Source organism: Vigna unguiculata, chromosome 7, assembly GCF_037176805.1.
Source record: "Vigna unguiculata cultivar grain cowpea cultivar isolate G323 ecotype 2 chromosome 7, ASM3717680v1, whole genome shotgun sequence".
NCBI classification, from domain to species: Eukaryota; Viridiplantae; Streptophyta; class Magnoliopsida; order Fabales; family Fabaceae; genus Vigna; species Vigna unguiculata.
This window is the reverse complement of record NC_140798.1, coordinates 15,168,276-15,240,364: the sequence shown is the minus strand read 5'-3', so window position 1 is coordinate 15,240,364 and position 72,089 is coordinate 15,168,276. Positions and strand designations below refer to the sequence as shown.

At 34.8% G+C, this 72,089-nt stretch overlaps 3 protein-coding genes across 5 annotated transcripts; 2 read left to right on the top strand and 1 right to left on the bottom strand.

Moving 5' to 3' along the window:
• The first annotated feature begins 40,130 nt into the window (after nt 1-40,130).
• Nucleotides 40,131-48,332, top strand: LOC114191029 (uncharacterized). Of its 2 annotated transcripts, none has more exons than XM_028080172.2 (14): nt 40,131-40,864; nt 40,986-41,026; nt 41,656-41,725; nt 41,988-42,136; nt 42,221-42,316; nt 44,207-44,277; nt 44,659-44,720; nt 44,838-44,901; nt 45,001-45,085; nt 45,430-45,556; nt 46,076-46,149; nt 46,222-46,288; nt 46,503-46,636; nt 47,630-48,332. In XM_028080172.2, exons 1-14 carry the CDS (start codon nt 40,789-40,791, stop codon nt 47,906-47,908), a joined length of 1,395 nt encoding a protein of 464 aa, XP_027935973.1. In that variant the 5' UTR covers nt 40,131-40,788; the 3' UTR covers nt 47,909-48,332. The 2 variants fall into 2 exon arrangements, with proteins under 2 accessions (XP_027935973.1, XP_027935975.1); XM_028080174.2 differs by having other exon boundaries at nt 40,133-40,864; nt 46,225-46,288.
• Nucleotides 48,333-50,837: 2,505 nt separating this feature from the next.
• Nucleotides 50,838-59,282, top strand: LOC114192457 (Ypt/Rab-GAP domain of gyp1p superfamily protein). Of its 2 annotated transcripts, none has more exons than XM_028082185.2 (12): nt 50,838-51,028; nt 51,329-51,519; nt 51,809-51,904; nt 55,061-55,164; nt 55,964-56,142; nt 56,659-56,781; nt 56,875-56,963; nt 57,618-57,723; nt 58,080-58,177; nt 58,333-58,581; nt 58,655-58,738; nt 58,859-59,282. In XM_028082185.2, exons 2-12 carry the CDS (start codon nt 51,394-51,396, stop codon nt 58,868-58,870), a joined length of 1,266 nt encoding a protein of 421 aa, XP_027937986.1. In that variant the 5' UTR covers nt 50,838-51,028; nt 51,329-51,393; the 3' UTR covers nt 58,871-59,282. The 2 variants fall into 2 exon arrangements, with proteins under 2 accessions (XP_027937986.1, XP_027937987.1); XM_028082186.2 differs by having other exon boundaries at nt 50,850-51,125.
• Nucleotides 59,283-62,205: 2,923 nt separating this feature from the next.
• On the bottom strand, nt 62,206-63,542 carry LOC114191210 (eukaryotic translation initiation factor 2 subunit alpha homolog). Its single transcript, XM_028080388.2, has 4 exons — nt 63,089-63,542; nt 62,920-62,976; nt 62,780-62,840; nt 62,206-62,279 (listed from the first exon to the last, which is right to left on the bottom strand). Exons 1-4 carry the CDS (start codon nt 63,461-63,463, stop codon nt 62,206-62,208), a joined length of 567 nt encoding a protein of 188 aa, XP_027936189.1. The 5' UTR covers nt 63,464-63,542.
• Between the last annotated feature and the right edge of the window lie 8,547 nt (nt 63,543-72,089).

Genomic DNA, 72,089 nt, shown 5'->3' with positions numbered 1-72,089 from the left:
GCTGCATAGGGAGATATACATCACTCATGATTGGTTGTTTGAATTCCCTAATAGTATGACTACTAATGGATGATTAAGTGTGCTCAAGTGCTGGTATGGAATTGATTGGTGAATGTATATATATATATAAATATGTAGATGTATGATGTATGATGTATGAGTATGTTTTGGGTAGTGCTTGCTGAGACATGTTGAATATATGAACCTATATATGTTAACTCGAATGTATGATGTTATAAGTGTGTGAATAAGGTCGCTACTGATGATATCACTATGACTGAGTGTTGCATGATCATGACGGGTTTTGGGAAAGTATAGGAAGATGATAATCATACTTTAAATGTAATGGAATTGCGAGGGCATGCGGAATAAGTATATAGCTTTGATTGTGTCTTATGTGGGGTATGTGAATTGTAAGCATGCAAAGGGCTGGGAAAATGAGAAGGGGAAAATAAAGTGTGTGTTGGAATTTATTTAAGAGGTAAGTATATATGAATTATAAAAGAGAGGAATGTGTGCTTATACTTGAAATATGCATATGTGTTGTGATGTTGTAATTTGGAATATATGAATGTGTATGTTGATTTTGGGATGTTTTGAGAATTGAACGGTTGAATTCTAGGAAATGAATTAGAGTACCTAAAACCAGTAGTGTCACATTACTTGTGTAGAGCTTGGCGGTGTAGAGTGAACTGTCAGGCGATAGTAGGAAACAGGGATGTCTTGTGAGTTGTGGCGCCCGACGGTGATATGGAACCGCGAGGCGGTCTGTACTGCCATTTCCCCTAGTGGTGCTTAGGTTGCGCTAGGCGATGGTGTAGTGGCAGGGTGCGTTGTGATATGTTTTGCATGACTTGTTGTGTTGGTCCTGGTTTGGGATATGCTTCATGTTATCATAAGCGGGTAGGTTCATGATTGGTGATGAACACGTGATGATATGAGCGGGGAGGTTCATATCCTGATACTCTCGTGTGGGGATACGAGCGGGGAGGTTCGTATGTTCTGTGCACACACTTGAGAGATGCTGTGAGCGGGGAGGTTCATAGCTGGTGGATCACGTGTGTTGGACTATGGGCGGGGAGGTCCGTAGAGTTGAACTACGAGCGGGGAGGTTCGTAGAGTTGGACCACGAGCAAGCAGGTTCGTGGAAGCATTGGAATCCCTAAGACCAGCTTGAGTATGTACCTTGTGTAGCGTAGGGTGCTTTTCTTATTTTCATTATCATGTTGTGATGTGATACTTGGATGAGGGGATGTTGTGCCATGAGCGGGTAGGTTCATGGATGGTGGTGAACACGTGATGATATGAGCGGGGAGGTTCATATCCTATTACTCTCGTGTGGGGATACGAGCGAGGTAGGTTCATATGTTCCGTGCTCACACTTGAGAGATGTTGCGTGCGGGGAGGTACGTAGCTGGTGGATCACGTGTGTTGGACTACGGGCGGGTAGGTTCGTAGAGTAAGACTACGAGCGGGGAGGTTCGTAGAGCAGGACTACGAGCAGGGAGGTTCATAGAGCAGGACTACGAGCGGGGAGGTTCGTAGAGCAGGACTACGAGCAGGGAGGTTCGTAGAGGCAGAACCACGAGCAGGCAGGTTCGTGTGACCATCATAAACCTTGAATTCGAGGCTAACTATTTATGTGTTGTGAAGGTTGAAAAACCTTGGGGATTAAGGTCTTGGCCAAGAATTAACTAGAATAAAATATATGGGTGTATCTTGATTTTTATTAACTTTTATGTTAACTGTTTATGAGCTCACCTTATCCGCTTGTGTTTGGCGATGATCATGTAATGCGTTACATGGGAGCAGATGATGTTACAAGTGGTGTTGGTGAGACATAGCATCGGAGAGAGGGTTAGTTGGGAAAAGCTTTTACTGGAGTTTTATTATTATTATTTTTAAGAACTTTGTAAATAGTGTTTACTGATTTGTGAATTTGCATACTATATTGGAGTTTCATAAATTATGGATTTTTGGATAACTTCTGATTAATAAATGTTTTAAAAATTCCCACGTTTTTGGGAAGCGAAGTATAATAAATGAGGTTTTCATCATATTTCTTAATTTTATTACTTAAATTAGTAATATCCGATCGAGATGTTATATTTGGTATCAGAGCAATGGTTTTCAAATGATTTTTTGGGCCTTAGGGAGTGACCTTGTCGTGTTTCGATTGCAAAACCTTGTAGGAATGGATTTGCAGTCTATCAATCATACTATTGATTGCGACCTGTGTAGAGTTCTGAAACTGGAAGCATTAAGAACAGAAAATATCTTGGTAAAGTGATGAGGGTGCACACTCATGACTATATTAGAGATAGTTTCCTTTCTTAATTCTAAAGGTTTTGGTAAAAGAGAGGGAAGTTATAGGTAGAGTTTCTCTCCTATACCTTTTCTTGTTATGTTTACACTTCTGTGGTATGTGTTTGTTATTTGTCGTGGCAAAGGAATGCAGATTCAAGGTCAAACTTGACCTGCTTGCCTTGTAGGGATTAGAGTAGGTCCTTTGAGGTAGTCTCTTGACCGAAGATACGAATATGCAGAAGGTTGTGTATTAGTGTACGAGTGAAGTTAAGTTGTGGATTTGTAGGCGAAGAGCACTAGAGGAGTTTAGAAACAACGCGTTAAACTGAGGGCAAGAATAGGTTCTTGGAACGAATACCCCAAGTTTTGTGAGAGGAATCAAATTCAAAGGTTAGAATAAGGAGAGGTGTTTAGTGCTTGCTTGTGCAGCAAAGTTGAGAAGTTAAATTGGTACTACATCCTAACATGGGTCTAAGGTCGGAGTGGAAAGTAGTGAAACTTATGAGGCTAAGGCTAAATCAAAAGGGTAGAGACAAGGTGATGAAGGATTGACCCCAACCAAGGATGGAGGCAAATGCTTAAGAAGAATAAGCATGTTTAGAAAGGAAGTTCACTAATCCTTCATCCCTTTCATTTGTGTTTGCTATTTTTGATTCCCTAAGTTGACTTAGTTGAATCAACTTTAGTTGACTTGTTGACCTTTGACTAGGTTTGACTTGTTGACTATAGTTGACTTGACTTAAGCCAACATGCTAATCTATGTTTATTTGCTTTGTAGGTTAATTAGGAGTAAGAAAGTAATGCTAGGTGGCGCATGGTGATTGGGGAGCATAAATGATGTGGAAGAGAGAGTAAAGCAAAGGCATAAAGCATAAAGTAAAAGGCATGAAGCAAGTGTACCTATGTACCTTTTGTCTCCTTTGTTTTTAGCAAACTTTGGCCACTTTCTAGAGACATGAGACACATTCTTGGTCTCCTTTTGTGCTAGAACGAAATTAGCCTTGCACACACCATAGTTAGCTCTTTTGTCTCTCATTTTTGTAACCTTATTTGACCTAGTTTCTAGAAGCTAGGGTTAGGTTTTTGTAGAGACATCCTTAGGTATCTTTTATTTGCTTAGAGGCCCCTAATCTCTTCTATATAAGGGGTGCTCCTAGACATGTAAAAGGGTTGAACATTTTGAAGTAAAAACACTCTTGTGTCTCAACCATTTGTGAGAGTTTCCTCCCTTGGGAGTGAAACTTTTAAGCCTTATCTTGCATAGCAAGTGGCGGCACACATCCACTCATCTTCAAGGTTGCCATGGCTTCTAGCCTAGCCTTGTAGTGGCGTGCTTCTCACATTTTTACCATTTCTTTCCTTTCCATTTTATGTTTTCTTCTTCCTTTAATTGTTCTTGGTTTTCTATGGTTTATGTGCTTTCCATTTCCTTTTTCTTTTGAATCAATCCATTATCTTCTTCTCTTGAGTTTTGTGAAAGGAACCTTCACATCTAGATAGCTTGCTATCTTAATGTCCAGTGGGGATTTCACTTAGCTTTCTTAATCAACTCACACCATATTCAATATTCTTAAAAAGGAACAAGATAATCCTTCATCATTTGGTATCTAGAGCCTAGGTTATCTTGAATATGGTGTTTTTCATGTTCTAACCTTGTCTTGTTGTAGCTATCTTGGTATGGTTCAAATCCACTTCCATGACACACAAAAACAGTGCTGGCAGAAAACTTGACGATTTTAAAACATTAAACTGCACCAGCTCAGAGGTCCAAAAATTATGTTTTTGGTGTCAAACGAAAGCTCTATAAGTCTAGTTTCCAGAAAAAAAAGAACCAACGCATTTGAAGTTATGTGGAGAAAGTTATGATCAAATTAGTGAGCAAAGGTCAGATCTGCCAAGAATACGTGAATCAACGTTTTCAGGTTTTGTTGTGGCAGTTTGGCTACGGTTTTTGCACCTCTTTAAGCTCCTAAATGTGGTTGGATAACATGTCTTTGGATGCTTAGTCTTTGAGCCTCAAATCCATGAGTTTAAATGCATGATAGCTACATGTTTGTGTCTTTGTGTATGTCATGTTGAGTCTTTAAATGTGCCTAACTTTTGCTTGAGTCATATGTCATATGTTAACTTGAAGTTTTCTTATTCTTGTTTTTCCAAGTATTTGAATATTGCATTCACTTTATGTCTTGCTTGATGTATGCTCCATGAAATTGATTTTGGCCTAAAACTTGAGGAACTAAGTGTCCAAGCCACCTAAAACTCTTTCTCACCATTTTATGAAACTAGTTGTGGAAAGAAGAAAATTTTACACCAATTTTTGCCTAAAAACCGAGAGCAACCTTGCTCCTTGGTGAACTAAAAGTGTGTTTTTCACTAGGTGTTATGCTACTAGTTTTCATACTTGAGAATTGGGTGATATTGGCTAATTAGTTCCATGCTTTAACTTGGTTATGATCTTTCTTGGTGTATGCATGATTTAAGACTTGAAGATGCTTGTCAAGTACTTTCCATAGAGTCCTTAAAATGTGCTTTTCTTGTTTTAGTCTTGTTAAAAGTTTTGTCTCAAACTTTTCTTCTTTAGAGTTTAGCTTTCCTTGTTTTTGTGCTTTTCTTGCTTGTCACTAGGTGTTCTTTGTTTTGTCTTAGTAGTTTTCTTTTGTTGAAACTCTTGGGATGTTGTGGCCGAATCATTTGTCTTGCATTTGAAAGGTTTTGAACAAGTTTTTAAAAGTGTTTGCTTCACTCCTTTGGTGGATTTTGAGTGCTAGCCTTGCCTTGTTACTTTGGGAGAGTGATCTAAACACTTGGGTTACATTGTGGGTTGGATTTGGTCTCGGTTTTCATGTTGTCTAACCCCTAATTCATTTATTTTGTCTTGGCTTTGAGTGTTTTGTTGTAGGAATCATGGCAAGTTCATCAAATGCACCTACTCCAAACAAAAACAATACATTGATGAGAGTGCTCCGGGATTTGGAGTTGTCTAGGAAGGAGTCCTTTGAACAATTGAGAAAAGAAAAGGAGCAAAGTGACCTAAGAATCCAGGAGCACATTCAAAGGCTTGAAGCTAAAGAGCAAGAAAGAGAGGCTAGAAAAAGAAGGGCAAGGAAGAGTTACTCACCCAACCACTACATTAGTCACTCATGGAAGGGAAAGGATAAAAAGAAACATGATAAGTTCCCTTCTAACTCTCATCAACAACCATCAAGTAAAAGTAAGTCACCAAGTGATCACATTCACCATTCCACTTCTTCAAGATCAAGTTCCATTAAATGTTTTAAATGTTTGGGTTATAATCACATTGCTTTAAATTGCCCAAACAAGAGGACCATGATCTTAAAGAAGAGTAATGATGTTGAAAGTGAACACTCATCTCCCCATTCTCTTTCAAAAGAATCTTCTTCCTCTAGTAAAACTAAATTTTTTGAGAAAGACCCTATGTTATTAAGGCGCATGATAGGTCAAGATCAAAGTGAGCTTAAGCCAACTCAAAGAGAAAACATTTTTCAATCTAAATGCAAAATTAACAAATGGGTTTGCTCTCTAATTATTGATGGAGGAAGTAGTACCAATGTAGCTAGCACAAGGTTGGTGGAAAAGCTTAGCTTAGAGACCATTCCTCATGCTAAGCCCTACAAGATTGCTTGGATAAGTAAAGAGGGAGAAATAGATGTCAATAAACAAGTCCTAATTAACTTCTCTATAGGAAGCTACAAAGATGAGGTGCTATGTGATGTTGTTCCCATGGAAGTCACACATATCTTACTAGGTAGGCCATGGCAATTTGATAAACAAACTTTACATGATGGCCATACCAACCAATACATTTTCTTCAAAAATGGGAAAAAGACAACTTTACTACCTCTATCACCTCAAGAAGTTAATAAGGATAGAAATATAATAAGAAAAGATAAAGAAGAAAAAGAAAAGGGGCAAGCTTTCACTAAGGTGTTACTTGCCTACAAAAAAATTCTTCCAAAGCAAGATGTACATCACCCTTCCTTCTCTTCCCAAGCCAAAAAGGAAGGCCCAAAGCACAAGCAAGAAAGGAAGAATAGTCTAGAAAATAAAGATGGCCTAACCAAAGCTAGGGGTAATACCCTTAGAAAGGATGGAACAAGAGCTCATAAAAGGGAGGCGCAAATCCTCCCCCAAATTAAGTCAAGCTCCATCTACAAAGGCTTAAAGAATTTGTGGTCAAATTCTCTCCAAGGAGGGGAGGATGATGAAGGATTGACCCCAACCAAGGATGGAGGCAAATGCTTAAGAAGAATAAGCATGTTTAGAAAGGAAGTTCACTAATCCTTCATCCCTTTCATTTGTGTTTGCTATTTTTGATTCCCTAAGTTGACTTAGTTGAATCAACTTTAGTTGACTTGTTGACCTTTGACTAGGTTTGACTTGTTGACTATAGTTGACTTGACTTAAGCCAACATGCTAATCTATGTTTATTTGCTTTGTAGGTTAATTAGGAGTAAGAAAGTAATGCTAGGTGGCGCATGGTAATTGGGGAGCATAAATGATGTGGAAGAGAGAGTAAAGCAAAGGCATAAAGCATAAAGTAAAAGGCATGAAGCAAGTGTACCTATGTACCTTTTGTCTCCTTTGTTTTTAGCACACTTTGGCCACTTTCTAGAGACATATGAGACACATTCTTGGTCTCCTTTTGTGCTAGAACGAAATTAGCCTTGCACACACCATAGTTAGCTCTTTTGTCTCTCATTTTTGTAACCTTATTTGACCTAGTTTCTAGAAGCTAGGGTTAGGTTTTTGTAGAGACATCCTTAGGTATCTTTTATTTGCTTAAAGGCCCCTAATCTCTTCTATATAAGGGGTGCTCCTAGACATGTAAAAGGGTTGAACATTTTGAAGTAAAAACACTCTTGTGTCTCAACCATTTGTGAGAGTTTCCTCCCTTGGGAGTGAAACTTTTAAGCCTTATCTTGCATAGCAAGTGGCGGCACACATCCACTCATCTTCAAGGTTGCCATGGCTTCTAGCCTAGCCTTGTAGTGGCGTGCTTCTCACATTTTTACCATTTCTTTCCTTTCCATTTTATGTTTTCTTCTTCCTTTAATTGTTCTTGGTTTTCTATGGTTTATGTGCTTTCCATTTCCTTTTTCTTTTGAATCAATCCATTATCTTCTTCTCTTGAGTTTTGTGAAAGGAACCTTCACATCTAGATAGCTTGCTATCTTAATGTCCAGTGGGGATTTCACTTAGCTTTCTTAATCAACTCACACCATATTCAATATTCTTAAAAAGGAACAAGATAATCCTTCATCATTTGGTATCTAGAGCCTAGGTTATCTTGAATATGGTGTTTTTCATGTTCTAACCTTGTCTTGTTGTAGCTATCTTGGTATGGTTCAAATCCACTTCCATGACACACAAAAACAGTGCTGGCAGAAAACTTGACGATTTTAAAACATTAAACTGCACCAGCTCAGAGGTCCAAAAATTATGTTTTTGGTGTCAAACGAAAGCTCTATAAGTCTAGTTTCCAGAAAAAAAAGAACCAACGCATTTGAAGTTATGTGGAGAAAGTTATGATCAAATTAGTGAGCAAAGGTCAGATCTGCCAAGAATACGTGAATCAACGTTTTCAGGTTTTGTTGTGGCAGTTTGGCTACGGTTTTTGCACCTCTTTAAGCTCCTAAATGTGGTTGGATAACATGTCTTTGGATGCTTAGTCTTTGAGCCTCAAATCCATGAGTTTAAATGCATGATAGCTACATGTTTGTGTCTTTGTGTATGTCATGTTGAGTCTTTAAATGTGCCTAACTTTTGCTTGAGTCATATGTCATATGTTAACTTGAAGTTTTCTTATTCTTGTTTTTCCAAGTATTTGAATATTGCATTCACTTTATGTCTTGCTTGATGTATGCTCCATGAAATTGATTTTGGCCTAAAACTTGAGGAACTAAGTGTCCAAGCCACCTAAAACTCTTTCTCACCATTTTATGAAACTAGTTGTGGAAAGAAGAAAATTTTACACCAATTTTTGCCTAAAAACCGAGAGCAACCTTGCTCCTTGGTGAACTAAAAGTGTGTTTTTCACTAGGTGTTATGCTACTAGTTTTCATACTTGAGAATTGGGTGATATTGGCTAATTAGTTCCATGCTTTAACTTGGTTATGATCTTTCTTGGTGTATGCATGATTTAAGACTTGAAGATGCTTGTCAAGTACTTTCCATAGAGTCCTTAAAATGTGCTTTTCTTGTTTTAGTCTTGTTAAAAGTTTTGTCTCAAACTTTTCTTCTTTAGAGTTTAGCTTTCCTTGTTTTTGTGCTTTTCTTGCTTGTCACTAGGTGTTCTTTGTTTTGTCTTAGTAGTTTTCTTTTGTTGAAACTCTTGGGATGTTGTGGCCGAATCATTTGTCTTGCATTTGAAAGGTTTTGAACAAGTTTTTAAAAGTGTTTGCTTCACTCCTTTGGTGGATTTTGAGTGCTAGCCTTGCCTTGTTACTTTGGGAGAGTGATCTAAACACTTGGGTTACATTGTGGGTTGGATTTGGTCTCGGTTTTCATGTTGTCTAACCCCTAATTCATTTATTTTGTCTTGGCTTTGAGTGTTTTGTTGTAGGAATCATGGCAAGTTCATCAAATGCACCTACTCCAAACAAAAACAATACATTGATGAGAGTGCTCCGGGATTTGGAGTTGTCTAGGAAGGAGTCCTTTGAACAATTGAGAAAAGAAAAGGAGCAAAGTGACCTAAGAATCCAGGAGCACATTCAAAGGCTTGAAGCTAAAGAGCAAGAAAGAGAGGCTAGAAAAAGAAGGGCAAGGAAGAGTTACTCACCCAACCACTACATTAGTCACTCATGGAAGGGAAAGGATAAAAAGAAACATGATAAGTTCCCTTCTAACTCTCATCAACAACCATCAAGTAAAAGTAAGTCACCAAGTGATCACATTCACCATTCCACTTCTTCAAGATCAAGTTCCATTAAATGTTTTAAATGTTTGGGTTATAATCACATTGCTTTAAATTGCCCAAACAAGAGGACCATGATCTTAAAGAAGAGTAATGATGTTGAAAGTGAACACTCATCTCCCCATTCTCTTTCAAAAGAATCTTCTTCCTCTAGTAAAACTAAATTTTTTGAGAAAGACCCTATGTTATTAAGGCGCATGATAGGTCAAGATCAAAGTGAGCTTAAGCCAACTCAAAGAGAAAACATTTTTCAATCTAAATGCAAAATTAACAAATGGGTTTGCTCTCTAATTATTGATGGAGGAAGTAGTACCAATGTAGCTAGCACAAGGTTGGTGGAAAAGCTTAGCTTAGAGACCATTCCTCATGCTAAGCCCTACAAGATTGCTTGGATAAGTAAAGAGGGAGAAATAGATGTCAATAAACAAGTCCTAATTAACTTCTCTATAGGAAGCTACAAAGATGAGGTGCTATGTGATGTTGTTCCCATGGAAGTCACACATATCTTACTAGGTAGGCCATGGCAATTTGATAAACAAACTTTACATGATGGCCATACCAACCAATACATTTTCTTCAAAAATGGGAAAAAGACAACTTTACTACCTCTATCACCTCAAGAAGTTAATAAGGATAGAAATATAATAAGAAAAGATAAAGAAGAAAAAGAAAAGGGGCAAGCTTTCACTAAGGTGTTACTTGCCTACAAAAAAATTCTTCCAAAGCAAGATGTACATCACCCTTCCTTCTCTTCCCAAGCCAAAAAGGAAGGCCCAAAGCACAAGCAAGAAAGGAAGAATAGTCTAGAAAATAAAGATGGCCTAACCAAAGCTAGGGGTAATACCCTTAGAAAGGATGGAACAAGAGCTCATAAAAGGGAGGCGCAAATCCTCCCCCAAATTAAGTCAAGCTCCATCTACAAAGGCTTAAAGAATTTGTGGTCAAATTCTCTCCAAGGAGGGGAGGATGATGAAGGATTGACCCCAACCAAGGATGGAGGCAAATGCTTAAGAAGAATAAGCATGTTTAGAAAGGAAGTTCACTAATCCTTCATCCCTTTCATTTGTGTTTGCTATTTTTGATTCCCTAAGTTGACTTAGTTGAATCAACTTTAGTTGACTTGTTGACCTTTGACTAGGTTTGACTTGTTGACTATAGTTGACTTGACTTAAGCCAACATGCTAATCTATGTTTATTTGCTTTGTAGGTTAATTAGGAGTAAGAAAGTAATGCTAGGTGGCGCATGGTAATTGGGGAGCATAAATGATGTGGAAGAGAGAGTAAAGCAAAGGCATAAAGCATAAAGTAAAAGGCATGAAGCAAGTGTACCTATGTACCTTTTGTCTCCTTTGTTTTTAGCACACTTTGGCCACTTTCTAGAGACATATGAGACACATTCTTGGTCTCCTTTTGTGCTAGAACGAAATTAGCCTTGCACACACCATAGTTAGCTCTTTTGTCTCTCATTTTTGTAACCTTATTTGACCTAGTTTCTAGAAGCTAGGGTTAGGTTTTTGTAGAGACATCCTTAGGTATCTTTTATTTGCTTAAAGGCCCCTAATCTCTTCTATATAAGGGGTGCTCCTAGACATGTAAAAGGGTTGAACATTTTGAAGTAAAAACACTCTTGTGTCTCAACCATTTGTGAGAGTTTCCTCCCTTGGGAGTGAAACTTTTAAGCCTTATCTTGCATAGCAAGTGGCGGCACACATCCACTCATCTTCAAGGTTGCCATGGCTTCTAGCCTAGCCTTGTAGTGGCGTGCTTCTCACATTTTTACCATTTCTTTCCTTTCCATTTTATGTTTTCTTCTTCCTTTAATTGTTCTTGGTTTTCTATGGTTTATGTGCTTTCCATTTCCTTTTTCTTTTGAATCAATCCATTATCTTCTTCTCTTGAGTTTTGTGAAAGGAACCTTCACATCTAGATAGCTTGCTATCTTAATGTCCAGTGGGGATTTCACTTAGCTTTCTTAATCAACTCACACCATATTCAATATTCTTAAAAAGGAACAAGATAATCCTTCATCACAAGGAAGTGAGAATCTCAAGCGGGAGGTAAAGTTGAGTCAGAGCTCGAAAGAATAAGTCGACCAGGCAATGTTCTAAGAAAGGGGGAAAACCAATCACGTGGTAAGAATACCGTATGTTCAAGCTTTTATGTCGGTCAACCTCCATGAGAGGCAGTTAAATCTTCTCGGCAATAACCATAATTTAAGTCAGGAGTAGAATGGATGTCCTAAGTAAGGTGGCTTACAAGAGAGAAAGGTTTGACTTGGGACATGAGATGAACGATTTCAAGTATTGAAAGAAGAAGTGCTTCGTTAAGTTGTTCTTATGGGAATAAGGCAGTTGGTAATTTCATGGCATAAGGGAGGATGAAAGGAAAAGAGGAAAGTATTGTGTAGCTGAAGGAATGTCTCTACAAATTGGTGTTGGATCGGTTAAAATAAATAACTAAAAGGATACAAGGTATAAAAGTGGTGTTTGGGGTAGGTGTTTTGGTTTTAATCGAGATCATATACTCCTTGGTATTGCCATTATGAGAATTAGGTTCTGGTTGTTTGCAAGAGGGAGTTGGTAGTGAAATGTTGGTATACTCTACAATTGCGACTAAGTGCGGAATACTTGGATTTGGTGGTGTCTCGGGATGATCGAAGAATCCATACTCAAGATTAATTGGAATTGACTCTTTTGTGAGACTAGGACATCAACACAAGAGTGCATAGGTTATTTTCCAATCTCATTCCGGAACATGTGGTACTCAACAAGGTAGTGTTCGATGATCCAAAGAGATAAACCAACGATAGTGTATCAATTGTAGATGGATCAGAAAGGTAAGGACAGAATGTCGTGTGAACTAGAGTTACTTAACAAAGAAAAGAGAGGAATAAATGTAGAGCATCTCAATGGTGGAAGATTCCTAGATTCGTTTTCAAGTAGATACTAGAATTTCACTTTGGAGTTGTGAAGTTTTTTATTGCATTAGTACCTGAGGAAGAGCTAGTGTGAATAGTTTCTAATCGGATGGTTTTGCAGGGAATAGGAAGAAAGAGAAGTAGAGGAATAGATATTGAAGACTTGATGGCAAGGACTCAATGTAAACACTATAATGATTGCAAGTTTTAATGGGTCTCTAAGAAGAAGCTAGTGAGTTAAACCACTTAAGTGAAGTATTGATCAAGATCATAATAGGACTATATGAGGCGTTGGGTGGTAAAATAGGCAAAATATAGATGTGTGCATACTAGGATTGGGAGTTGGTGATTATTGGACCGAGTTGTTGCAGCAGACAACGGAGACAGTTAGTTTAATCCAAGACTAGATGAATGCGCCACAGAATAGACAAAAGATGTATGCAAATATGAGGAGAAGGTCGTGGAAGTTTTAAGCTGGAGAGCATGCGATTCTCTAGATTACTCCAACTGCTGGCAACGAAAGAACGATCAAACTTAGGAAGCAGACTCAGAAATTCATTAGACCTTATCAAATAACACAGAGGATAGGTCCAGCAGCCTATGAGATCACTTTACCACTACACTTAGCAAATTTGTATATGGGATTTACAGTTAAGGAAGTACATTGCAAGTCTTACACTTGTGTTAGAGGAGGACGATGTCCAGGTACGTGAAGATCTAATAGTGGGAGTTGGATCAGTGAGAATCTTGGATTCTCAAGTCAAGCCACTCAGAAGGAAAGATATCCGGACTGTGAAAGTCCTTTGGGACGAGGCAACCCAGAAGCTGACTTGAGAGATGGAAGACCTCACGAGGCAATCCTATCCACACTTGTTCCCCGGTAAGCTCAATTTTCGAGGACGAATATCTTTTACGGTAGAGGGAATGTAAGACCCGAAAAATTTAAATAATTAAATAAATTATTATTTAATAAATGCGAGTCGTGGGAGCCTTTATGACATTTAATTTGGTTTGTTATGACGTGGAAATGTACTAGCTTAAGTGGTTGAGAGTATGATGAGTGCATATTTTTGCCCTCATTTAATGTTTAATTTTGGGTATTTAATTGAATTTGTGTGCTTAAAGATTGATGTAATTGAGATTTCCTATAATTGGGTTTATTGAGCATGAGAAACAAAAACATGTTAAAAATAGCTTTTTATTGCATAAATGTTCTTTGAATATTTTGAGGTGTGTTAGTGCAACTACAGCTAAGTTGAGCTCATGGAGGTGTGGAAATAAATTGCTTAAAGTTTCATGACACCTTAAAGATAAATCCAAGAATAAGAAATTATCAAAATTACAAAAATCCAAACCAAGCATTGCATGAAGACGACAAGAAAAGCTTGAAAAAGTGAAGAAGTTTGGCTAATCCAAGAAGAGAGGAACAAAAAATTGGACCTTGCAGTTTTCTTTATCTTTATGATAGAAGATAATTTGGGAAAAATATATCTTTAAATATTTTATTTGATATTTTTAAATAATTATCTTATTTAATTATATCATAAAATATTAAAAGATAATAACTACCAAATCTTTTTAAATATGACAAGATCTTCTTAAATCCTTTTAGTTCCACAACAAACAAATATATCTTAAAGATATTGAATTATTTAGAAGATAATTTAAGGAGATTACAAAGGGTTGATTTGGAAAATTAATACAAATACTAATTGGTGATAATTTATCATATATCTTTAATTAATTAATTAATTTAATTATATTAGATATTGATATTATCACCCAATTATATTTGTGAAATAGTCTATATCTCTCCAAATATTTTTAAATATTTATCTTTATCTTTATTTTAAAATATATTTGAGAGATTTTAACAACAGAAAAGCTTAGTCCAATTCCTATATAAAGGAACCAAGGGAGAAGCAAAAAGGAGAAGCTCGGGACTTCGGAGTTCAGGAACCCTTTAGGGGGGGCCCTAATTTTGTTTCCTTTCTCTCTCTATTCTTCTTCTATTTTTATTTTTCAATTCATGGAGTTCTAAACTTCTTGGGTTGATTCCATTGTAATTTCTTAATTGGATTCTGAGGTTAGATCAATTAAATTGTTTGTTCTTTTGATTCTTGTTGAGATTTATTTTCATCTATGTCTTTTGGTTCTTAATTTAGTAAAAGTAGTGATTTTTACATTGTAGCAAGTTAGCACGATGTTAAATCTACATAACATAACAATCGTATGACTCCAAGGGTTTTAAATTTTAATTGAAAAGTTACTTTGATTAATTTTAGAAACTTTCATATGATTGAATGAGTTTATGCTAATAATTAAGAAGTTACTTTGCTTAAAGGTGAAAACTTATATTAGAATTAATTAAGAAGTTACTTTGGTTAATTAGCTTTTTACTAGATATAAGAGGTAAAAGAATGGACATGATTAGGATTAATAATATTTAATTGAGAAGTTACTTTGATTAAATTTACTAAGATTAATCTACAAAGTTCTTGCTTTTGATTGAGAAGTTACTTTGGTTGAAAGTAAGGACGCCAACAAATTAATTGAGAAGTTACATTGATTAATTTGAAGTCTTAAACAAGAAATCAATAACAATAATCTTTAGGAAACCAATGATGAATCCTATTTTGAAAAAGTAGTGGAATCGACTTATTTTTCTTTACTATTGTTTCTATCTTATTTTATCTTTTTATCTTTATCTCTCATATTTTTATTATTTTATTTGACTAACTCTTTTCTATAGATTTTATAAGAACTAACTTGTTAAAAATCAATTCCATGTTCGTTGGGAGACGACTTACGGTTAACTTAACCCATACTAATATTTTTGGCTACTTTCTTAACAATACTGAAGTTGTTATAGATAGGTAGTATTAATTTGATCGCTTGATGACAGCGTTATCAAATTTGGTGTCGTTGTCGGGGAATACGGTTAGAATTTGTATCATTTTAGTTCTTATTTTATTTTATTTTTATTTTTTGTTTATCACTAACATTTTTTTATCTCAATTTTTTTCTTCTAACATTTATTTTATTTTCTTTAGCTATTTTTTTAGGTACTTTATTTTTTTTAAGCATAATTTTTGTTTGAGGATTTTTGTTGGGAAATTTGTGAAACTAGTTGGGAAACACTTTGGCTAAGGAAAGACAAGGTACTTAAGTTGTCCATTGAGACACACCTCTCTTTCTTGGAAGTTTACTCAACAAGCTTTCAACTTATTTCTTTTCACAAAACCTCTTTCAAAATTGAAAAATAATTTTTCATATGAACAACCACCATACCATGAGCAACAACCATATTCTGAGTATCCACTCCAGGCATTATATGTTCCATTTGGTTCTCAACAAAAACAACATGCACTCATCAGAGTACTTAGTTATGTTGAAAGGACTTGGGTTCGAGTCCTATGTATGCTAATTGTATGCTATTTTAATAAGTGTATTATTTTAATGTTATGTTTGAACTGAGTAGTGATAATGAAATTCTAAAATTATAGGAATTATCACGAAACATGAATTGGTTGAATTGGTTGTGCATTGACTTTGTAATTGAGTGGTTGTTGGTTCAAACTTTACTAAGAACGAATTTAACTTTTTTTTTTGCCAAAATTTCCTTTGGCATGGAGATGAAAAGGCAAAAAACCCTAGCTGCCAAGGGAGGTAGCTTAGTGGGCTGGGAGACAACCAATAATGGTCTTTGAATGGTCATTAACACCTAATTCAAAGCCATTTTCGTTTCCCCTATCATTAACCAGCATTAAGGCTTAGTTAAGGGTCTAATTAGAGAGTTTTTGGTGAAGAAAGAGAGGAAATCGTGAAGGGGTAGAGAAAAACGAATTTGACAATGGAAAAGAGGGTCTGAAGGTGAGTTTTGTGTGGAAATTGATAAGAGCATCAAGTGTATTGGGAGAAGGCCAAGTTTGGACTAGTGTGGCACAAAAGAAGTCTTGATTCCTCCATATTGAGCAAGGATTAACAGGTTAGGGGAGTTTCTTTATGTGTATGAATTATCTGTGATTATTATCTGTGTCACTCAGCAGACTTGTGGAATACAACTTGGTCCCCTAAGAACATGAGTGATTATTTATAGGTTGACCAAGAGTTCCCATTTTCTCCTAGTGCATTTAAGGATGCCAATGATTAAGTTAACACAATTATATATCAAAAAAATAGTGAGACTACATGGAGTTCCTACCAGCATAATTTCATATCAGGATCCTAGATTTACATCTAGATTTTGGAAGACTTTAGAAGAGGCCTTGGGTATTAGGTTGAGTATAAGTTCGGCATATCACCTTAAAATTGATGGCCAGTCAAAAAGAACTATTCAGTCTTTAGAGGATTTGCTTAGAATCTATGTGTTAGACCATTTGGGAGGCTGGGATGAGATGTTTCCTTTGATAGAATTCACTTATAATAATTATTTCATTTATAAGAACATGATATTCTACTTGGGAATTGGAGAAGGATATGAGGAAGTCATATCCATATTTGTTCCTTTGGTAATTTTCATGGACGAAAACCTTTTCTAATGGGTAAGAATGTAAGAACCTAAAAAATAATTTAAGAGCATTGTATTTTTAAATGGTACTCTATTATTTTATTATTAAAAGTTCCAAAGTATAAAAAGAGTTCTATAAAAGATGAATTCATATTAAAATTTCACTATCTCTCTAAACTAGAGACTATCTTAGTTCTTTCTTCCTTCTCTCTCACAAAACTGACCTCAACTTATCTTTTTGATGATCTAAAGTCATAGGAGTCATTCTCACGAAGAACTCTACAAAATCCACCGATTAATTTCATATTTTAGGTAAGCCCAAATTCTGCTCTTTTTGTTTTGAGCAATTTTTTCCTCTCATGCATGCAACCTATCCTTTGTTGCATGTATTTTTTTCTACTGATGAGTGCGTATTTTTACCCTCATTTAATGTTTAATTCTGGATATTTAATTGAATTTGTGTACTTAAGGAGTGATTTAATTGACAATTATGATAATTAGACTATTTGATCTTGTGTGATAAAAATGTCTTAAAAAGTGATTTTTAGTTGCATAAATTATTTTTGGATATTTTAACATTTGTTGATGCAGCTGAAGTTAAGATTAAGCACATTTAAGGTGGCCTTTAAATAAGGCTAAAATCAACAAGTTCTGAAAAAATCACTAATGCACCCCATACATTACTTGTACAATCCCTTCTTTCCAAATGAGCTACAGAAAACCTACTTCTAATCCCCTGACTTTGTCTATTTTCACCCCTCTTTCCACTCATAAACTAGATGCACTCAGATGTTTCCATGTGGCAATCCTTACCTTCCAAATCTGCCAACCATATAAAAAAAATTAACTAGATTTAAGTGATAAGCTTTGATAACCTATCTTCATCAAAAGTCAATTTTGTAATGAAGGGAAAGTAATAGCAACTATAAAAACTACATAGCAATGTAATCAGTGTTTAATGTATAACAACAATCGAGCATAGCATTAAACAATTAATTTGTTATCAAAGGATCAAGCTTTTCTTTCATAAAAAACAATTGTCATTTTAGACACAATGACACATAAAAAAACAAAAAACATCAAAATAAAAATGTCATCACAAAATTTATTTCGTCTCTTCATGAGAACTGAACTTTGAAACAATCTAAAATCCATAACAATGGAAGACATGTTTAATCAAAACATGTGAATCATCAAAACATGTAAATAACATAATGTTGTTGCAATATGCTTTAGAGTAAAACATAAGCTTGATACTATAAAAAGAAACAACAGAGATTAAATGTAAGATTTATATGGTAAACAACAAATCCCACCTCATGTTTGTTAGTTTTAATTTAGTGTCTTGAGTGCATATACAAATGAAGATAAATTCATTAACAGTGAAGCATTTCCTTCTACAATTAATAAGCACCTTTCTCAGGTAATAGAAACCAATAAAAGATTACACAGTCCACAAAACAATAATTTTCAAATAGTATTATAGTGCCAAGAAATCAACAAACACAAGCCATGCATGTGAAAACAAACTTATAATTATATCTTTGAATCAACAATACAATAAAAAAAAATCAATACAACAAAAAAAATTCAATACAACATATTAAAGGCATTCCATTATCAATTTAATTCAACTGGGGAATCTGCTATTGAGTTTTATTACCTTTAAAATTTGGTTAGCATTATCAACTACTCCTCATACTCTACTTATCTCAATGCCATATACATAACTAATTCACATGATTTACTTATTAGTTAAGATGGCCACAGTTTCTGCAAGAAATTATGAAAATGCAGGTCTTGGCCACAGAAATTATGAATGCATTTAAAAAAAATAAACTTGAAATCTTGGCGTTTCTTAAAAGTTGAGTTCCAATCAGATCAAACTTCAACACACATTAAGAATAAAAGCTCAAATTACATCCTGGATGGAGAAAAGTGATTTTATCACACATCATAATAATTTTTAGAAAATTTATGTGATGTGTTTTACACAAAAAAAAAGTGGTTGCTTACTTCTCATCAGAAACTGGAATCCGCAATCCTCGTCATGATAAAGGTATCTTCTTAGAGTATATACTTCGGCCTTGCCTCCTATAAAGACTTCTTGTATCTTCTTCTTTGTTAGTGACTGAATAACCCAAAAAAAAAATCTATAAAAACAATCTACACAAACAAACAAAAAAAACAAAACCTGAGTTAGAAGAAACAAAAAATAAATGTAAACGAAGTTGGAATCACTGAGATTCAGAAAAAAAGTTTAGGGTTTCAAAATGAGAAGTGAAGAGATCAAAATAGAAAGTATGATTCGAAGAACATATGAGAAAGAAATGGTAGGGTTTGAGTCGGAAGAGACGTCGAGAGGGTTTGAGGCAGCAGAGAGGTCGAAAGCATTTCAGACTGTAACGTCCCATTTAATCAACAAACATAATTAACGAAAACGTCGCACAAAGGTAACATAACAGCGCAGTCCTGGAGTTTTAAACTTAACTCCTTACAACTTAAGGCACACCACGGTGCCACAAGAAAACAAGTTATAAAGTTTAAAAGGAACATAAAAAAAATCTAAAAGTCAGACTGGTACATGGGCCATAGCCCTAAAGAAAAGCCCAACAAGAAAATGAAGTACAGCCCAAGTAGACTATGCAGCGGAATCATCTCTCCCTTGTTGACCATGAGTACCTCTCGCATATGCTCCCATCAATAAATTGATAATCATCGCAAAAGTAGAAGAATAACATACAAGACATTCAAACGAGAAAAGGGTAAGCTAGAGCCAAAAAGATTTCATCAATGCAATCAGATATACTTTCACAGTCCAATATACATACATCATCCAAGCATGTTATGACCTTCCAAATCAATACACTAAGACTCGACTCGACTCATCTGGATACATATAACCCGGTCGGATTCAGTGGATGCTTGCACTTGTGGTGGATACCTCTGCTCACCCCCGAGCTGTGTGTTACAAATGTTACCATGAATCAAATTCCCCCCCACACAAGGTTAGCCCTTAATGGGTTTCAGGCCTCTTGCTACTCTCACCACAAGAGTCAGTCTGCTCTAAGTGAGACTAACTGACTCCTTAGAGTGTTAGGATGCAATCCTTACCAAGTTATATAGATGGGGCACCACCATGGACACCCACTAACAGGGGCCATGGAATTACGTCCCGACCACTAAAGCACGACCCTGAAATCCCACCTAGAGATTTTCAAGGAGTTACGCATTAACACGGACCAAGCATACCAGACCAATTAAGAAAGATGTATCACACACATACATATACATCATATACCAGCTCTTTATAATTCACCCCTTTCATTTCTTTCCCAGTGGTTCCATACCCATTCATTACTCTCAAACCATAGTTGTGGAATTTCATCTCATGCCAATACCATGCCACTCTAACACCAACCATCTCATTTGTTTCACATGTCGAGATCATACAATCATATCAATCCAATTTGTAACCATAACTTATATCATGCACATCATTTCGTAGGTCTCATGCATTATATAAGGTACATCATAAACCAAACATTTCATTGATCTCATTCACAATCCATGAATCACATCACTCATGCAAATTCATTCATCTCATACTTTATAAATGCATACCAAGACATACATATATCATAAAATAGTATTCATCCCAAATAAATGTGTGCCAACATTTAAGTACCTGCAATTCCATACAATCAAGCACAACCCACAACCATAATTCTTACACCAAAATTCCTAAGAAAATTTATTATCACAAAACCAAAATCATTGCAGTAATGCGTGACACATTTCTCAAGCTACAGACATCTAATCGATGATCCAACCGGTTAAACCATAAAATAGCATGTTATGAACCAAATGTCAAAATTTGAGCTCAATCCAACGTTTAATGAGTCAGGAAATTCAATTTTACTAAAACTGCGCATATCAGAAAAACACACAGTCACCCAGCGACCAAAGGCACTCGCCCAGCGACTATGCGACGCATCCAGCAACGAGAAATAATGTCAGATATCACATTTTCATGAACATTTGAACCCTTAACTCATAAATATACCAAAAACTAACGTTTTCCCCAATCTCTTCTCATATTTTACAAAACATTATTCGTATAAAATAGAAATAACATGAAAGCCTAGCTTCCCTTCCCTGGAAAGGGTTTAGCAGAACCACAATAGTTAGTGAGTACAGTAGCTCCAAGAACAATTTAGGGAGATGGAAAACATTGGAACCATTCAAAATGGGTTACCAAGGTTAACCCTAGTTAGACTCAAGACTACAAAGCTGAAAACAAAGAAGACACGGGGGGAAATTACTTACGTGAGCAGAAATAATGGAGTTGCGTGAGCTCGAAGAGGGAAATGTCCAAACACTAGCAGAGCTTCTGTTAGAAGTGAAAGAGGGTAAGAGCACTGTCTTTGCAAAGTGTGGCAGAATGAGAGGGGTTAGGCTGCCTTAGGGGCTTTGGACACCCTATGGGCCAGCCCTAGGCCCAACTAATTTGGGACAACCCTTTTTAAATTAGGGCAGAAATAAAAAAAAGGGTTTTACATTCTCCCCAAGAACAAAAATTTTCGTCCTCGAAAATCCATCGATGGGATAGAAAGAAAATCGCGTTTTCCTCACGCCCTCCGACAACCACCACCTAGACATGACAAATTTGATGACTCCAACACCTATAGTCACCAGAAACTTTACCTTTGTGTTATGCGATATGTGTCCAACAATGTAAATTGGGCTAGTCACTACGCTCGAACTAACTTCCAACTTGCAACCTTAACACTGGGATTGCTCCCTCATACTGGCCTAACTAACTTGTATCTGATATACTGACTCACCCACCATATGCTCTCCCATACCTCTTGTAGGTTTTTATCAAAGTCTCATATCACTTTAAGTCCCAAACTAAAGCATGTTCGTTGTCACTTCATGTCACCTTGTTCGCTCCTTTATGCATCACTCCACTGATTTGATCACTATTGAGTTCTGGCCCACTACCTCACTATCAGCACTCCTGACCACTTTTACGCATAACGACACTCATAACATCTTGCCTTCTGTACTACTTCAACCAATGGTAGCAAAATCCACAACTAAGTCATTTCGTTTCCAAATTACACTTCCCTCTTTTACAACCACCAAATTCATTTCGGCATCTCACCTTCATTTCTGATCTACTAACTTGTAACCATCCTTCCACAAAAGCCTTAGAACCATGTCTTTCCTTGACTTGAAATTTTTAGTTTGATTTATACCTATCAACTATAATATACTTCTGAACTAAGATTTTTCTGAATTGCTTCTTCCCTAACCTTGTTGAGAGACTCACTAATTCTAGTCGGATGACTAAACTAATGAAATATCCTCACACATTCTCTTTCCAACCCAAACACTTATGTTTCTTGATCAACCCTTACTCTTAACTCGTCAAATCACGGATCTTGAATTCCATTCCCTGGCTAAACATTTACTCTCACTTTCTCAATTCCAAGTTGGCACTCTAACTTAAAATCATAACTCAAACCATCTCTTACTACTGTTGCACAACTTTCTCTAAGTAACCCCATAATTCCAACTCTAAATGATTCTGTGAACATCTTTAATTCATACTCATAAGAACGACACTTTTGCTGTTCAACAAGAACTCGTTGTCGTAGTAATACTTTAGGTCGTGAGTAAGATAGTTCTTTTCATGCACCTCTTACCCTTCATAAGTATCACTTGTCGTCATCCCGTTGCGCTACTCTAATCAACACACAAAGTCACTTATCTGTTTACTCAAAATGATGCTCCTTTCATGTCTGCCATGACAAGGAATCAATCATCACTGAGAAACCTTCCTCCAAAACTTCTATGGAACTTGCAAAACCCTTTTGACTCCCTTGTTTATAGCTTTAACATCCTCTTTTCTCAACATCGCATCCACCCTTTTTAAACCATATGTCTTACTAGTCACTCCGACCTTTGTCAATACTCCTCTCGAACATACTAAGGACTCTCTTCACACTTGGAAAACCCGTCGCTAAACCTTGATGATACCTCTAACCTGTTTGAAATTTCTTACCTTCATCATGTTTCCACCCTTTAAAACCATAGGGCAAAAATTCTATCCTCCCTTATCCAACGTTTACCCTTGAACAGTCTATCCTCCCACTTCCTCTCCTTTGAGATTCACCAAACTCGCAGTCATCGTTGTCGTTATATTTAGTATAAGCCACTACTTCTCCAACATCTCCCCCACTTTCGTATTTACTTCAAATTCTCAGTAGGAACCATCTAATTAGAAATTATTGGCACAAGTCCTCCTTCAGACACCAATGCAAAAGTGAACTCCACCACACCAAGGTTAAAATTCTAATACTTGCTTCAGAATACGTCTATAAACTCTTCCGCTACCGGGATCCTTTGCGTCTATTATTCACTTTCCTTTATCAGATGACTCTGATTCACGTGACACTCTACCCCCCACTATTTAGTTTGATTCGTACTTCATACGCAATCACTGACTTATCTCTTTTAAATCAAAGAACACCACCTTGTTCGTCATCTCAGCTCATCGGAATGAGATTGAGAAAATAATCAATTCACTCTTGAGACTATGTCCCAACCTTGCAAAGGAAACAATTCAAATTGGGTTTGAATTTAAACGTTTTGATCACTACGAAGGCACTACACACCCGAGGGAATCTTCACTTGGTCGCTACTATAACAAAAACCACCTCCTCAAACTCAGCTCCTTCTTGCAGACAACCATGACTCCTATACCATACTAGCGACATCAAATAGTGTACGACCCTAAGTGATAACGCTGTCGTTGACGCGATCAAATTAATACTACTTATCTATAACAACTTCAGTATTGTTAAGAAAGTAGTCAACAAAATAGTAAGGGTAAAGTAACCCTAAGTCGTCTCCCAACGAACACGGAATTGATTTTTAACAAGTTAGTTCTTATAAAACTATACAAATGAGTTAGTCAAATAAAATAAAAAATATAGGGGATTAATATAAACAAAGATAGAAATAAAGTTTAAAAGATAAAAAGAAATAAAAACAATAGTAAAGAAAATAGATTGATTCCATTGCTTTTTCAAAATAGATTCATCATCGGTTATCTAAAGATTATTGCTCAATTAATTATTGTTGTAGATTTACAAATTAATCAATGTAAAGTCTCAATGAATTTGTTGGCGTTCTCACTTTTAACCAAAGTACAGTCTCAATTAAAAGTGAGAACTTTTAGATTATCCATAGTAAATTCAACCAAAGTACAGTCTCAATCAAATTTTACTATGCCTAATCATGTGTATTCTTTTATCTCCTCACCAAATAAAAAGCTTAATTAATCAAAGTAAAGTCTCAATTAATTTTCGTTAGAGTAAATACCTTTAATCAAAGTAAAGTCTCAATTATTGGTAAAAACTCATTTAATCATATGAAAGTTTCTAAATAAAATCAAAGTAAAGTCTCAATTAAATTTAAAAACCCTTGACTCATATGATCAATATGCATATAGATCTAAAATCATTACTTTTTATGTGATTCAAAGATAAAAAAAACATAGATAAATTAAAACCTCAACAATAATAAAAAGAACAAAGAAATTAATTCATTCTAACCTCAGAATCCATAATGAAATTACAATGGAATCAACCCAAGAAGTTTAGCAATTCATGGAATACAAAATAAAAAGAAGAATAGAGAGAAGAAAAGAGAGAGAAAGGAAACGAAATTAGGCACCCCTAAGGGTTCCAAAACTCCGAAGTCCTGAGCTTGTTTTCTACTTCTCCCTTGGTCTCTTTATATAGGAATTGGACTGGGCTTTTATGTTGCTAAAATCTCTCAAATATATTTTGAAATAAAGATAAATATAAATATTTAAAAATACTTGGAGAGATATAGACTATTTGACAAATATAATTGGTTGATAATATCAATATCTAATATAATTAAATTAATTAATTACTTAAAGATATATGATAAATTATCACCAATTAATATTTGTATTAATTTTCCAAATCAACCCTTTGCAATCTCCTTAAATTATCTTCTAAATAATCCAATATCTTCAAGATATATTTGTTTGTTGTGGAACTAAAAAGATTCAAGAAGATCTTGTCATATTTAAAAAGATTTGGTAGTTATTATCTTTTAATATTTTATGATATAATTAAATAAGATAATTATTTAAAAATATCAAATAAAATATCTAAAGATATATTTTCCCAAATTATCTTCTATCATAAAGATAAAGAAAACCGCAAGGTCCAATTTTTCTTTCCTCTCTTCTTGGTTTAGCCAAACTTCTTCACTTTTTCAAGCTTTTCTTGCCGTCTTCATGTAATGCTTGGCCTGAATTTTTGTGCTTTTGATAATTTCTTATTCTTTGATTTATCTTTAAGGTGTCATGAAGCTTTAATCAATTTATTTCCACACCTCTAAATGAGCTTAAAACTTAACTTCAGCTGCATCAACAAACGTTAAAATATCCAAAAATAATTTATGCAGCTAAAAATCACTTTTTAAGACATTTTTATCACACAAGCTCAAACAACCTAATTATCAAAATTATCAATTAAATCACTCTTTAGGCACACAAATTCAATTAAATACCCAGAATTAAACATTAAATGAGGGCAAAAATACGTACTCATCATACCCACACACTTATCCTTTTGCACTCCTGGGCAAAATCAAACAATTTCAAAACTTAATCTGAGGTATTTTATTTCACATCAACATTGGATCAAAGGAATGAACATCACTGGAGACAAATCAATACTCTAGAGATCAAATTATCATGTATATACAAACAGAAATGTTCTATTTTTCACACATAAGTTAATCTTTTGAATTCACAAGACAATAAATTATGAAAGAAAGCACTCAAGTTAAATGTGTATTTTCTCACCAAAATTCTCTCAAGTGTTTTGGCTTGTGTTTTCACTCAAAATACTCATGTAAGTAAACTCTCATAATACTTAACAAGACTCTAATATTCACAAACTTTCAGAAAATATGCATTCAAAGATCATGAGGACTTTTCACAGGTTATAATGGGCCTAAGGCAAAGGTAGGAAAAATTTTAAGATTTTTGGGTTTTTGAAATTAAAATATAGAAAGAATAATGGAGCATAATTTCAAAAACAACTCTTTTTCGTTTATTGCTTTGTTGCTCTCTCTTTTTTTTAGAAAGCAATTATTTCAACACTTTTTCATCAACAATTTTTCCTTTTGCCATTTTTATTAATTTGTGGGTGAGGTACTCACCCACACACTTTATTCCTCAACCATTCCTGAACATAATCCATTAGCTCCTTCTTTCTTCCTAAGGTAGAATATGGTCTTTTTCTTTTCAAGGTTATGCAATAGGCTTAAAACAAGAAAAAGAGGTTTAAAGCTCAAAGGGGCTACCAATGGATTAATATCAAGGTGGGCTTATTTGGCCAAGTAGCTAAAAACAAGAAATGCCTCAGTCATATCAAATCATGCATATTCACCTAAGATGCAAAACAAAAGACTCAAGCTAAACATTTGAGTATAAACAAACATGAGCAAGTCACTCAAGAAAAAAATAGGAATGACATATGGCAGTTCATCCTTTACATTAAGGCTCAAGACTCACAAGGTCAAATTCTTTCACAAAAGATTTAATCAAGAAATTATCAAATCAACTCAATTAGCAAATCATAGAAACAGTCCACTCATACCAACATGACTTTTATTTTTCTAGAATTATGATCATCCCAATTATTGAATCAAATCCCAAAATCCAATGTCAATATGTTTTATTGAAAGCAGGGAAATATTTTTGGTGGATTTCTTATGAGACATATTGTTTAAAAGTTTCACTTAGTAAAAAGTTAATACTTTCACAATTTTCTCAAAAAGAAATCACAATTTTTTTTCTTTTTAAATGAAAACAAAAACAAAACAAAAAAAAATCCTACCTACAGTTTGTCTCCCCCACACTTATTTCAAAAAAAATGTCCTTGATGGACTTATTTTGGGGAGGAAACGAAAAAATTTGTGACTATTGGCTCAATCTGGCCATATGTCAAAATTTATTTTCTTTAATTTTATAAAGTACAAGTCAGCTTGTACATTTTTATTAAAGAAAACAAAAACACATATTTTTGAAAATTTTTTAATATTTTTAAAATTAAAAACAGAAACAAAAAACAAACATGCATGCAAATTAACTTTTCTATCAACAATGATTTCAAAAGAATTTGAATCTAAGCTTTTTACCTGTTGTAGCAACCTTTCTTCTTTTTCTGCAGCCATGTCAACAAAGATAACCACTGAAAACTTATTTGCATCATTCACATCAACAAACTTGATGTGTGGAGTGTGTGGCTTCAACTCAACTTGAGCATCATCAGGTGCATTCAGATGGTTAAACGGATCATCAGTAATCCTCATAATTTTATCTTCTGAGCAAAATTTTTCACCTGGTGTTGTTGACTCTGCTGCTTCATCATTAACCAAGCCAATTGCAATAGTAGATGCTTCAGCTGCATCTTCGAATAGTGTAGGCTCTTCAACTGCACTTGGTTCCTCCATTGTATTGTTCTCACAACTTTGCTCTTGAAAATGATCATTTATACTCATATCCTCATCAACGGGTACAACTTTATATTCACATTGAGCATCGTCAACATATCCATCAGTAGATATGTTTTTGTGAGAATCTTTAATTTTTTCATCAACTTCAGCAACATCCTTAATATGTTCATCAGTAGACATATTACTATGACAATCATTATATCCATCAGTAGATATATCAATGTGATGTGATTCCGCTATTGGTTTTTCAGACTGACTCTGCAAGCTTTGTGTAGCGGCATTCATCATCTCTTTCTGATCTGTCTGATTCATCTTCATCATTTCAGTCATCATATTCATCATATCTTCCAAAGTGACCTTTCTCACTACAACATTCATTAGTTGACTCAAATCTTCAGACATTTGTTCAGCTCTGATGGCCAACTTCAGAAGCACATCTTTGATTTTATGACGAAGTTCGTTAAAATCTGGATTTTCAAGAAATCTCTGATGGGGTTGAGGGGTGGTATTAACAGTTACAAGTAATTCTATGAAGTTGTTCTTACTTGCATCCCTTAACATATCAGACAATATTTGCTTATTTTCGTACCACTCTTGCTCAATATTTCTGCATCGTTGATTAACTCGCAACCTTTCATCCATGGACTCTAATTTCTCTATAACTTCACCCATTAGTATCATAACTTCCCTGTAGGATGGTCCATTGGTTGCTTCAACTTGTTGTGGTGGTACATATTGTTGCTGAAAACTATTTGGAACATATGGTTGCTGAGGTGGACACTCAGAATATGGTTGTTGCTCATATCCCAAAAAAGATTATCTAGGATATAGATCATTAAATTGTCGTAAAGTTAACCCACTTATATCAGGTGCAGAAGTAGGTGTGACAATTTGTTGTTGATAATCATATGAATCACGTGGTTGCTGTGGATAGTAATCATAATTCACTTGAAAATCACACTGTTGATTATTTTCATATGAAAAACTATTTTGCATTTTTGAAAGAGGTTTTCTGAAAAGAAATAAGTTGAAAGCTTGTTGAGTAGACTTCCAGGAAAGAGAGGTGCGTCTCAATGGACAACTTAAGTACCTTGTCTTGCCTTAGCCAAAGTGTTTCCCAACTAGTTTCACAAATTTCCCAACAAAAATCCTCAAACAAAAATGATGATTAAAAAAATAAAATAAAATAAAGTAACTAAAAAAATAACTAAAGAAAATAAAATAAATTTTAGAAAAAAAAAATTGAGAAAAGAAAATGTTAGTGATAATCAAAAAAATAAAAATAAAAATAAAAATAAAATCAAAAGAATAAAAATAAAAATAAGAACTAAAATGATAAAAATTCTAACCGTGTTCCCCGGCAACGGCGCCAAATTTGATAACGCTGTCGTTGACGCGATCAAATTAATACTACTTATCTATAACAACTTCAGTATTGTTAAGAAAGTAGTCAACAAAATAGTAAGGGTAAAGTAACCCTAAGTCGTCTCCCAACGAACACGGAATTGATTTTTAACAAGTTAGTTCTTATAAAACTATACAAATGAGTTAGTCAAATAAAATAAAAAATATAGGGGATTAATATAAACAAAGATAGAAATAAAGTTTAAAAGATAAAAAGAAATAAAAACAATAGTAAAGAAAATAGATTGATTCCATTGCTTTTTCAAAATAGATTCATCATCGGTTATCTAAAGATTATTGCTCAATTAATTATTGTTGTAGATTTACAAATTAATCAATGTAAAGTCTCAATGAATTTGTTGGCGTTCTCACTTTTAACCAAAGTACAGTCTCAATTAAAAGTGAGAACTTTTAGATTATCCATAGTAAATTCAACCAAAGTACAGTCTCAATCAAATTTTACTATGCCTAATCATGTGTATTCTTTTATCTCCTCACCAAATAAAAAGCTTAATTAATCAAAGTAAAGTCTCAATTAATTTTCGTTAGAGTAAATACCTTTAATCAAAGTAAAGTCTCAATTATTGGTAAAAACTCATTTAATCATATGAAAGTTTCTAAATAAAATCAAAGTAAAGTCTCAATTAAATTTAAAAACCCTTGACTCATATGATCAATATGCATATAGATCTAAAATCATTACTTTTTATGTGATTCAAAGATAAAAAAAACATAGATAAATTAAAACCTCAACAATAATAAAAAGAACAAAGAAATTAATTCATTCTAACCTCAGAATCCATAATGAAATTACAATGGAATCAACCCAAGAAGTTTAGCAATTCATGGAATACAAAATAAAAAGAAGAATAGAGAGAAGAAAAGAGAGAGAAAGGAAACGAAATTAGGCACCCCTAAGGGTTCCAAAACTCCGAAGTCCTGAGCTTGTTTTCTACTTCTCCCTTGGTCTCTTTATATAGGAATTGGACTGGGCTTTTATGTTGCTAAAATCTCTCAAATATATTTTGAAATAAAGATAAATATAAATATTTAAAAATACTTGGAGAGATATAGACTATTTGACAAATATAATTGGTTGATAATATCAATATCTAATATAATTAAATTAATTAATTACTTAAAGATATATGATAAATTATCACCAATTAATATTTGTATTAATTTTCCAAATCAACCCTTTGCAATCTCCTTAAATTATCTTCTAAATAATCCAATATCTTCAAGATATATTTGTTTGTTGTGGAACTAAAAAGATTCAAGAAGATCTTGTCATATTTAAAAAGATTTGGTAGTTATTATCTTTTAATATTTTATGATATAATTAAATAAGATAATTATTTAAAAATATCAAATAAAATATCTAAAGATATATTTTCCCAAATTATCTTCTATCATAAAGATAAAGAAAACCGCAAGGTCCAATTTTTCTTTCCTCTCTTCTTGGTTTAGCCAAACTTCTTCACTTTTTCAAGCTTTTCTTGCCGTCTTCATGTAATGCTTGGCCTGAATTTTTGTGCTTTTGATAATTTCTTATTCTTTGATTTATCTTTAAGGTGTCATGAAGCTTTAATCAATTTATTTCCACACCTCTAAATGAGCTTAAAACTTAACTTCAGCTGCATCAACAAACGTTAAAATATCCAAAAATAATTTATGCAGCTAAAAATCACTTTTTAAGACATTTTTATCACACAAGCTCAAACAACCTAATTATCAAAATTATCAATTAAATCACTCTTTAGGCACACAAATTCAATTAAATACCCAGAATTAAACATTAAATGAGGGCAAAAATACGTACTCATCATACCCACACACTTATCCTTTTGCACTCCTGGGCAAAATCAAACAATTTCAAAACTTAATCTGAGGTATTTTATTTCACATCAACATTGGATCAAAGGAATGAACATCACTGGAGACAAATCAATACTCTAGAGATCAAATTATCATGTATATACAAACAGAAATGTTCTATTTTTCACACATAAGTTAATCTTTTGAATTCACAAGACAATAAATTATGAAAGAAAGCACTCAAGTTAAATGTGTATTTTCTCACCAAAATTCTCTCAAGTGTTTTGGCTTGTGTTTTCACTCAAAATACTCATGTAAGTAAACTCTCATAATACTTAACAAGACTCTAATATTCACAAACTTTCAGAAAATATGCATTCAAAGATCATGAGGACTTTTCACAGGTTATAATGGGCCTAAGGCAAAGGTAGGAAAAATTTTAAGATTTTTGGGTTTTTGAAATTAAAATATAGAAAGAATAATGGAGCATAATTTCAAAAACAACTCTTTTTCGTTTATTGCTTTGTTGCTCTCTCTTTTTTTTAGAAAGCAATTATTTCAACACTTTTTCATCAACAATTTTTCCTTTTGCCATTTTTATTAATTTGTGGGTGAGGTACTCACCCACACACTTTATTCCTCAACCATTCCTGAACATAATCCATTAGCTCCTTCTTTCTTCCTAAGGTAGAATATGGTCTTTTTCTTTTCAAGGTTATGCAATAGGCTTAAAACAAGAAAAAGAGGTTTAAAGCTCAAAGGGGCTACCAATGGATTAATATCAAGGTGGGCTTATTTGGCCAAGTAGCTAAAAACAAGAAATGCCTCAGTCATATCAAATCATGCATATTCACCTAAGATGCAAAACAAAAGACTCAAGCTAAACATTTGAGTATAAACAAACATGAGCAAGTCACTCAAGAAAAAAATAGGAATGACATATGGCAGTTCATCCTTTACATTAAGGCTCAAGACTCACAAGGTCAAATTCTTTCACAAAAGATTTAATCAAGAAATTATCAAATCAACTCAATTAGCAAATCATAGAAACAGTCCACTCATACCAACATGACTTTTATTTTTCTAGAATTATGATCATCCCAATTATTGAATCAAATCCCAAAATCCAATGTCAATATGTTTTATTGAAAGCAGGGAAATATTTTTGGTGGATTTCTTATGAGACATATTGTTTAAAAGTTTCACTTAGTAAAAAGTTAATACTTTCACAATTTTCTCAAAAAGAAATCACAATTTTTTTTCTTTTTAAATGAAAACAAAAACAAAACAAAAAAAAATCCTACCTACAGTTTGTCTCCCCCACACTTATTTCAAAAAAAATGTCCTTGATGGACTTATTTTGGGGAGGAAACGAAAAAATTTGTGACTATTGGCTCAATCTGGCCATATGTCAAAATTTATTTTCTTTAATTTTATAAAGTACAAGTCAGCTTGTACATTTTTATTAAAGAAAACAAAAACACATATTTTTGAAAATTTTTTAATATTTTTAAAATTAAAAACAGAAACAAAAAACAAACATGCATGCAAATTAACTTTTCTATCAACAATGATTTCAAAAGAATTTGAATCTAAGCTTTTTACCTGTTGTAGCAACCTTTCTTCTTTTTCTGCAGCCATGTCAACAAAGATAACCACTGAAAACTTATTTGCATCATTCACATCAACAAACTTGATGTGTGGAGTGTGTGGCTTCAACTCAACTTGAGCATCATCAGGTGCATTCAGATGGTTAAACGGATCATCAGTAATCCTCATAATTTTATCTTCTGAGCAAAATTTTTCACCTGGTGTTGTTGACTCTGCTGCTTCATCATTAACCAAGCCAATTGCAATAGTAGATGCTTCAGCTGCATCTTCGAATAGTGTAGGCTCTTCAACTGCACTTGGTTCCTCCATTGTATTGTTCTCACAACTTTGCTCTTGAAAATGATCATTTATACTCATATCCTCATCAACGGGTACAACTTTATATTCACATTGAGCATCGTCAACATATCCATCAGTAGATATGTTTTTGTGAGAATCTTTAATTTTTTCATCAACTTCAGCAACATCCTTAATATGTTCATCAGTAGACATATTACTATGACAATCATTATATCCATCAGTAGATATATCAATGTGATGTGATTCCGCTATTGGTTTTTCAGACTGACTCTGCAAGCTTTGTGTAGCGGCATTCATCATCTCTTTCTGATCTGTCTGATTCATCTTCATCATTTCAGTCATCATATTCATCATATCTTCCAAAGTGACCTTTCTCACTACAACATTCATTAGTTGACTCAAATCTTCAGACATTTGTTCAGCTCTGATGGCCAACTTCAGAAGCACATCTTTGATTTTATGACGAAGTTCGTTAAAATCTGGATTTTCAAGAAATCTCTGATGGGGTTGAGGGGTGGTATTAACAGTTACAAGTAATTCTATGAAGTTGTTCTTACTTGCATCCCTTAACATATCAGACAATATTTGCTTATTTTCGTACCACTCTTGCTCAATATTTCTGCATCGTTGATTAACTCGCAACCTTTCATCCATGGACTCTAATTTCTCTATAACTTCACCCATTAGTATCATAACTTCCCTGTAGGATGGTCCATTGGTTGCTTCAACTTGTTGTGGTGGTACATATTGTTGCTGAAAACTATTTGGAACATATGGTTGCTGAGGTGGACACTCAGAATATGGTTGTTGCTCATATCCCAAAAAAGATTATCTAGGATATAGATCATTAAATTGTCGTAAAGTTAACCCACTTATATCAGGTGCAGAAGTAGGTGTGACAATTTGTTGTTGATAATCATATGAATCACGTGGTTGCTGTGGATAGTAATCATAATTCACTTGAAAATCACACTGTTGATTATTTTCATATGAAAAACTATTTTGCATTTTTGAAAGAGGTTTTCTGAAAAGAAATAAGTTGAAAGCTTGTTGAGTAGACTTCCAGGAAAGAGAGGTGCGTCTCAATGGACAACTTAAGTACCTTGTCTTGCCTTAGCCAAAGTGTTTCCCAACTAGTTTCACAAATTTCCCAACAAAAATCCTCAAACAAAAATGATGATTAAAAAAATAAAATAAAATAAAGTAACTAAAAAAATAACTAAAGAAAATAAAATAAATTTTAGAAAAAAAAAATTGAGAAAAGAAAATGTTAGTGATAATCAAAAAAATAAAAATAAAAATAAAAATAAAATCAAAAGAATAAAAATAAAAATAAGAACTAAAATGATAAAAATTCTAACCGTGTTCCCCGGCAACGGCGCCAAATTTGATAACGCTGTCGTTGACGCGATCAAATTAATACTACTTATCTATAACAACTTCAGTATTGTTAAGAAAGTAGTCAACAAAATAGTAAGGGTAAAGTAACCCTAAGTCGTCTCCCAACGAACACGGAATTGATTTTTAACAAGTTAGTTCTTATAAAACTATACAAATGAGTTAGTCAAATAAAATAAAAAATATAGGGGATTAATATAAACAAAGATAGAAATAAAGTTTAAAAGATAAAAAGAAATAAAAACAATAGTAAAGAAAATAGATTGATTCCATTGCTTTTTCAAAATAGATTCATCATCGGTTATCTAAAGATTATTGCTCAATTAATTATTGTTGTAGATTTACAAATTAATCAATGTAAAGTCTCAATGAATTTGTTGGCGTTCTCACTTTTAACCAAAGTACAGTCTCAATTAAAAGTGAGAACTTTTAGATTATCCATAGTAAATTCAACCAAAGTACAGTCTCAATCAAATTTTACTATGCCTAATCATGTGTATTCTTTTATCTCCTCACCAAATAAAAAGCTTAATTAATCAAAGTAAAGTCTCAATTAATTTTCGTTAGAGTAAATACCTTTAATCAAAGTAAAGTCTCAATTATTGGTAAAAACTCATTTAATCATATGAAAGTTTCTAAATAAAATCAAAGTAAAGTCTCAATTAAATTTAAAAACCCTTGACTCATATGATCAATATGCATATAGATCTAAAATCATTACTTTTTATGTGATTCAAAGATAAAAAAAACATAGATAAATTAAAACCTCAACAATAATAAAAAGAACAAAGAAATTAATTCATTCTAACCTCAGAATCCATAATGAAATTACAATGGAATCAACCCAAGAAGTTTAGCAATTCATGGAATACAAAATAAAAAGAAGAATAGAGAGAAGAAAAGAGAGAGAAAGGAAACGAAATTAGGCACCCCTAAGGGTTCCAAAACTCCGAAGTCCTGAGCTTGTTTTCTACTTCTCCCTTGGTCTCTTTATATAGGAATTGGACTGGGCTTTTATGTTGCTAAAATCTCTCAAATATATTTTGAAATAAAGATAAATATAAATATTTAAAAATACTTGGAGAGATATAGACTATTTGACAAATATAATTGGTTGATAATATCAATATCTAATATAATTAAATTAATTAATTACTTAAAGATATATGATAAATTATCACCAATTAATATTTGTATTAATTTTCCAAATCAACCCTTTGCAATCTCCTTAAATTATCTTCTAAATAATCCAATATCTTCAAGATATATTTGTTTGTTGTGGAACTAAAAAGATTCAAGAAGATCTTGTCATATTTAAAAAGATTTGGTAGTTATTATCTTTTAATATTTTATGATATAATTAAATAAGATAATTATTTAAAAATATCAAATAAAATATCTAAAGATATATTTTCCCAAATTATCTTCTATCATAAAGATAAAGAAAACCGCAAGGTCCAATTTTTCTTTCCTCTCTTCTTGGTTTAGCCAAACTTCTTCACTTTTTCAAGCTTTTCTTGCCGTCTTCATGTAATGCTTGGCCTGAATTTTTGTGCTTTTGATAATTTCTTATTCTTTGATTTATCTTTAAGGTGTCATGAAGCTTTAATCAATTTATTTCCACACCTCTAAATGAGCTTAAAACTTAACTTCAGCTGCATCAACAAACGTTAAAATATCCAAAAATAATTTATGCAGCTAAAAATCACTTTTTAAGACATTTTTATCACACAAGCTCAAACAACCTAATTATCAAAATTATCAATTAAATCACTCTTTAGGCACACAAATTCAATTAAATACCCAGAATTAAACATTAAATGAGGGCAAAAATACGTACTCATCACTAAGCGAAGCCAAAACCCATAATCCAATCACCACCTTTGTAACATGTATCTTTTAAATTAGATTACCTATGTTGGCCACTTTAGTGCCAATCCTCGCAAACACTCTCATAGCTACTCAAAAACTTTTGTTTTCCCTTCCCCTTTCCTCGTGCTGTGACATTACTAATTGTCCTTCCTTACAAGAACAAACATAACTATGTGCTTCTCCTTTTGATGCTTGAAATCGCCCATCTCATATCCAATGTCAATCCTTCCTCTTTTGTAGGCCACTTTACTTAGAACATCCCTCCTCCTCCTAACTTGGGTAACTACAAATGTTGAAAAGACTCGACTACTTCTTTCGGAATTGATCTAGTATATAATTCCTAATATACTCCCTTCTCCTATAACATCATCACACTTGGCTTATCTTCAAAGCTTTGCCTCCCACAAGCTTCCATCTTCACGTTTGCTTTCCATATATAGTTTAGGGCCTCCACCCTCAACCTCAAACCTTGCCACATGAGCACGCACTGATATCTTCTCATATACTAATATTTGAGCTCAACTCTTCTTCTAAAACTTGTGGTGTACGATCTTAGAACTTGATCTTGTACCTCTCTCTCTCAGCCCAAAGCGTTGCTTCTTAACTTTCAACATCATCTCTCAGCCCTCTAAACCAAGACTCAACTTTCATCATCTATCAATATACAATCTTCTACATTTTCGCACCTTTGAGACAAGAGATTTCCTCCTATGCCCCACCAATCTTGGTAAGGGTGAGTAGGTCAAGTTTCCCTCATCGCTACAAACACGAGACACAAAACACAAAGGCGTAACAGGAGAAACTAGAACATACAAGGCAACACTCCATCATCTACAGACACCCAAACCTTTCGTCTGTCACCCTTCCTTCCCTAAACCATTAGAATTAAGAAAGGAAAAACAACCTTTGATCTAGTCATGAGTGTGCACCCTCATCACTTTATCAAGACGTTTTCTGTTCTTAAAACTTTTGGTTTCACTGCCAACCTCAACTAGACTTGGCAACTTAGGCACGCGAGGCATGACAAACCCAAAACCTCAGGTCATCCTAAGGACGAACTGCTCTGATACCATTAATGTAATGTCCCATTTAATCAATAAACAAAATTAATGGAAACGTCGCGCAAAGGTAACATAACAGCGCAGTCCTGGAGTTTTAAACTTAACTCCTTACAACTCAAGGCACACCACGGTTCCACAAGAAAACAAGTTATAAAGTTTAAAAGGAACATAAAAAAAATCTGAAAGTCATACTGGTACATAGGCCATAGCCCTAAAGAAAAGCCCAATAAGAAAATGAAGTACAGTCCAAGTAGACTATGCAGCGAAATCATCTCTCCCTTGTTGACCATGAGTACCTCTCGCATATGCTCCCATCAATAAATTGATGATCATCGCAAAAGTAGAAGAATAACATACAAGACATTCAAACGAGAAAAGGGTAAGGTAGAGCCAAAAAGATTTCATCAATGCAATCAGATATACTTTCACAGTCCAATATACATACATCATCCAAGCATGTTATGACCTTCCAAATCAATACACTAAGACTCGACTCGACTCATCCGGATACATATAACCCGGTCAGATTCAGTGGATGCTTGCACTTGTGGTGGATACCTCTGCTCACCCCCGAGCTATGTGTTACAAGTGTTACCTTGAATCAAATTCCCCCACACACAAGGTTAGCCCTTAATGGGTTTCAGGCCTCCTGCTACTCTCACCACAAGAGTAAGTCTGCTCTAAGTGAGACTAACTGACTCCTTAGAGTGTCAGGATGCAATCCTTACCTTCAATCCTTACCAAGTTATATAGATGGGGCACCACCATGGACACCCACTAACAGGGGCCATGGAATTACGTCCCGACCACTAAAGCACGACCCTGAAATCCCACCTAGAGATTTCCAAGGAATTACGCACTAACACAGACCAAGCATACCAAACCAATCAAGAAAGATGTATCACACACATACATATACATCATATACCAGCTCTTTATAATTCACCCCTTTCATTTCTTTCCCAATGGTTCCATACCCATTCATTACTCTCAAACCATAGTTGTGGAATTTCATCTCATGCCAATACCATGCCACTCTAACACCAACCATCTCATTTGTTTCACATGTCAAGATCATACAATCATATCAATCCAATTTGTAACCATAACTTATATCATGCACATCATTTCGTAGGTCTCATGCATTATATAAGGTACATCATAAACCAAACATTTCATTGAAATCGCATGCCAATATTTATCTAAGTTCATCATTCACAATCCATGAATCACATCACTCATGCAAATTCATTCATCTCATACTTTATAAATGCATACCAAGACATACATATATCATAAAATAGTATTCATCCCAAATAAATGTGTGCCAACATTTAAGTACCTGCAATTTCATACAATCAAGCACAACCCACAACCATAATTCTTACACCAAAATTCCTAAGAAAATTTATTATCACAAAACCAAAATCATTGCAGTAATGCGTGACACATTTCTCAAGCTACAGACATCTAATCGATGATCCAACCGGTTAAACCATAAAATAGCATGTTATGAACCAAATGTCAAAATTTGAGCTCAATCTAACGGTTAATGAGTCGGGAAATTCAATTTTACTAAAACTGCGCATATCAGAAAAACACACAGTCGCCCAGCGACCAAAGGCACTCGCCCAGCGACTATGGGATGCATCCAACAACGAGAAATAACGTCAGATATCACATTTTCATGAACATTTGAACCCCTAACTCAGAAATATACCAAAAAGTAACGTTTTCCCCAATCTCTTCTCATATTTCACAAAACATTATTCGTATAAAATATAAATAACATGAAACCCTAGCTTCCCTTACATGGAAAGGGTTTAGCAGAACCACAATAGTTAGTGAGTACAACAGCTCCAAGAACAATTTATGGTGCTGGAAAACAATGGAACCATTCAAAATGGGTTACAAGGTGAACCCTAGTTAGACTCAAGACTACAAAGCTAAAAACAAAGAAGACATGGGGAAAATTACTTACGTGAGCAGAAACAATGGAGTTACGTGAGCTCGAAGAAGGAAATGTCCAAACCCTAGCAAAGCTTCTGTTAGAAGGGAAAGAGGGTAAGAGCATTGTCTTTGCAAAGTGTGACAGAATGAGAGGGGTTAGGCTGCCTTAGGGACTTTGGACACCCTATGGGTCAGCTCTAAGCCCAACTAATTTGGGGAAACCCTTTTTAAATTAGGGCAGAAATAAAAAGAGGGTTTTACAAAGACGGAAGAGAGGTGGAGAGCGTTTGAGGTGGAAGAGAGGTGGAGAGCGTTTGAGTCGGAAGAGAGATGGAGAGCGTTTGAGGCGGAAGAGCGATGGAGAGCGTTTGAGGCGGCATAGAGGTGGCTAGGGTTTGAGGCGGAGAGTGCGAAAGACATGGTAGGATTCGAGAGATGGAAAGTGAAGAGAGTTTTTGAAAAAAGTGAGAGAGGTGGAAAGTGAGAAGAGTGGTTGAGAAGACACATGCAAAATTTTTTTTAAAAGGTAAAAAAATTTTGAATTCTGAAATGGAAGAATGTCTGATGAGATGACACGTGTAAAATTTTGCTTTTTGTGATTCTTTCAATTGTATTATAGATAGATTTTCACTACATCAATATTATTATAATCTTAAGCATCACAAAACCTATTAATATTTAGCTTTTATTTAACCAATTTTTTCAGCAGTTTTTATTATAACATATATTATCAAATCAAATGAATTGTAAATGTTATGGAGTTATCTCGTGATTTTTACATGATTGTATCTTTAAAATATAATTTATTTATCTTTTATTGATCTATTTATGATATATTTGCTTTATTTTTTCCTTCTGCAGTGCATTTGTTATGTTTTAAGATTTTATTTCTTTATATTTAAGTTTAATAGTCATTCTCTTCATTTAATTCAACATTTTTTTCTTTTGTTATTTTTATTTTATTTCTATTTGATTCTTTTAGCCTTTTAGCACTACAACAGAAACTATATTGTATTATAGACAATGATATATAGAGTGGAAAACTAAAAGAAACCTAAGTAATTGTATAAGTTTTTCCAATTATCATAAAAACCAATCGCCACCTTTGACAAGAGACTAACATAATTGACCTCAGTAACAATGTACGTACGTAGACAAAGATAGACAAAGATAAAAAAAAAGGAAAAATGAAAGAAAAATAACAGAAAAAGACAAGAATGAGAGAAAAAGGAAAAATTTTGTTTTTTTTGGCAGCACAAACATGGACGGCAGACAGAGAAGTAATCGGGTAACCTCTCCTCTTTTTTTCTGAGTTTTTTCAAAATTGAGTTTATTTAAAAACAAATTTTTAAATAAATTTTAACAATAAGCCTAAAAACTCCAGGTAAAATTGAATTTATTTAAAAAAAAATTAAAAATCCAACCAAAAAAAGGAAACAGGATTTCCTATAATCCTCATGCTTGGTTTTTTCCGTTCACATTCTTCATCTTCATTCTCTCTCTCTCATCTTTCTCTCTCCTCGCACCAAACCACACCAGCTTCCTCCCTTCATCTCCTTGCTTTCTTATTTGTGGAACCATTTTTGTCTCTTCCTCTCTGATCTTATACAGGCTCCTCCCCTTTTGCTTTCCCAACCCGTTTCGCGAAAAAGTTCGTCTTTTTTGGCCCCTTTTGGGGTTCCTGTACGTCAAGGATTCTGTTTTTATTGGGTCAATGGGGTCCTATTTTTCTAAAATTGCGCCTCAATTCTTGCTTTCTGGGGGTGATTGATTTGGGGTGAAGGAATGTAGCTGGAGGAGGCGGTGTTGTGTTCTTGATAACAATTTCATCCTCATTCAAAGGGGGTGGTGTAAATTTCTTCAATTTGATTCGGTTTTTGTGTATCCTTTTGCCCCGGATACCCTTAATTGGTACTAATTTGACTTGGCTGCGAAATCTCATTGGCTTTTGGTGGGCCTTTGGAGAAAGTTAGGATTTTTTTGACTCAGGTGAATCTGTGGGGGTGCAGTGTTTTTTTTCCTCTCTGTTTGGGATTGTCATAATCACTTTGAATTGGGCCCAAATCTGAGCATAATAGATCATTGCAGCGGCTGCTGGTTGAGGTGCGGTGAAGGTCATCCTATCATGGAGCATGTGATTGGTGGCAAGTTTAAATTGGGAAGGAAAATTGGGAGCGGGTCTTTTGGGGAGCTCTATTTAGGTATGCTCATGTTTCTTTTCCCTTTTTGTTTTGTTTTGTTTTGTTTTGATGTTTCTTACTGTATCATTTTACGTTTCTATTGCTGTAAAAAATGTTGAAGTTATATTCTGTCTCATGTTAGGTGTTAATATACAAACTGGAGAGGAGGTGGCTGTTAAGCTGGTATGTTAATTTTCTTGAAGCTTTTGAACCTTTTTCTGTCTGGAATTTTTGGAGATCGCTTGATATATTTGTGTTTTTCTTTCTGGTGATTCAGATTGCATTTATGTATATTATCTTTAATATGCATGATGATGTTAATCATCACCTTGTTATAATCTGGTTTACTTTTGCTTTCGGAATTATATATTCTATGCAGTGGACATTGTCACTTTGGATGTGAAATGTCCTGAATTTTCTGTTGATGCTACGGGAGTTCCAACAACCAACAGCGATAGATGGAATTTGACATGAGTAATGATTAATGATTGAAGTAAATAATAAAAGTAATGTCATGTCTTGCTGTTGGTCTCTTGCTGTTGAATGTTAACTTTTGAACAATAAGTGGATGATCTGTTCTTATGCTTGAAGTGACATGTGGAATGTCATATTGTTTTCTTTGAGCTTTGTCTTGCACCTGCTGGATACTCACTTTGCTTCATATTTTTCCAACATAGATTATACTGGCCTCCTCATCATATTTTACTGGTTCTGGAGATCATTTTTTTGTAACTAGTTAATAGTGTTAATTACTCATGATATTCTACATTTCAAATTTCTAACAATGCCATCTTGTTCTCAAAAAATTCCAGGAGCCTGTGAAGACCAGGCATCCACAGCTTCACTATGAGTCAAAACTGTATATGCTTCTTCAAGGAGGAAGTAAGTCTAAATCGCTCTTTCTTTTTAATACCCAGGATACTAAAAGAATTATATAATCAACTGTATCTTAATATTTATTTTTATTTATATGATATACATATTTCTTGCTGTTTCCTTTAATTCTGGTTTTATGATTGGTCCACTGAATCTTTTTCTAGTCTAGAAGTGAAATCAGAACTATTAGTCTCAAACCTTGCCTTATGTTAGAAAACAATCAACATTTTATGTGTGAGTAATCGAATATGCCATTTCCTTTATGAAGCGGGGATTCCCCACCTCAAGTGGTTTGGAATTGAGGGAGACTACAATGTCATGGTTATTGACCTTCTTGGACCAAGTTTGGAAGATTTGTTCAATTATTGTAACCGGAAGTTCTCGTTGAAGACAGTTTTAATGCTTGCTGATCAGTTGGTATGTCTGTATGGTGTTGTTTTTTCCGAGAAGGTGCTTTAAGAAGTAATACTAATGTGTTATTTGTTTACTTTTTGTTTTCAGATTAACAGAGTTGAATATATGCATTCCAGAGGTTTCCTTCACCGTGACATCAAGCCCGACAATTTCTTAATGGGTCTAGGACGGAAAGCAAATCAAGTATGATAATGTTGAAGATAATTTCTTTCGATTTTTGTTTGCTTATTTTCTCTCTCTCCTCTCTATTCCCTTATCTAAAGTTGAAGCAGTATGTCTATTTTGTAAAAGAGTGTCGTCTTTTTAAAAACTAATTACTTATTTTAGTTTCAGGTGTTTGTGTAAGCTTTTAACAATTATCAGGAGTTAAAAAAATATTAAATATGATAAGAATCAGAAGCTGCTTTGATTAGCTTCTTGTAAAATCAACTGCTGCTTTTAAAGAAATTTTATTCTTATGATTGTAAACAAACATAAATTAGATTCTTCTGTTTAAAAATGTCTAGAAAATAATCACTAGAATATTTTATACGAGAATCACTTCATTACTAATTACTAATCTTAAACAAAAGGGCCTTAATACAAGTGAAGTGGAGTAAATAGAAGTGTATGTTAAGCAAGAGGTGCATATAGTGGTTGGAGATTATATCAAACTGCAAGTTGCACAGTTTAGGTATCTTTTATCTATCGTACAAAGTGAAAAAGAAATATAGGAAGCTCAAGAGATGTAAATCTCAGGATTCATGTGAGGTGGATTAAATGGAGAAATGTTTCAGTTGTTATTTCTGACTGAAAGGTGGTGTCTCAAGCTCAAAAGGAAAATTTACAGCACAGTGTACATTGGGTAATAATCTGCCAACAAAAGCATAATCAAAGAAAATACATAAGATTATTGATGTTACTTTGGCGAAAGTAGGAGGAGCACCTATTGGGGGAAAAAGATAATCAAATCTTGCAGTTTGACCATTTGTGGAGTCCAACAGAAACCCAACTAAAAATAGAGAAGCCATTGACAAATGATCTAAATATCCTTTTGGAAGGCTTGGCTTTTGACTGAATATAATGACATCATCTGACCTAATATGTTTTTATCACTGTTTGGAATCGGATTCCCATGTTTGTCCTTGGTTGATCAAGGATATTCTTGCTTCTTTGTCCTTTACAATACTAATCAAGTTTTGCCTGTGCATTTGTATTATTTTCTTACCACATCTACAATCCTATGTGGTTTTGTTCGTAATACATCCTAATATTTAATTTATGAGAAGATGTGTTTTTTCTTTACTTTGAGTTGGGGGCCTTGCACGGTAGATATCATTGGTATTCATATATCTATTGTGTTGGAAAAAAAAAACAGTATTTGGAGGGTAAGCATTAAGTGTTGGTAAGTGATTGTACTTGAAACCAACATGGTTCAGAGCTGGTTTGCAATAAGTTTTAGCTTAACCAATCCTATCATTTCATACTGCAATATAATACACATAACTTACTCAGACTTTTTCATATAGTTATTTGTCGTACCTTCAACTTGGAAGGGTTACCCTGAATGAAGCTGATCCTCCATCCCAAGCTGACCTTCTTGCAGGTCAAAGCAATTCATTTCTGAGAGGACATACTTTCTTCGTATCTGATATGCTCAGTGATGGATTGAGTTAATTTTCTGTTGACAGAAAAAGCAGAGGGGAAAAATAGTTAGGGAGAGGCTATTGGTCAGATAAACAGGGCAATGAGGATATGGGAGGATTCATTAAAAGAATTACAAAGTTAGTATGAAATTGGAAATCCTTTGTGAAGAGGATATTCTTAGTCATTCAACAAATTTGTTCCTTTTTTGGTTTCTCTCAATTCTCACATTCTTTTTATGGGTTTGTAGCATTCTTTTATTCTTTTAACTTGTGGATGTTATAATGACTTGTTTTATCCATCTTTTACTTCCAATCTATGGTAGCAGAATCCAATTGTGTTGTCTGACTAAAAATGAAATATTTGATTTATTTTGATAAGAAATAACTTCGTTACGCATTCAAATTTAAGTTCTTTTAATTATACGTCCTTCTCTGTGTATCATTTCAGGTGTATGCCATTGATTATGGCCTTGCAAAAAAATATAGGGATCTTCAGACTCATAGGCACATACCATACAGGTTGGTTTGGTGTCACTATTTAAGGAGGGTGTAATATTTAGTAAAAGATCAACACTTAGGCAAACCTAGCCTATATAAAATTGCACAGATCTTCCTCTATTTGTTTCTATGCATTTGATCACTTTACTAGACCATTATGCATTTATGCTGTCTTCTAGTGGAAATTCTGCACTTAAATGAATGTATTACTTGTTTACCTTAATAATACTAATTATTATCTATTATTATTGTCATCATCGAAATTGCTCCAGCAAATTCCCACTGGTAGAATATTGTGATACCCATCCAAACCTAACTCACAGCATTGGAGTTCTGTTTGAAATATATTCTTCTCGATCTCAATCAGGTTTTCTAATAATTGTATGCATTTTCCTTGCATAGGGAAAACAAGAACCTTACAGGTACAGCACGCTATGCAAGTGTCAACACTCATCTTGGAATTGGTGAGTAATATTTTGTGCTGATTTTTTCTGCTGACATAAGAAAATAGTTGTAAATTATTATATTATTATTAGACTTGAATGTTTTGTATAAGCTAATTATATTTATTTAACTGGTAGAACAAAGCAGAAGGGATGATCTGGAATCTCTTGGTTACGTGCTCATGTATTTCTTAAGAGGAAGGTTAGATAATTTAGAAATGCTTCTACTTTATGACTTTTGGAGGTTTGATGTTATTGCATAATTTTCTTAGCATTAGATTTCTTATGTTTTCTTTTTCAGTCTTCCCTGGCAGGGACTGAAGGCTGGCACCAAAAAACAAAAATATGATAAAATCAGTGAGACAAAGGTGTCAACTCCCATAGAGGTATTATGACTAACTGAATCTGTCAGGTTTTTGGGAGAAAGTAACACCTGATCTTGACTTTATACCATGTTAGGTTAGATATTCTGATGCCTTAGAGGCTAAAAGGAAAGACACGGCTTGAAGGCCAGCTCCACAATAGTTTAGACATTTTGAACAAAGTATTCTATTTCTAATAAATACTTAGATGACCAAATGCTCAGGTTGACGTCCACTTTATGATTCTTAACCCTATATTAATCCTTGCATTCCACAGTAGGCACTCGCATAACCCGTAAATATTCCTCTTCTGCCTCATTATTTTTTAATGTTATTGTTCCTGTTGAATAACGTGCTTGTATAAACAGGTGCTTTGCAAATCTTATCCCTCTGAATTTGTATCATACTTCCACTATTGCCGTTCATTGCGATTTGAGGACAAACCAGATTATTCATATTTAAAGAGACTTTTCCGAGACCTGTTTATTAGAGAAGGTATGTTCCCAAAATATCCGGGATAATGAATCACTATAAGAAAATGTCTAATGAATGATCAATTATAGGGATAAAAAATAATTAGTCACTATAGTGACCAATTTAGATATTAATTTATAAACTAAAAATTATTGATAACTAAAATAGTTTCTAAATTGATCTTTAAATTGGTCACTAACATTAATTACTAAGGTTTTAGCTACTAAAAAAATTAGTTACTAAATTTACTCCATTAGTGACCAATTTAAATACAAATTTAGAGACCAATAATACTTTGGTAGCTAATGTTAGTGACCAATTTAAAAACTAATTCACTACTGTGACCAATTTAAAAACTATTTTAGTTACTAATAATTTTTAGTTTATAAATTGGTATCTAAATTGGTCACTATAGTGACTAATTATTTTGTCACTAAAATTGGTCATTAATTAGATATTTTCTTGTGATGAATGCTGTATATTTTACTGTAAACTTAGCTGTTTAGTGATTGTAGATTGATTTTGTGATTGCTTATATAGGCTATCAGTTTGACTACATTTTCGACTGGACTATGTTAAAGTATCCACAGATCAGTAGTAGCTCAAGAGGACGGGTTAGTACATTTGTGCTTGCAAATTTTGATATTATGTTGTCTGTTGTTGGTCACTTACTGTAGTTGTAATAGCAGCATGGCACTGGCAAGGCAGCTGTGCAAGCAAGTCCACATGTACAAAAGCCAGAAAAAATATCAGGTTCGTTCTCCTCCAGCTGAATAAGATACAGAAGTTGATTCCTAATGAGCCTGAACTTGGGCGGTCAAAATTTGAAATTTAGTATATGCTGTGGCTAAAAATTATACGAAAGCAGTCAGCTATAGTTATCCTTTTCGTGGCTCACATCAATACTTAAACTGGTGCAATGTTCTCATTCCATTTTGTATTATTTTGGTCATTCAATTTCTTTCAGTTGGGAAAGACATTCGAGAGAAATTCTCTGGTGCAGTTGAAGCATTCTCCAGGAGGAATCCTGCAGGTTCAAGTCCTCATGTTGATCACGTCAAACAGAGGAGTTTTGAGGATGTACCGGTGCAAAAGGATACGGTAAATATTGTTTATCCAACATCAATAATATATATTGACCACCATTTGGTGCTTTTCATATGAGAATATTAGGGCATGGTTTGACAACTTTTTTCACTTCCTGTTTCCATTTTAAATTATTATAATTATAAAATAATGTCATTTTCAATTTTCTTCCTGAGATTTGTGCAGAATATGATTAGAGCACTAAAATATTGTTTTTCACTTACCGAAAATTGAGTCACTTCTAGAATTATCATTTAAAACAAAACAAGAAATGAAGATAATGAAGTTTTCTCAAAGCAAAGAGATCCTCTTATTTTCTATATAGCTGGTTTGTAGAGATGTTGCATGTTATGGTCATTTCTATAGAGGGTTTGTAGTTTGGGCTTTGAAGTACTTCTGTCATGGAAGAAATGGGGGATAAACCAATTAAGAGAGTGAATAAGCTTATTACTTTTTCTCATAATCGATGGGGTGAGTTTAAGTGCTACCTTTATATTTCAATTTTGTACATGGCTTCTTTATCCTTGCTCTTAACGGAAGATTTATTTGAAACTAGCAAGTATCCGGTATATATGTGCTTGTAAATAGGTGTAAAATATAAATTATAAAAAAAGTCAGATAGGACCGATTAAATTGATAAAGGCTTGCTTTCTTATTAATTAAACTAAATCTAAACACTACAGAAGCGGCTGAAACATTCAGTTTTGAACACTCCCCAAAATGAATATAATTTATACAGATTGTATTATCAGTAAAAAGAAAAAAATCTTTTGATTGAATAGATAATTTAAAAGAAAAAAACATTGATTTGATGAGTGTCTCAGAAAGAAGGTGAAACATGAATAAGTGAGGAGAATATATTGATATACCCTCTATTGTTATGTTATATAAGGATATAGTTTTCTCTACTGTTTGTTCTTGGTCCAACCAGATTTGCATGTGAATGACTGAGTCCTGTGTTTTACTATCTTATTTGTATGTGTTTGACTCTTTATCTTGTGTTGATAGCACTATGGCCAGCACAATACTGGTCGATATGGCAGCAGTTCTAGAAAAGCCATGATCACATCAAACAAGCCAGTTTCCTCAGGTGACCATACTGGCAGGCCAACCATGACTGGGAGCCGTCCATCTGGTGCTCATAGAATTCAACCGGCATACGACACCAAACAAGCAAATTATGCACGCGGTGGCGGTGGCGGTGGCGGTGGCGGTGGCGGTGGCGGTGCCAGAGGCCACCGCGATGATCCTCTGAGAAGCTTTGAGCTCCTCAACATCAGGAAGTAATTAAGTGAAGGGTGTGTCCTTTTGTTTCCAGTTCTGTATCTGACACACCTGAGATGCAAGAATAGTCTCAAACACTATGGACAGAAACCAACGAATGGAGGTCATAATGGCATGATCTCCTTATACCAGTTTTGGACCAAGGTGGACTTTTTTCTACCCCCAGAATTGTTTCAGAAGGTTTCTCAGCCACTGTAACGTGTTGTTAAAAAGTCCAGAAGAGAATTCAACTAAGATTCTTTCTTATATTTAATTACTGTACTAGACGAGACCTGAGTTGTAGTAAGTTCTCTACGATACACCATGTTATTGCTTGTTAACAATGAGCTCCAACGCTGCCTCTATGTTGTTACATATTAACACTGCCCTTAAGAATGGAATTTATTCACGAGCTGGTATCTGGTTTCAAACTAGCTAATTCAAGAAACACCTGAATTTCTATTCTTAGCATGAATGATTTTTTCTTCTCCCACTTAAGATCCGGAACTCATCAATGCAACTGGTGTCTATCACTTTCGAACTTAAATCTAGAAATTACAATGTCCTCCAAGTTGGATGTTGAGTAAAGGCTATTGTTTGATCGTTAGTTCCAAGTAAATTATACAATGATCTACGATTAAAATAGTCATAGATAAAACCAGGTTTCTTTGAAAAATTTATTAGTTAGACTTTACTTCTGTTCTTGTGTGATATTCTTAGAAGGTCTGAACAATAGATATCGAATTGTCTTTTGGACGACATTTAAAATATAAGCTATAAATACTACCTTATTCATGCCACCCCGGTTAAATGCAATGTCTCTAACTGAATAATCTCCACACAAATAATTAGTTTTAGCTAATCAAGTACTTTATTTCTTTACCTTGGTTGTCTAGTTTATTCTGTATAACTATAACTATTATTACTAATTATTACTCTCCATTCCAGCATGATTATAGTTTTAACCATAAAGTGTTTTAAAATGACTTATTTTCTTAGGGTCTTAATCTTTCACGAACAAAATTGGTTTTCAATTCTTAAATTCACATTAGCACTAATTGTTTTTATAAATTGGATCAAGTAGCACATTGAAATAATATTACTCAACACCGGCCTTTAAAACTTGTTTATGTTTAATGTGTTTTTTTACATCAGACAATTTACATGTTGAATTAAGTTCTATTCTCGTAAAAGGTATAGATATACATAATTAAAATTTTGGCATTCATCTCATTTTGTTTCAATATCTTCCATAAGGAACATGTTTAAAATAAACAAAATGAACAGATTATATCTTGGCTTCTTTCTTTATCTTTTATCAAGTGTATGTATTACCAAATAAGTGACATATCCAAAGGAACTTATCCAAAATCTTAAGTAGCTTTAATTTGTTATTAGTTGCTATGAAGTTGTTCTAAAACAATTTTGATGGTATTGTTATAAATGATTTAATTTAAAACAAAGTAAGACAAGATTGAAAGTAACCAATATATGAAATCATATTGATATTGGATTTCACCTATCAACCAATATATCCAATGTTATTCAGAGCATAAACCAAGTCATTAATGTAAGAAAAGAAAGATGATTTGAATGTGTCATGCATTGAAGATAAGTATTTATACAAAATATGATCTAAATCAAGTATGTAATTATTCAGACGATTTAATAACTTAATTATAGGATATCAATTAGTTTAATCTTAGGAGAATGATTCTAAACCTAATCATAGGAAATCAATTAGGTTAATTACATGAAAATAATTCTGATTCTATCAATTAACACATAAATAACAATAATGATATATATAAAACAATAGCAGAGAACTAAAATAGATTACATCTAACTTCAATATATAAGAGAGTTTAACTATTCATGTTTATGATTCTTGCTAGAAGCATATAGAGTTATTATACCTCTCTCATAACTCTTTTAAAATGTTGTAGTGAAGAGAAATCCTAAGATAAAGGTATAAGAGAAGATCTCCCTAAAACAAAGTAGCACTCTATTTTTTTTTTTTTAAAAAAATATTAATTGACACTTGACTTCAGTCTTTAGTGTTCCGCAACAGAACTTTCCTTCTATGCAAGGCTTCCTAAGAAGGTTTCTTTAGGTTTAGCTATTTCCTCATAATGCTCAAACTCTCCAGATTTGATCAATTTAGGTTTTCTTGACTGAAAGGCTTCTCTCATGACTCTGTGACTCATTGATGCTCAGCAGCTATGTAGGCGATGAAAACTTTTGTTCTTCAAGTTGTTGTTGTTTGAAGATGAAGGCCCATAGGTGAGATAACATGACCTTCCAAGGATTTGGTCAGTTTTATACCTTTCATGGTGACAAGAACTTGTTGTTACCAGAGTGCATTTTCAGAAGTATGAGGTAGAAAGGAAGAAGAAGAAATAACATTTTCAGAGTGAAGGCTGAAGACAAAAAAAAAAAACGGAAGCCATGGAAGAACTTAGTATGAACGAAACATATAGACAACGATTATATCACTCACAAATCCACATAATGAATATATTTAACTGATGCAAACAGTTATCCACCTGAAATTTCTAGTTTTTGTTAATTTTACATAAAATCTTAAGAAAATTAATGTATTGAACATTTTTTATTTAAACAATTCAAAACAAACATTTTATAAATCTGTGGTACACCACCAATAAAAAAATATATAGCATGACATTTATCTTAGTTAAAAAAAGAAAAACGTAAGCAATACCAATGCTTTCGATACACTAATTACTTTTCAGTTGAAATATAGTTCAAACTCCAATTCAATTGCAGTTCAACTTTGAGTTCGATTGCATATTTTAACGAAAAGAAAAAAAAAAACAATGTAAGTCTGTGGAACAGAAATGTTCCAAATATACCGTGATATTAATGAATTTTTTGTGTTAACAAAGGTCAAAATATCCAAATAAATAAACAACCGTTGATATATATATTAATAGTCTTCTCTTCCCTTTCCTCTTCAACAATCATTGGTCATTGGGCGAATTATCCTATTCAACACTCATTGCCTTCCATCTTTCTCTCTCCTTCGATTCCTGCGACACATTCCGTTCTCCACTTTTTCTCTCGCACCTTCCTTCCACAACCTTCACCTCATCGCGTTCATACATCACTTTCAATCTTGCCAAGGTACTTCCTTTTCCTCGCCCCAGATTTTGTATTTGCGTCACAAACGTTTCCCCAACTGGGTTTTCCACGAGCTGCTTTGACGGGCCAAACGTTATCGGTATTACCAATGAAAAACGATTTGATACGTTTTTTTATATATTTTTGTTTTTTCCAACAATTTGACAAGTTTAAGGCACCTGACTTGGTTTTTTTGTCGAAAGATTCTGTACCAAGTGGATTTGACCCTTCTTTTTTTATTTTCCTTCGATGAAGAAAAAAAGTTAAATTTTGTTTGATGGGTCGAGTTTGTTCAATGAACAGAAATTGATGGTGTGATGGGTCTCTAGTAAGGGAATAGTTTGAATTGAAGAGCTTGGCGTTGGTGGATGATTGGTTGTGGGGGACTGTTTGGGGTTCTTATGAAGAGTTCTGGAACTACTGAGTTGAATGCTTTCTACCCCATTAGACCAGAATGCCAAGCAGATGTTCCCGCCCCTCGTTTTAAACCAAGGGTAAGCTTTTGCTTCTCAACCAATGCTTTCTTGGTACACTTCTTAGTGCATGGTCATTTTATTTTTATCACTAATGCACACCAATTCAATTAATTTTATTTGGAATGATTGTGCACTTGGTACCCCTTTTGAATGTGATGTGTCACTCATTCATACTAGCGGAAGATTGAAATTTGTGCTTCTCTTTCTTCTACGCATACCACATAGATGGTGTTTTAGGAATTTTGCTATATATGAAAAGGAAAAATAAAGTCTTATGATTTACACACTGCATTTTCTGTTTCCACAGGCTGGCAAAACTCTAAGTCAAAGAAGATGGCTAGCATCATTCTCTGCAGATGGTCACTTGGATATTGCAAAAGTCCTACGACGAATTCAGCGAGGGGTAACTTCTATTGTTTACTTGCTCACTGCATGTAATGTTGTTGCGGAATCTATCTATAACGATTAATGAGTAATAACTATCTTTCTTTCTGTAACGGCCCAAAAAATTTGATTATACTACTTCCTTGTGTTCCTACAATTTAGTATTAAACAGTACCTGGCCATGTAATTAAAGGGAGACATATATAACCCCATAATAATAGTGTAATTACAGTCCTTACATAGTCACAATCTTTCAAAACTACTTAGGTTTATAAAAGTTTTTCAAAATACACTTGAAAACAAGTAATTACATCATTTCTTATACTTATATGCATACTTCCAAAATATCCTTTCCTTTACGGACCATCGACTTATTGGTTAGTCACATCACCACCTGCAGTCCTATCTGCTCACGCCATGATAGCGATCATAGCAAAATTAACATAATAACCAACACACAAAGAAGGGTAAGCTAATGATAAAATTGAGAAATCATAACAATCAAATAAATTCAAAACAATACTCTTAATCATACACTTTGCAGTTTAGACTACATTCATAGACCCATGACTTCTAGACACGATGTTTATCCGGATTTATGCATTGACTCAGATATAAGAAGCTATGCATCTGTCATAAAAGTGGATTGTGGCAAAGGCCCTGGCTGCACTTGGCCTAACCAACATGAATCAATTACCTCTTGACAAGGTAAGTTACTTATGGCATCGCCAGATTAGTGGTTCCACCCCTAATCCCGCCATAAGAACCTCCTTCAACTCTGACTGCCTAGGTCACTACACTTTATATGAGTTTGTAAACCTAGTAGAGTATAGGATAGCTTGTGATCAACACATATCCCTAGTCAATGCATAACAAACTCCTAGTGGGGATTACACTTCTTCCTTAGAAGCACAATCCTTATACAACAAACAATTCAAATCATCTTCTCTGATTCCATTCCACTTATTCTCTTTTATACTTATAACCTCATCACTTCTCCATGAAACATGATCTCACACCGAGTTCCTCACACTAAACAATCATACACAACTTATTCATCATATTCACATATCATATTTCATAATTTCATGTTAAAGGTGAATAAAGCAAACAAAAGGTTCCACAAGTAACCTGTGGATATTCCTACAACCTGTGGATTTAACTACGAGAAGCATAATTCAAACAGCAGGTTCCACAGGTAACCAATGGATATTTCCACAACCTGTGGATTCAGCTACGAAGAGCAGAATTTCAAACCATACAAGCAAAAACAACCATACTCATCACATATCAAATTCATCAACATGCATTCATTAATTTCGAAATAAAACGCTACAAAGTAAAACAACACTAGCTTCCCTTACCTGATTTAGGAATTCCTCTTGATCTCCCACAACCCCTAATCGTTAGATTACACGAAAGCTCTAAACAAACACAAGAAAGAACCCAAATTCAAAATCTTAGAAAACATATTGAGAGCGCATGCACAACCACCACCTCACTATCATGAGAATTGATTCTTGATCCAAGAAAAGAGGAGAAGGGAAACTTACTCTTTTGGAATGACCTAGTGAAAATGAAGTTTTTACCCTTTCTAGAGTAGGGTTGAAGAAGATGGCTGGAAAGGGGATGGGCTCTCCTCTCCTAGGGTGTTGCTGTGCCAGATAAGAACAGTGAAAAGAGAGAAAGTGAAAAAAAAAAAGGTCAGGTGGTATAGGGTTTACACTTTCAGCTTCCTGCCTCTGTTTATTTTCGGATTTGCAATCACTCTGAAAACACTAGTTCAATCACTCTGTACCAATAATATAAAAACTTATTGTTAAGTCAAGTGTGCGCTTGAGTTCCATCCTGGGTAAACATGGACAAGAAGATTAATATATAAAGAGAAAATACCCACAAACTTATTGTCTTGAGATTTTGGGTTTTAACTGTTATCTTGATCTCTTATCTAGGTTTGTTCATAGTTTATTGGTGTCAAATCTCCTCTGTCTCTCTCCTCAAAGAACCTAACTTTTTGGTTAGAAATGTTACAAAAAGCATAAAACCATTAATATGCCTTAAATCCTAACTCAATAGTTTAAAAATCGCAGAGTTAGTTTTTGGCATGATGAGAGTTGTTGTAGTAGTTAGGCCAATATCATTCTCAGCAAACCTGATCACGCATGCACAAACTCAATTGGTCAAAAACAAAAAGAGCTTGAGACATGTGACTTCGTACAGTCTTCAATGTTTTATACGTGCCATGCACAAGTCCCCAAGACTTAATATGCTCATCTCAACTATTGTTGAGTCAACGAAATAGTATGAGTTTTCATTTTGGACCTAGGAACTCATAAGAAGGGGAGGGAGAGAGAGAGAGATGTGTGTTTGTGTGTGTATATTTGGAAAATTAGGGTTTTTCTGATGATCAATTATTGAAATTTATAATTTAGTTAGACTATTTTAGATGAGATTTTTGAACGTTTTAAAACTACCTCTGGCCACCAAGTTCCATAGTCAAATAAAGTATACCAAAAAAGGCTCATGTTAACTTCAAATTAATTTTTAAAAATTAGTTAATACAAAAGAAAAAGGTTTGCAAAGCCCATCATCATGGGAAAAAGGAACAGGGTAGCGAAGCAGATCGACAGATTTACACTGCCTCGAGCCAACTTCTTGTGATCTCATATGTGCGAGCACATGCCTCTTGCTAATTTGTTCATTAGCTAAAGACACACACAGTGATTGGTAAAGGCTTGAAAACATCTAAAATCAAACTACTGGATCATTTAACCTTTTGAAATACTTAGAATCTAAATGCCTAATCGCTATAGTTCTATCCTTGTTGTTATCATTCATTTTTCTGGCCAAGGCATGTGTATCCTTCAACCCCCAAAGGCTCTTGCTTGAGAATAACATTATTAGAAGTGTTGCCAAAGTATAAAATGGTTAATGTGTTTTATACCTATGAGCATAAGTTGGTTGATGACACTCCCCTCCTTGTTCTTCAAATGAAATGCCTTTTAGACACTCTCCATAAAAGATACACCATAAGATGATGATTTGTGATGACCATTTCACGTGCTTGATAATTTTCATGCAATGTACACTAACAAAGTTAAATTAGGTATCATATAATCGTTCAAGTTTTATTCCTTCTGATTTGTGCCTGTACTTATTTATATAAATTATTTAGGGTGTCCATCCTTCAATCAAAGGGGAAGTGTGGGAGTTCTTGCTAGGTTGCTATGATCCTAATAGTTCACTTGAAGAACGGAATGAGCTCAAGCAACGCAGGAGGTATATTTTCCTTTAAATGTTTTTCTATAAAATCTGTGATCTTCTGAATTCAGGCTTTTGTTCATTAGGAATGGAATTGGTGTTGCTTCTAAGACAATTGATGTTGTGGTGCACTTTTCACTTTGTCTTGTTTAACCTGTGAAAAGGGATCGTGTTATCACTTTGGTTGTAGCTAACATATTTGGGAATGAAAACAAATCAAATAAGTGGACTATACTTACCCGTCATCCTTGAATTCCTCGAGACTTCAATTGCCACTTCCTGCAGTGCCTTCTTGCTGACTCCTGCTTTCAAGTATTTTTTATCAGTTTGGCACAAAAGAGAAGAAAGGCTTAGGAGCAGCCAAGGCTATGACTGCTACTCTCAGTTGTGATCCGAGAACAATGCCACTAGCAACATGCCATTCCTTGCTGCTATGTCTCCGTGTCTTTTTTTTTTCTCCATGTCCACATGTTTTGTGACATGTCCGAAGCTGTGCTACATAGACTACCTGCTTCCTATCATTTGTTTTATTTATCACCACTATTACTGCTACTGTGACCATTGCCGTTACAACACTTAGCCAAATCTTCATAGTTTATTATTCTAATCAAAATTGTGAGACCAAAATTGTTACCTCTTGGATGCCATGCTTCCTATTAATCCTTGGCCTTGGTGCCTCATAATATATGAACAATAAGATTAGTTTTGTTTGCTTTATCTCCCAAATAATCTAGACTATAGTAACTCGGGACTGGGTGACTTCTTTGTATTGATTGAAAATAAACAGAATGACATGTTTTGTAAATTTATTACTCAGGGGGCAGTATGATATGTGGAAAGCTGAATGTCAAAGGATGGTCCCAGTCATTGGTTCTGGAAAATTTATTACTACACCCCTCATTGATGACGATGGTCAGATAATAGATCCTTCTTTGGTAACTGTCCAGACTTTAGACAAGAAAGTTTTGCAGTGGTTGCAGTTATTACATCAGATCGGTATGTAAATGCTTCTGCAAATACTTTCTCCATTCTGTTCGGTTTTAGTTTTGTTTCTTGGACTTAATTTACCTGAAAAGCTAGTATCATAAATTTGTGGATTCATGAAAAGTGGGAACCCTTTTTGTACTCTGATTGTCTCATAGATCAGTGAAAGAAGCTTGGGTTGTGCTCTTTTTGTGGGTGTAAGGCCACAATTTTATCAGTACTTTTCACACAATTAGTTAGCAAGTAAATTTTCCATGCTAATAAGACAAATATCCTGAACATATAGTTTATACTTTTAACAAATTTAGAAGTCATTAAAATGGAATAGCGACCTGAAAATTTTGGATACCATTTAAGGCATAATATGTGCCTTGAGCTTGTGATGTCAATGGCATCTGTTCCATGGTGTTCACAGAACAAGGTCATATGCTGTTATTTTTTCTTAAAAATTGTCTGCTCGTGGTTTATTCATAATTAATTTGTTCTAACAAGCAGCCATGGTAGCAATTGATTATTTTTGCACTGTAGGCCTGGATGTTGTTCGAACAGATCGGGCACTTGTCTTTTATGAGAGTGAAGATAATCAAGCAAAACTTTGGGATGTGCTATCAGTTTATGCTTGGTTGGACAATGATATTGGTTATGTACAAGGTGAATTGTTATAAATAGTTCTCAATTTTAAGAGTTGAACTGAAATGGCTTTGAGAAGTTTTAGACGTTCTCTAAGGGTTATTTTCTTTGTAGGAATGAATGATATTTGCTCACCTATAATTATTCTTATTGAGAATGAAGCAGATTGCTACTGGTGCTTTGACCGTGCAATGCGAAGGATGGTAAGACAGACACAATGCTTCAACAAATTTGCCTAAAAGTGATAATTATATGTATTTCTTGGTTGGATAATCGATAATGAGAAACTACAATCTACTGAATACTGCCTTGAGAAAATGTTAGAACACATGCCTAATTGTCCATCGGAGTGATGTTCATTTCATGCTTTGGTTTTTCTACATTTTTGTACATGTATTCAGGGATGCTATTCTCACAACTTATTTGGTACTTTTAGTTAAAGTTGGTGAGTTGAGACTAGAAAAGGATGTAATTTCTCTAACTTCGTTCCTGTTCTATTCATTTCACATACATGATTTCGATACTTCCTGAAATTTTTGTTGCACAAAGTGGTGTATGCTAAGTCCGGGAACACAGACTCACACTACTGTTGGGATTGGAACTGATTCCTTAAGAAAAAGTAGTGGCTTATTCATTATTTTATTAGTGTTTGTACCCAGTCCTTTCTCAAATGTGGAAAATCAATTGACTATACTGCAGTTGAACATATTACTGTAGCTAGTTCAAATAAAGAAGTGTTTCTGATTCACTTGGATAATATTTAGCATATTTATCTCTTGCTGTCAATTTTGTTTTCTTGTGCTTTCAATATGTATTTTTCACTTGCAATTACATTCTTGCTATTGTTTTCATTTTAGAGAGAGAACTTCAGGTGCAGTGCAAGTTCAATGGGGGTCCAATCTCAGTTAGCTACACTCTCACAGATAATAAAAACAGTTGATCCTAAGCTTCATCATCACCTTGGTACGTAAAACTTGTCTGGGAAGCTTCTAATGTGCTGAGTTATAGTTTCATATATCAGATTCTTTTATCTTCATATTTGAACCAGATTCAGCGTCAAATGCATCCAAAACCCTTTCAGTTTAAGATAGTAAACGTTTGTTGAAATATTTTTTTCTTTGACAATGATATTCCGAGATTGCATAAGAACAGAAAATTGTAGAAGTACCTGTCTGATTGTTATTAAAATTCATGGTCAATGGAGTTAAGGGGACCTCTCATGAAGGGAGACATTGCATGATGAAGTATTCTTCTATATATGGATGTGAAAGAACCAAGAATTTTGTTCTTTGATTTCAATTTCACTTTTTATTTTGCAGAGGATTTAGATGGAGGAGAGTATCTCTTTGCATTTCGCATGCTTATGGTTCTTTTCCGAAGAGAATTTTCTTTTGCAGATACTTTATACCTTTGGGAGGTAAGGATGGTTCCAACAACAATATAACTTTTCTCAAGAAATGCACTTTTAAAAGTTGAGAGGTACCATTTTTGTGGTTCCTCAGCATTTCTCGATGAGATAGAGTACTTCACATTAATAGCTCATTGTTGAGACATAATATAGATTGTTTCCAGTTGATGTGGGGCATGGAATACAACCCAAATATCTTCATAAATTATGAGGATCCAGATTCTAAAACAAAAGATCCCTCACCAGCAAACGACAAAGTTTTGAAGCAATATGGAAAATTTGAGAGAAAAAATGTGAAGACTGGCCATACAGAGGAACATAGTGCACTGGCTGTTTTTCTTGTTGCAAGCGTTCTTGAGATCAAGAATAGACGGATTTTGAACGAAGCCAAGGGTGTTGATGACGTTGTCAAGGTTCTTCTCTCTCGACCCTTTATGGATTCATACATAATGTTGTTGCATATCTCACATGAAAATATCTCTTCAGATCTTAGGTGACATCACCTCAAATCTTGATGCTAAAAAGGCATGCACTGAAGCACTGAAAATTCAGAAAAAATACCTGAGCAAGGCAAGTTCCATTCTTTGTCTTCCCTGGCAGTGTTTAGAAAAATCAGCTCTTAAGGCCACGATCATTTTATTGTTTTGCTTCCAACCAAGAGGTGTGAATGTTGGTAGTTTTTCCATGCAGGCCAAGAAGTGATGACAGAGATAAGAATAGATCATCATCATGCAACTATATGATGGTTTCTATGGTTACACGATCTTCTGAGGTTTTACTTGCTCTTCACAGACCATTATTTTCTTTCATTTTTTTCTTCTCTCAGTGGTGGCATGCAAGTTCCCTGCTTTGCCCATTTCTAATCATATGCTTTGAAAATGTTGCAAGGTATAGAGAACAAGAAAACCTCAACTTTAGATACAAAATTCATTTATTTGGTTTATTTGTTGAAATGAAGTTTGAATTTAGGATATGATGTAAATTATTTAAATTCTCTACAGCTAGGTCAATTTTAGTGAGTTGTATATTATAATTTTGTTTTTGTTAAATATTTCTAAAGTGTCATTTGTTAATATATTTTAAAAAATAAAGGGAAGTATATTTATAGTTTTAATGTGTATTAAATATCGAAATGCTAGTTTTTTGAGGACACGAAAATCTATTCATTTGGTGGGATTCTTTGTTGGGAGCCTTTCATGTTTTATTATATGTCAAATCAGATCTGGCAATTATGTAAAGTATATATTTTTTAAAAATAAGTGGAAGTTTATTAATAGTTTTTGATGTGGATGGAATATTGACATAATCTCTTTTTGGATGAGAGTGTTTTCAAAACTTGACTAAGAAATCTTGAATATTATATATATAACTTGGTTGATGTTACTGTCTCCGAAAGCAGCAATAACACAAAGCTAAGCCAAGCTGAAAATCATTCATTGTTTTAAATGGGAAAAAACCTTCTTTATTGTAAATCTTTTCCCATTATACAAACCTCCTTTCAAAATGATCTCTAGGATTGAGATGTTCTGCAGTTATGCATTCAAAGCTCTAACCCTTGAAAATATTTGTTTTAAACATGAATTTTGAAAATTAATGATGGTTAAATTGAAACCTAAAAAACCTCATGCGGTTCAATTATGCAGGCTAAATTATAGAATCTTTTATAATTGTATAGTTATAGGGATGACAAATGATCATATTGTTGAAAAAAAAAAATCTTCTATCATTCTGGGATGGTTATCTGTGAAAAAATATTGTTTAAAAGAATTTGGTTCTGTGAAAAAATATATGCAGATGAACCTTTTATACCCTATCCACGGATATTGAAAAATATTTTTTATTTTCATTATTTTAATTTTAAATAAAATATGTAAAGAAACTCTTTGTAATATTAACTCAAATATTTACTTAAAAGTTTTGTATTGGAAACTTTTGTATTTATGTTTTGGTTTGAGCAAAAACCAAATGATTTTCTTAAAAGAAATGTCCAGAATTTACCTTGGACTTAGTTAGGTCCTTACTTTGTGGTTAGGATCTAACATAAAATTATGTTACTCGCATTCACGTTACCTAGCTTTAAAAAGTCAAATATTTAACGTAAAATTGCTATTATATGATTGTGAAAGTATAGTGTGAGATATTTGTGTTTTCCAACATCTTATTTCTTTTGGGAACTTGGAAATGTCAAATGATGGACCACAAAAGTTGTGGAATTTGTTATGTTGGAATGGGGTTTATTCATTTACTTGCAAATCCAACCATTTATTTTTTATTATAAGCAAATAATCTAACAAAGTATATTCAAATTTGAAGTGGCAAAACTTTGAGGTCTGTATACATTTTGGTGTGAGGACATTTACAGAGAGAAGTGAGAGAGTATTAACCTCAACTCTCATTGGTGCAGGTTCACAAGAATCACAATATTTTCAGATATTTTAAATGAGCTTTTGGATTAAAATGTATCTATAATCCCAGTAATAAGTCATGTCATTATGACTATTATTTGATGGCTAATTATGAAGATTTTTCTAGTGTAGATATATATACACATGTATATTGGTTACTGAAAACCATTTATGGTTGAAATACTAAAAGGATGTGGATGAATCGATGCATTTGTAGCGGTTGGGAAATTGTAAGTTGATCTGGTATAAGTAAGATGAAGATTTTCGAAGGTAATTATTAAAACATGTTCTTAAAAAAAAAATCATACATAAACAATTTATTGATTAGTTGGTGTGTTATGTAGACAATCTAAACTTGGAAAAACTATATGAACTGCACAAAGTTGATAATATATCAATAATGAGAGGTTAGAAATATATAATCCAAATTAAGGTGGAAAGTATTAAAAAGAAAATAAGAGAGATTAAGTTTAGCAATGAATTTACCGGTTTGATGCTATCTTGTTACACACAATGTCTAAGGTCACAAAGTCATCACGTATCAAGTCTTTGGCAGCAATGGCGGTGGCGGATCATTAGGCGGCATGACCCCAATTTTTTTTTAAAATATTTATATAATTTTTTAATATATTTTTTTAAAAATTAAATATTTTTAATATATTTTACATATTTTGATATTCTAAAAAAAATTATACATTTATATTTATATATAAAGAATTTTTTTTTTGTTGTCCATATTTATTTTTCTGTTTTATCTTTTAAATGTTTTTTTAAATAAAAAAAATTATTTTATTAATATCATATGTTAAGTGACCATTTTCTTAATTTAACCATTTTTTATTTGATTATTTTTTAAAAAATTAATTATTATAAATGAAAATTAATTATTATAAAACTATAAAAAAAATATTTATATTTAATTTTATAATTATAATAATAACAATGATTATCATTTTATTTTTTTTATTATCATAAAACAAATTAAATACAATGTTTTATTAGTTTATATAAAAAATTGGAATTACTCTTTCAATTCTTATTTTTGATTAAAAATATTAAGTTAGTCTTCTAATGTTTTTTAGTCTCGATTTTGAAAAAATGATACAATTTGATCATTTTTCATTAAATTTCTTGAATCAAATCTAGGTTTTTTCATAAAAATTGAAGTTGTGAATAAGGATGATTTGTTTTGTTAGTGTAATTGACATAATCCTAGTGTCAATTTTGATGAAAAATTCTTGCTCACTTCAATAAATTTAACGAAAAGGACTAAATTGTATCAATTTTTAAAAATCGGGACCAAATTGAGACTAAAAAAACTAGAGAACCAACTTGACATTTTTGGACGAAAAAATGGATTAAAAGAGTAATTCAACCAAAATTTTGGCACTCCCAAAATATTGGTTGAAGATCTGCCACCGTTTCGCACATATTGAATCATCATGCATTGAGAAGATGTTTCTTCAGCTTTCACATGGACGAAACATCATGCACCAAGAAGGTGTGGCTTCGGTAGCCTTTTCGACAAGATTCACACAAAGTAAATCAACATACATCAAAAGAGTGTTTGCCTTTTCACCAAGATTTTCACAGAGTTAATCATCATGCATTGAGAAGGTGTGGCTTTAACAACTACATTACAAACATGTCGTATCGGTCCAGCATGGGCGTTTTCCAACCTGGTTGCAAAGGCGTCTCCATTGTCCCTTCAACAAACAGATGGCAGCTAGATGAAGGCCAATATATGTATTTGGATGTGATGGATCGGGAATATGCCTTCTTGATGACTTGGGCCAAACCATAGGCCTAATCCCTAGAAGCATGCTAAGAAGGATATAAGAAGAGATAAACCTTCAAGAGCCTAATGGGCTTCAAATGTTATTTTCATGCACCAGTGCAGGAAGGGCCTTTGGCAGCGGTTGTTTATCATATTCTGCACCGGTTCGGGAACCGAAGCATATTGGGGCGAGGCCAAAAGAGCACAGCTTTTGGCCTCGGTTAAGGACCGAAGCCATAGAGTGCCCTTCTGCCTCGGTTCAGACGAACCCGAGGCCATAGAGCCCACCTTTTGGCCTCGGTTTTCTGTGCCACCCGAGGCCATATGAGCTTTTTTTTTTTTTTCAAATTCGATACCCTTTTGGCCTCGGTTTTGGTTGCAACCGAGGCCATATGGGCTTCTTCTTTTTTTTTTTTTTAAATTCGATACCGATCTCACGGGTGAGCGTATTCAAAACAGAATCAGGATCAGTGACAATTATTTTGAAAGCCTGGAGACACAGTGAAGCATATTCAGTAACTACAAGAGTCAGAAAAGCATCAAACAATTAAAAAAGAAAAATTACCCACCTCAAAAGCATGACCATATTTGCGATATAAAGGCCATCCAATGTGAACATAGAGCTCCTACACAACAAAGGCCATTTCAAATTTAGTTCAATAAGCAGAAGAGAAACTGTGCAATGGTAGTATAGGAAGTGATGAGCACAGAGAAAAAAAATGGGGTTTTGGTGAGTACCTCCAAATCGATGTTGAGGGTTTCGGCAACGTGGCGCATGATGGAGTGGACGAGCTTGCTCTTGTTGTACCTCTCCTCGCAGGCCTGAATGTCCTCTTCCGAGACCCTACGCTTGCTGAGATCGATGTAACCCTTTTCCTTGTCGACACGGAGGACCATGACGGGCTCGATGCGCCCCACCTTGATGAGGCTGTTGACGCTGCGAATCCGACGGCGGGAGAGCTCCGAGAACAAGATCATGCCCTCGATGTTGTTGTACTCCAGAAGTGACACGTAGGCGCCCATGTCCGCGATGTTCTTCACCTGTATCATCACCGCCATGTCCACCTCCGGGTACCTCGCCTCGTACATACGACATTCTAGGTTCGGACCCATCCTTCGATACTCTCTTTCTCTCAGCGCCGACTCAGGGTTTTCGTTTAGCTCTGTGGGAAATGGAAATGGGAAGAAAGAGTACCTGCAGAGAGAAATGGAGGAGCTGCGCGCACGAGGAAGAAAGGGACTGCGGTTTTGAGCCCTAATTAAACACTATGGCCTCGGTTCAATTTAGAACCGAGGCATATAACCCCAAAACCACTTTTGGCACCGGCTATTCGCACAACCGAGGCCTATAAGTCAAAACGAGAATGGCATTTTTGAAATTTTGGGCATCCTTTTTGGCTTCGGGCCTTCTTAACCGAGGCCTAACAGGGCTTTTGGCTTCGGGTTTTTTACAACCGAGGCCTATAACTGGTTTTGGCTTCGGGTTGTAGGGGAACCGAGGCATAAAAGTTGCCAATAATTGCAAAATTGCCACCGCGCCATTATAGGCTTCGGTTCCTGGCCAACCGAGGCCTATAAGGCGAGGTAGAAATCCAATTCTGCACTAGTGATGAGCCAAGGAAGATATCAAGATTTGATGGGCTTGTTCTAGTCCATTAGAATAAATTTAAATTGGGCCAATTGTTAGGCCATGCTTTCTAAATAAATTGTAAAAATTACTGGAAGTAGTTTGGATCATAACTTACCTAACTTTTGAAATTGGATCCATTCAAGTCCAATTCCAAAAGCCTAGGTCGAGATTATGTCTAGCTTAGCCATGCTTTGCACATTTAGCACATGCAATAAATGAGGAAAGCGTGATGTAACATCCCGTCCGGATATTACGAATTTAATAAAATAAAATAAGATGCTTTGCATTTATTATAATTCCATTTCCCAAAAACACAGGGAAATTAAAACGTTTATTACATCCGAAATTATTCCAAAATCCATACTTTATAAAATTTAGATACAGTATCTGAGTCTGGAACATAAAGTTTACAAAATTATTCCAAAACCATAAAACATAAAAACTCTGATAAAACTTTCTCTCAGACTAGCCCCGCTCTGGCTCTAGGCCTCACCAGATCCACTTGCAACATCATCTGCTCTCGTGTACCGCGTACACGATCATCGCCAAACACAAACAAATAGGGTGAGCTAACAATTAAACAAACATATATACACAACATATATATAGATACAAACACACCAAAGGAATTCCATCCTTTGATTCCATATCACATGGTCGCCACCATGTCATCCATGATCTACGTCTTAGACGAATATCTTAAGATGTCTTATTGCCACACCTACAAGCAACAACTTGTAGAGCACGTGCGGGAAACCTGCTACGGACCATACTCTATAACACCAGGTGGAGTTCCCACTATGAACATAGTTTGTAACGTCCCTAGACTACCAAACTCGTTAGTTAAATACTGAGGAGGGCAATCTATCTGGACCCATCCGTACGAGCCACAACTCGCACACTCGTCATCCCAAGCCACAACTCAAGAGATGTCATTCTGAGCCACAACTTAAGGAATGCCACGTGTTTAACCCCTATCCCGAGCCACAACTCAAAGGATATGTTCCAAACCATAACTCAAGGAACACTAGTAAGCTGACCTTCGAGATATCGCCAAAGCCTTGTAGACCACACACATGCAAAGCAAGCAAAACACAAGCATGGCCTCTTCATTATCGCTTGACACTACTCTAGAGCCGCCAAGCGAAACACGCTTCCAGACCGCCAAGTGCCTTGCAAACATCGCTTGGCGGGACCACCCTCATCGCTAGGCGCTACTAGTTCGTTAACTTCACTGTCTTTGTAGCTATCTCCTGGTAGTCAAATACCATCGTTAGGCGCTACACCAGTACTTGCGTAGTACTGGTTTTTTTAGCACTTCAACAGTGTCCCAACACCTCACATTTTCAACAGCCCACATCCAAAATCATCCAATGGCCCCTTGCAGGCATCAACACAAGAATCTATCATCCGTTATGTGTAAATCTTTATCAAGGTTAACATATATGTGCCTACCTCTATATTTTCACAATTTAAAAATCAACCACTCTTGAATTTGGTCACCACCCCAATTTTCACACCACAATCTCTAAAAATAAATCCCAATTCATGCGTGATGGCCCCAACTCCAATGTCCATGCCAAATAGTAGCCATATCCCCAATCTCCTTCTTAATGGCATAAGTGTATATTCACACCAAATCATTCACATAACCTACACAAGCGATAGTTAAGTTTTCTTTATGATTACACCACATAGCCTACCCATATGATAATTCACATTGACTCATATTTACCATTAAGTTGTACCTGCGAGATTGTTATTTCTTCCAAACCTTAAACATAACTAAGATCACTCTTATGACCTAAGGCATACTAGTTATTTCCAATTCCATTTTACCTTATTTTTCCCTTATCCAATTCCACCTGAACCTTCAAATGCACCCATCAACTCGAGCCACCTGCATCAACCACGAGAACTACTGTCACCATTATCGCTCGGCCGCTCATAGCTTGCCGCCAGGGGGTGCATCACTTTCTGGTCAATTCTAGATTTGGTCATGCACCCTGCGCGAATTCTAATCACTAATAACTCATACCAGTTTATCAATTTTCCACTCAATACACTTCTATTATACGCTTATTGTAAAACCTGAGAAATTTAAATAATTAAATAAGTAATTATTTAATAAATGCGGGTAGTGGGAGCCTTGATGGCATTTAATGCAAATGATTATGATGTGGAAAAGTACTAGCTCAAATGGTTGAGAGTACTTTATTGTGTGAGAGGACTTGGGTTCAAGTCTTATGTATGCCAATTGTATGTATTTTAATATGTGTTTTATTTTAATGTTATGTTTGACTGTGCTTAGTGATAATGTAATCCTAAAATTATAAGAATTATCACGAAACATGAATTGGTTGAATTGGTTGGGCATTGACTGTGTAATTGAGGGGTTGTGTATTCAAACCTTGCTGGGAACGAAACTAAACTTTGGTGGAGGAAGGGAAGGTTCTGGGACCTCTTGAAAGAAAGGCTTGGGAAGACCATTTGGGAGCAAGGATTGCAGGTAAGGGGAGTTGTTTTCTTATGTGTTTGATTCGTGTATAATGTATGTATATATATATATATATATATATATATATATATATACATATATATATATATATATATATATATATATATATATATACACATATACTTGGAGAGCCCACTTACATGGGGTGAAGGATTCTGAATGTTGACAATAGACATCAATGACGATCCCGTTGAATTGGTGTGATGTTGGGTTGATTACGTAGCCGAAAATTAAGTGAATGTGAAATAATGGTGCGTAGGAATTAACTGGAATCGAAGATTATAGAAAGAATCAGGTTCGTAGGCATAGGAAACCTGGGTATTCACCCAGGTACTGATGTGCCGCCTGGCAGCATCTCATTGGCCGCCAGGCGATAGCGGTGAATTAGTAATGTTTGGGAAAATTGGTTAATTGACTGTGATAGACGCAACCAACAAATTGAGTTGTGAATAAATTTAGCGTGAATATATGACAAAAATGCAAAGGAATGGGAGGTTAGTGAGGAAATAGGTAATGTATTGGAAGTTAGGTTGTACTTGGTTGAATTGGTGACAAATAGGTAATGAACCTCCAGTGGTAATCAATAATCTGAATATGAGGGAGCAGTGGAAAAAGAGAATAACTAAATTGAAGTTGTGGGTTAAATGATTATGGGGTTTTGAGAGTCAATGAATAATAGTTGAATGATGAAAAAATATATTATATTGGTTAAGGTATAAATCATAACTATGCAAATTTTGGATTGGGAGGGGTTTTGAGTGCAAGGCTTGGATACCTTTTTGGTTTAATTAGAAACAGGTGGTCTTATATTGAAATATTGGATTAGAGGTATTTTCTATAAAAAGGATTGAGGAATTAAGTAATGTTAAAGTACTTAGTGAATTCATAGGCCTTGAATAAGGGAATCAACAATTAGGAATGATAGGCAATTGAACCCTATGAGGGTTGTAGATTTCTCAGAATTTAATCTTAATTGACGTGTGTATTTCTGGACTTTTGGAAATACTTTGGGTTGTAAGCCAAACTGTTTTGGGTGCAAAAACCAATAGGACTTTCGCTACTGGTATAGTGCCTGGCGGACGGGTGTAGGCTCCAAGCGATAGGCTACCAAGGAGGTTCCTTGCAATGAGTGGCACCTGACGGCAAAGAGAGCTCCGCCAGGCGATAGACCCTAAAATAGTGGGTCCATCTGGAGCTTGGCGCCTAGCGACGTGGACGTCCCGCCAGGTGGTCTGCGTAGGTTTCGCCTAGCGGCGCTTAGACTACCCCAGGTGATAAGGCTGCGGTCAGTGGCTTGCTGCGATGTTTTTATGCAGTGATGTGATACTTGGATCAGGAGATGTTGTGCCATAAGCGGGTAGGTTCATGGATGGTTGTGAACACGTGATGATATGAGCGGGGAGGTTCATATCCTATTACTCTCGTTTGGGGATACAAGCAAGGTAGGTTTGTATGTTCCGTGCTCACACTTGAGAGATGCTGCGTGCGGGAAGGTACGTAGCTGGTGGATCACGTGTGTTGGACTACGAGCGGATAGGTCCGTAGAGCAGGACTACGAGCGGGGAGGTTCGTAAAGCAAGACTACGAGCAGGGAGTTTCGTAGAGGCAGGACCACGAGCGGTCAAGTTCATGTGAGCATCATAAATCCTGAATCTAAGGCTAACTATTTGTGTGTTGTGAAGGTTGAAAAGCCTTGGGGATTAAGGTCTTGGCCAAGAACTAACTATGATGAATCAGAGGGGTGTTTTGCTTTTATGTTGTTAAATTACATGTTATTTTATTTATTAGCTCACAATTTCTGTTTGTGATTGGCGATGATCGTGTGACTTGTCATACGAGAGTAGATGATTTTTCAGGTGACGTTGTGGATGCATAAATGACGGAGAGAGGGTTAACTTGGGACTTGAGCTAGGGATTTTGTTTTGTTTTCATTTACTTTATCGGATTTTGAAATTTGTAATAAGATTATTATTTAGTTATGTTTAAATTATGGCGCGTTGAAAAATAATTTGAACTTTCCCGTGTTTTGGGAATAATAAAATTGCGATGTTTGAATTTTAATTCGTATTTATTTAATTTAATTAAGTAATTTCCAGTAGGAACGTTACACTTATGAGTACCAATCATATGTTAGGCCTCAAATACACAAAATCACATTGTTTTTATCTACATAATTTACTCCAAAACATAAATCCCCAAATGTTCAACCCTAATATGCGTATCTATCATTTTCCTCCAATTAATCCCAAGTTCCCTCATCATTCACCAATTATTTACCATCAAAGTTTCAATATCCCGAAAATCATCATATTTCCTATAACCAGAATTAGCCCAAAACTCACAAAAACACCAATTTGTGCTAAACTGGCTCGCGTCGCCTAGCGGGTGTTCATCACCGCTAGACCGTTCATAAGAAAACCCAGAAACTGGGTTGTGTAGCTTGCATCGCCTGGCTACATATAGTTCACCGCTAGGCGGTTGCTCGCAGGAACCCAAAAATGCACTGAAATTTGTATGAGTCGCATGGCGACTATGAATAACTCGCCAAGCATTTCTGGGAATTTTCCAGAAACATGAAAATTGCAGAATGGACAGAATATATACATCAAATAATTCATACATGGCATACAATTAAGCAATATGAATTAAAATGAACGGTTCCAGGTCCCTTAACCTGGATCCTTGCTTAGAAATTTGATAATCTAGAGCTTCCTTTTTTTTTTATCACCAACGGTCTCCTTAGTGCTTCCTTAATTCAGCTATTCTCCTCTCTCAATTAGCACTTTGATAATCTATAAAACCCCTCCTCCCAATGTTCATTAACAACAACCTTCAAACCTTTCTCTTTTCCCCTTAATTGGCCAATTATTAGACCTTAATGACGGTTAATGGCAAGTGTAACATTACTAAGGAATATTACTTAAATAAATAATTAAAATAGAAAATTGAATCTCAAAAGCCGTAATATTATTATTCCCAAACGCGGGAATATTTAAAATGTGAAAACACGCGCCAAAATTTATTAAACGTAAATAACAAGAGTATTACAAGTTCCAAAATTCTTATTCATAATTGAAACATATCAAAATATAGTAAAAATCTCTTAACTCTAATCTCCCCATCGCCTAAGCATCCTCAGCATCACCAGTATCAACATCTGCTCCCGTGTAACGAATCACACGATCATCACCATACACAAACATAAAGGGTGAGCTGATAAAAATAAAGATAGCATATGTATAATACACAAGATAAATCATACACCCATCTTAATCAATCTACTTAGTTCTTGGCCAAGACCTTAACCCCAGGGTTTTTCAGCTTCCAAATCACACAAATGGTTAGCCTTGGACTCGGAAATATGATGCTCACACGAACCTGCCAGCTCGTGGTCCTGCCTCTACGAACCTCCCCTCTCGTAGTCCTACTTTACGAACCTCCCCACTCGTAGTCCTGCTCTACGGACCTGCCCGCTCGTAGTCCAACACATGTGATCCACCAACCACGTACCTCTGTGCACGCAGCATCTCTCAAGCATAAGCACGGAACATACGAACCTACCTCGCTCGTATCCCCACGCGAAAGTAACTGGATATGAACCTCCCCGCTCATATCATCACATGTTAACCACCATCCATGAACCTACCCGCTCATGGCAAAGCATCTCCCGATCCAAGTATAGCATAATTGCTTAACACGCAACACGTTACACGAAGCATAGTTAGTGGGATTTCTGCCCGACGTAGCACCAAGCGCCGCCAGGCGAAACTGGTCCAGACTGCCTGGCGAGACCTCCTCTCCGCCAGGCGCCAGCGCTCTCTCAGACCCCCCTGTTTTACAGTCACCGCTCGGTGGAGCACACCTTCCCGCCAGGCGCCACACGATGCAGGGACATCTCCTGCTGTTACTATCGCCTAGCGGTTATCAGCAGACCGTTAGGTGCCATACCAGAGGCATTCTACTGCTGGTTTTGGCACTCAATTTGGTTGGTTTTGCAATCCAAATGGCTCTAAGGTACACTGCACACTTATGTTTCAGTAACTAATTCTAATTTCCCACCAACCCCCAACATCGTTTGATTTCTTTAGAACTCATCTTTATCATTTAAACATTTCAAACTAGGGGTTCATCGACACTTATGTAATTACATCATGTGTCAGTTCTCTGATAGCAGAACCTAATCTCGCTCATTCCTTTTACCCAATTAAGCTCATTAGTAACAATCCTATACTTAACCAATGGTTTATGTATCTTTTCATCCCTCAACTGCTCTTTCCAATTCCACTTGCTCAACTCACTAGAATTCATATTTCCAACTTAACAACCATTCCTTTCCAACTTAATTCATCTATACTATCATTGTTCCCTAATATCAGATTATTAGTTTACCACGGTGTCCATTACCTATTAGACCTCGATGTATTCCAATTGCACTCTCCAATTCATTACACTAGATATAAGCATAACCACTTCCCACATATTAGTATATGAATCCTTAACCTCCTACTATTTTGTACCTTATCTCTTTTCTTCTTATCACTTAATTAATTTCCCTGCCAAGACAAATTTCTTCATTCACTTACACACTACTCCTAACATACCATACCCTCCAACTCCTTCCCATGTCTCAATATCAATAAGTCCCGGTGCACCAATTTCCTCCAATATTTACTGACTAGTTTTTCTATCCCAACTCATTCCAATCAGTGTTTATCGCGCCTATTCAGAGCAAGGCACCCTATAAGACCCATGAAAATTAATTAATTAATAAATGCGGGTAGAAAGCGCCTTTATGGCATTAATTATTCTTTGATGTGACATGGAAAAGTGCTAGCTCATGTGGTTGAGAGTACTTTGAATGTGTGAGAGGACATGGGTTCGACTCCTATGTATGCCAATTATGTGTTGTTGTTTTATTATTGATTTTTAATAATATGTATGAGTATGGAATTGGTAATGTAAACTTATATTGATTGGAATGTATCACTAAATGTGAATTGGCATAATGGTAGTGCTTTGGCCTCATAAGTGGAGGGTCACGGGTTCAAACCTTGTTGGGCATAAAGTAGGCTTTATTTTTGCTAATTCTAGCTTGGAGTGGAGTTGAAAGGGCAAAGGTAAAAATCAGAGGGAGGAGAAGCCAAAGGGCTAAAAAACCATAGTTAACAATGAATAGGAAATTAAAAACATAATTAAGCCCATTTTTCGTTTCAGTTTTTAAACACATTATTAAGGCACCTATAAAAGCCAAATTTTAGGAGAGAAGAAGGGTTTTTGGCAGTGCTGGTAATTGTCTTTTGAGAGGAGCACGAGTTCCGAGGGTGAGAGGAGAGAGTTGAAGGTTGAATTGGGAGGAGGTTGAAGTAAAAAGAGTGGTCAACAAGGGAACATTCTCTTTTTTCTCCAAACTGAATCAAGAAGTCCAGGTTAGAGGTGCTGAAATTTTGTGTACTTCAATATTGCTTAGGTTTTGGCGTTTTGTTCTTAAATTGTATTCTGTGTGGTGTGAATTGGTTATGATATGCATTGAAATTGAGAAATTATGAATGAGATGTGGGGTGAAAAGCCTTGTTGGTATGAAATAAGAATCT

Bases quoted from the DNA above. Each gene is read 5' to 3' on its own strand.
- LOC114191210 (XM_028080388.2), bottom strand. From the start codon at position 63,463: ATGGGTCCGAACCTAGAATGTCGTATGTACGAGGCGAGGTACCCGGAG. The intron at 62,977-63,088 runs GTACTCACCAAA...TTTGTTGTGTAG, and splicing joins CCCTCAACATCGATTTGGAG to GAGCTCTATGTTCACATTGG. The intron at 62,841-62,919 runs GTGGGTAATTTT...CTGTGTCTCCAG, and splicing joins AATATGGTCATGCTTTTGAG to GCTTTCAAAATAATTGTCAC.
- LOC114191029 (XM_028080172.2), top strand. From the start codon at position 40,789: ATGGAGCATGTGATTGGTGGCAAGTTTAAATTGGGAAGGAAAATTGGG. The intron at 45,557-46,075 runs GTATGTTCCCAA...TTGCTTATATAG, and splicing joins AGACCTGTTTATTAGAGAAG to GCTATCAGTTTGACTACATT. The intron at 46,637-47,629 runs GTAAATATTGTT...TTGTGTTGATAG, and splicing joins TACCGGTGCAAAAGGATACG to CACTATGGCCAGCACAATAC.
- LOC114192457 (XM_028082185.2), top strand. From the start codon at position 51,394: ATGATTGGTTGTGGGGGACTGTTTGGGGTTCTTATGAAGAGTTCTGGA. The intron at 57,724-58,079 runs GTACGTAAAACT...TTTATTTTGCAG, and splicing joins TAAGCTTCATCATCACCTTG to AGGATTTAGATGGAGGAGAG. The intron at 58,178-58,332 runs GTAAGGATGGTT...GATTGTTTCCAG, and splicing joins ATACTTTATACCTTTGGGAG to TTGATGTGGGGCATGGAATA.